Raw genomic sequence first — 58,255 nt, forward strand, 5'->3', positions numbered from 1 at the left:
AGGTTCACGGAACTATGCGCGAAAGTAAGTTTCGTAACCCTATTTCTGTGCGGACATAAGAAATAAACGAACGAATCATGAAAGAGCAGACATAAATGTGGTTTAATAATCTTAACTTCCGCCGCCGCCGCCGCCGCCGCCGCGCCGTGTCGCGCTGACTGAACTGTGTTTGGCGCAATGCGTGAAGTATTCCTATATAGTCTTGTAGGACCTATGCGATTCACGTCGACCGCTGCTGGCCGCGCTGTGTTCAACGCAATGCGTGAAGTATTCATGCAGTCTTGTAGGCGCTATGCGTTTCACGCCGACCGGTGCTGACCACGCTGTGTTTGACGCAATGCGTGAAGTATTCATGCAGTTACGTGGGCGCTAATATGTGTTACAAGCCGACCGCCGCGCCCAGGGCTTCTCCTTTTCACCTCAAGTCCTTTGTCATCATTTCTCTCTGCGCTGCGCCGTTCCAGGCCAAATTGCATCTTTGATTTCTCTCCTCACTCGACTAATTAAAGGAAGGTGCTGTCTCTTGTATCACTGAAAGACGACAAAATTAGGGAAATGAGAGATTTTGTCACCTTTTCTCGTTTGTATTTGTTTGCCTAAATCCGATATTTTTATACCTACTGTTATTATTGAAAAATTGTAAAATTTGCCGTCCCCTAAATTTGCCGCCATGGGCCGTGGCCTACTAAAATCCGGCCCTGGAGCTCGGAACGGACGGTACGTCTATATAGCCCATAATCTTTTTTTTTCAGTGTACTTCATTTTTTCTTATGAAAAGTAGGGAATGTAATTTCTTGAAAACTTCCTCGATTTTTCTTCCGCAAGACATTCTGTTTCAATTTTAATCCATAAAGTGGGCTTGTTCCTCTTCAAATTAAGAAAAAAAATTGCAGCGGAAATTTTGAAACATTGCAATTGGAGATACGTGTTTTCACACTTTGGCCGTCGAAATGTGAGCAAAAAACGTGGCAACGCCGACTGGCAAGCGGCCGGCGGTGTGTCAGGTCTCAGGTGGTTGACTGATCGTAACAATAAAACGAAGAGACATTCGCTCGGACATTTACACCAGATCGGATATGAATCAATTTGCACTGGGCGGCGAATCGGGTCACAGGGAGAAAAAAGGAGGGAAAGATGGCAAGAAAGAAAAACAAACCGAAGCGCCGCTGCCAAACTTGCAAAAAAACGAAAAAATGACTCAGACGGGACACATTGGTTCCAGAGCCGGATCTAGCTGGCAATACTTCGAAATAATGGGTTTTGACAAAATTGAAAAATGGCACCATAGGTCTCGGGTTCGTCCCTTTAACTACTAAATGTGATTAGTAAGAAAATCTCAAACTTTCATATTTGAAGGGCTTAAGGCTAAGGCGCATAAGGGCAGTTTTTGCTATTTCGAGAAATACATGTTAGAAGTTTCGAATTTGCATGGATCCTCATAACGGAAAGAAAGTTCAAACTGACTTTTTGGTGCTTAAAAATTGGAATTTGGGTGCGAATTTTTCACAGAATGTGCATGTCCCTATTAAATTTTTTCGAAAATTCCGAGAAAGTTCCGACAAATGCAAAAGATCCGGAACATTTCGGGAATTGCAAAAGTTCCGGAAAAATTCAGGAAAATCTCAACAGTTCCGGGAAATTGGAGCACTGGGGGATAACCCCGCACACTGTTTTTCCGTGTTCCATTTCCTTGGTGTCTCCTCTATCTATGGCTTTGTTTATTAACTTCAATAATCAGCCCATTAGAGCTAGAGTACCTTTATAGACAGAGTATGGCCATTCGTATCTTTTTACCACAGGAAAACTGTGCCGCTTTTTGATTGGTCAAAAAGTTGATGATTCTAGCGATTTTATCGCCGGTAAAATCGCGGTATATCGCGATTTTTCCGTTGAAAAATGCTACTTGGGTAAAGGTACTCTGATTGGAACCATTGTGCGAGGTGGCGAAAACTCGGGATTTTTACGGTTCGTCTGAAAACGGCGACTAGAAGTCAAATGCGTTGGGGGCTTTGGCTGCCCACCAAGAGCGCGATGCGAATGCGTGCGCTCCCAAGTTGAGGCCGCTTTCCGATAAATCATAGTTTAATTGAAGTTGTGCGGGCCGCCGCGCCGAGAAGCGGGTTGGTCCGGACTCCGGAGCGGGACTGCTTCATTAATTTCGCTTCTCTCGCGGAGCAGATTGCGTTTGGTCACGAGAGAGGCTGCACTCCTGGCGCACGCACCCGTCGCCCACCATGTCCTCAACGCCTTGCGTCATCCATCAAAAAGACAATGAGAAGGCAGATGAACTCCACATGGGTTCTTCATACGGGATACGTGCGATGGGCGGGCGCTTTGCTGATATGAAGGGAATCAAAATGTTTCACGAAACAAGGATTTTGCCCCTCATTATGTGTTGGTTACACGCTCAAATTTCCATCAATTTCCGATCAAATGGTGACTGGTGCGCACCATCTACCGTCAAATTTCTGCGGCCTGCAATAATTTGATGGTGGATGATGGAGCTGTGGGGCTTATCCTCATCTGATTTCCACACAACCGTGCTTATTTCATGCTTATTTCAATCAACACGCTGTTTTAATTAATTTTACTCATCAATCTAGATAACTCTCGACCGCCATCTTGGTCATCTTTTTGATCGGAATTTGACGGAAATTTGAGCGTTTAACCAGGCCATTAGAGTGATTCAGTGGCTACGCGTACTGCCGTGCTAAGGAAAAACGCCGTATGAACCTTCAGACGTTGCCAAGTTTTCTCCTCTAAAAACCGAATTTACCAGTGGCGTGACGTGCTTTGCGATATATCGATTGATCTGCCATTTAAACCAATGGCCAAGGACCGATTAACAGGGTGTTGGCAATGGACACCTTATGAATCGATTCCTCACCATCCCTGCTAGCAACAAAATATTTTTAGAATATTCTGAAAATATTCAATGGAAGATAGGGACTTTCAGAGAAAATTCCCGAGAATGTTCGGTGAACATTACTTTTTAACCCTTTTTGAGAATATTCGCAGGAATATTCTGAGAACATTCTGTTGAATATTCATAGAACCTACTGGATGAATGTCCTATCATCATTTAGCAAAGAATATACTTGCAAAATTATTCTGAGAACATTCCCAGAACTTCTTGGCTAAACCTTTCGAAAACGTTTCATTGCATCCCTAGTAGCAATTTTTTTTTTTTTACATAAAAAAAAATAATTTTTACTTCTTTTATACTTAAAAGTTCGTAAATTTACATTTTTTTAATGTAAAATTTACACCACAGTTGACGCCTTCTTGCCCAATTTACATAAAAAAGACATAAATTTATGTAAATTTCAGTTTTTTTTACATAAAAAAAACTTGCATTTATATAAATGTATGTCTTTTTTATGTAAAATGGGCAAAAAGGCGTCACCTGTGGTGTAAATTTCACATTTAAAAAAATGTAAATTGATGAACTTTTACGTAAAAAAAAAATTAAAAATTACTTCTTTCACTTATGAAAAAACACTTTCTTAAAGTAAAAAAAGGTAACGGTAAATCCTGATTTACGCATAAAAAGAGGAGGTACCTTGCGGAGCAGTGCTCCTATGGGTCCCCCATTTTCATAATTGATGACAATGATAGAGCCTTCGGTGCGTTGCTCCACAAGAGACCTTACAGAAATTTAATACATAAATTGTACTTTAAAAAAGTTAATTTTACGATTTCTCAGAATTACTCTACCTGTGCAACTGCCCAACTTTTTATTGTCAATTCTCATGAAAAGTGAACTTGTTAATTCTTCAATTGAGTTTTGAACCACTCCCTCGAGATACAATTGTATTGATACCACAAAAAAGTCTTAAACTAGCAGATTCTTCCACCTTGTTGGTAGTTAAGACTCCACTATTTCATTTATCATGAGAAGTCATAGCAAAGTCTTGAGTATACTCACACCGACACTATTGAAATTTTATGCTAACGACTAATCACTTTACCAATTAGAGGCATTAAGTTTTAAGCAAATTTTCTTTTAGCATCTATACTGTATTTAAGGGTTTTTTTAACTATAATTTGTATTTACAAATTACGAATCAAGCCGTAACACAAGAACAATATATCTGCAGGTCTAAATTTTTTTACAAATGCAAGATACTAATCTACAAAATTCATAAATAAATAACTCACCTATTTGCTTTGGTTCCTCCCCGGGATAGATGATGGAATAGATTATCTTCAGCATAAAATTCAGCATTCTTCGTAAATAGTTTGTTCCCAGGAGAGATGTCCGCGCACTACAGCCATCACCATTTTATTAAACATTGCACCACCACTTCTAATGAGCGCCACTCAAACCAATATTAAATGACTCATTTACGGAAAATATCGATTTTACCAAATACCACTATCACAGCACTTGGGGAGCGAAAAGAAGAAAAAGTAAACACTTACTTAGAGGTTATTGAAAGTGGAATCCACATGCGGTATGCAAATTGCACTACTCAGCGAGAGCTTCAATCACAAATATGATATTCCATTAAATTAGGTAGATAATTGATGTTGAGAGTTTGCCGTTAACCTCCTGTCCAGGGCTCTTTCAAAAAATTAACAACTTGCCACAATGACAGGAGACAGACGGACTGTGAGTCAAAGACAATGTGGGTATTCCGGTAGGCCCAGATGATGAGACCAGTTTTCGCAGACATCCATGCGCACGGCCTGGAAAAAATGTAAAGAAAAGAAAACAGGGCATCAAAGTGAATCATTGATACTCTCGGGAAGGAACATAAATATTTACTTACCGTGCCTCGGTAACTAAGCGCTTCATATTACACTGCCGTAAGAAGGCATTAGAAGTGAACTTTTCAACATTTGAGTGATAAAAAGAAGGAGGAGCAAAAATGAACTGAGGCATGTTTATCAGCGCTTGATAACTTTCATTTACACAAGGTTCTAAGTATTTACCATGCAAATTCAACTGTTGCACATGGACTGATTTCGTCTCGTTCTTAGCCGAGACATATGTTGTAGTCCTGGTCAGATTGAGAGTGAAATAAATTTCTGCAGACAGTATGGTGTAAGGATCAAATAGTTTCCTTTGCTGAGCTGTATGTATGTCACAAAAACTAGTTCCTGAAACATGACGCAACTTACTTGTACACAATTTTGAGTTGTCCCAACCCAAATCTTGTTGCCATTTTATGTACTATGACTGAAAGTGCGGAGAGTATGTTGACTTAGGTATGTGATAGCCGATTAATGGTTTGCACACAGGTAATAGCCCTGTGAAATCAGGGTAAACTTGTTGAGGTTAGGACGTGCGGACAGACAAGAAATGTGTTAAGTAGCTTATGGATATATGGATTCACGTCAAGAGCAGGTAACCAAAATTTAAATTACCAATAACAAGCATATACATAACTGGCTAATTGCTTCGACGAAATATACCAGATTATTAGAAGGAAAATGTGACAGCAAAATTGGTTTTCAAGACGCCTGTAGCGTCCTACGACAGCGGCTGAGAAATCTGAAGAATTGCATACCTTTCGAACGATGATTAGTCTTGAGAGAATGAATGTTGTCAGGAATCAATGATATGAACTTCATTGAGGAGCAATTTTGTGAATTAAACGAAAAAGGTAATGTGAGTAATGAGTAACTGGTTTGACGATGTTCAACGGCTATACGGACGGATAACGGAAAAACGTGTTCGTGTTCCAACAGAGGGAGCCCTCTTCAAAAATTATTCAAAATTTCAAACGTTGTGGCCATGACGTAGAACGCTATCAGCCAATGAGAGTGGAGAGAGCTTGGAGCAAACAGCAGATACGTCAGACGTCACAACAACGCCAATGGCTGGAATGACCCTACTTTATTTTTCTTTCTTTGTTTGTCTCTGTTTTCAAGTTTTCATTAATCATTATTCATTATCCGCCAAAGCTCGCGAAGTTTTAAAAGGCTTATGTGCTTCTCATATACAATATGTTTGTGATCTTCCTCCCAGAATATGTTACGAAAAATTTGAACAGTAGATTAATTACGTATCGTGCTTTAGCAGAGTTTTCGCATAGTGCTATTTTGTTTCAGCATCACAAGAGAGTGATGACATCAAAGTGGTGTTGTTGATGTTCCCGCCTACCGGCAAGGTCACATATCTATTGTCCAATCACGAATAAGCTGAATTTCTGATGACATCAGAGCGCCATCAAGCGTCCTTTCTTAAAATTTAGTTCGGATGATGCTCACAGGGAGCTCTAGCAGTCGTAAACATTAAAAACCGGCGGGAAATATGAAATAATTTATAAAATAGAAATTATAATTTGAAAACTTTTCAGAAGAGGATAAACTGGGCATTACAGGAAAATTTTCTTCAATAAAGAATTTTTCATCTGTAAAATATCTTACAAATTTTAAAAATTATAATTTGAAACCTTATTACAAATCACTGCAGGCACTGTAATAATTATACCAAATTAGTGTGTTTTATCTTAGAAAATACAATACGCATTACTGTTGTAAAATTTAGCTGAATGAACAAGTACAAATGACCAACTTATAGGTGATTAGGAAAGGATATAGCACGAAAATCGCCACGTGAGAAGTAGCTAGTAAAAACAAAGTAAACAATCAATCAATCCCGAGTATTCAAGAGTGAGGTTAGAATCCCACCATCACCCGATGACGACCTGCGGAGGTCGACAACGACTGATGTTATCACTCAGCATCAAGCCATATTACCGCACGCCGCGTACGGTAGTTTTTCGGGTACCGGACGAGCGACGCCCCGCCCATTTTAGTCGACATCACCCGACATCACGCAAACAAAACACGAGTGATGACATCAAATCGCCTCTGATGCTGAAACAAAATAGCACTCATGTGTCCCGTCGCCAAAACATGAGGTAAGGTTAGAAATCTCCGACTCATTGAAAACACACAGAACGAAAGGGATAATAAATTCTGATGAATCATTGCAACCATGCGCTCTGAAAAATTTTAGAGTTTCAGGAATGCAAGCTCTTCCTTGTTCTATGTCCTCACGCATTGGGTTGGATCCAGTTTGCAAATACTTCTTCCTTAGATATCATACAAAGACTACGTAGCTTGAATGAGCCGAAGCACTAATGATAGAAGAACTCTGTTCACAATTCAACCTTTTAGGGCCGATTTTATCTCTCTGTGTCAGGACGGCGCTAATTCCGGTGTCAGGTAACACCCGTTTTAGCTTGACACGGCCGCTGACACCAAGACCGATTTTAACTCCCCGAATTCAGCCTGTGTCACAGGACACGCTCTCGCTAAAGACCTTCCTGCGTAAATTCGAGGTTTCGTTGGAAAATCGTGTTTGTTCACATCGTTTCTGCTGGGTTTGTTGAGGTTTGAGGTTAGTTCGTGTCATTATTATCAACCGTGTTTACTATGGTTTACGTGGGTTTGAGGTTAATCACGTATACTTCCTTATGCCTTGCTTGGGCGTGATGTTAGTTTTGCGTAGTTTCTCATTTTCCTTGAAACCTTTCAATATTAGAGGAAAATGGGACCTTTTGCAAAGGCCGTAAAATTTTCTATCGGTTCATTTCAAAAAAATTACAAAACAAACAATTCTTGTGACAAAAAAGATGGGTTTAAAAAAAGCCGCGGCTAAAATTCTCACGATCAGCGACCATTTTCCTCATTTTCCTTTAAACATTTCAATCTTAGAGGAAAATGTTATAGGACCTTTTATGAAGGCCGTAAAATTTCCTATCGGTTGATTACACAAAATTTTCGAAAAAATAATTTTTGAGACCAAAAATAGGGGTTTTAGGTAAAAAGGGTGGAGACAAAAATTCGTATGATCAATGACCTTTTTACTCATTTTTCTTTTAAACCCTTGACTTTAGGGGAAAATTTTATACGACCTTTTTATAAGAGCGTACAAATTCCTATCAGCTCATTACAAAGCAATTCCAAAAATCTTTAAATCTTCACTCTGAAACTTGGCTGGAACACGTTCAGATCAGACTTGTCTAGCACCGAGCAGAGCCGCTATGCAATTCTTTGTCGTGAACCCACCCGGGATCAGCTAAACACCGGTGTCAAGGCCTGGAACACAGCTCCGGAGGCGTGTCAGCCAAACACCGACGCGCACCCCCAAACACGGGTTTGACACGCAGCGAAAATCGACATAAAATCGAGGTTTGAGCCAACACCGGTGTCAGACGCTGATACGGCTCTGACACCGTCTTGACACGGGGAGATAAAATCGGCCCTTATACTCCTCCTATTTCCATCTATTATGCTTTACCTATTTTTAGCTACCCCGCAGTGAACACGCGCTTCTCCTGAGTAATTCTTATGAAGTATTTTTGAGGCTTACTTACATACAGCTCAGCAAAGGAACAATTTGATCCTTATACCATACTGTCTGCAGAAATTTATTTCACTCTCAATCTGACCAGGACTACAACATATGTCTCGGCTAAGAACGAGACGAAATCAGTCCATGTGCAACAGTTGAATTTGCATGGTAAATACTTAGAACCTTGTGTAAATGAAAGTTATCAAGCGCTGATAAACATGCCTCAGTTCATTTTTGCTCCTCCTTCTTTTTATCACTCAAATGTTGAAAAGTTCACTTCTAATGCCTTCTTACGGCAGTGTAATATGAAGCGCTTAGTTACCGAGGCACGGTAAGTAAATATTTATGTTCCTTCCCGAGAGTATCAATGATTCACTTTGATGCCCTGTTTTCTTTTCTTTACATTTTTTCCAGGCCGTGCGCATGGATGTCTGCGAAAACTGGTCTCATCATCTGGGCCTACCGGAATACCCACATTGTCTTTGACTCACAGTCCGTCTGTCTCCTGTCATTGTGGCAAGTTGTTAATTTTTTGAAAGAGCCCTGGACAGGAGGTTAACGGCAAACTCTCAACATCAATTATCTACCTAATTTAATGGAATATCATATTTGTGATTGAAGCTCTCGCTGAGTAGTGCAATTTGCATACCGCATGTGGATTCCACTTTCAATAACCTCTAAGTAAGTGTTTACTTTTTCTTCTTTTCGCTCCCCAAGTGCTGTGATAGTGGTATTTGGTAAAATCGATATTTTCCGTAAATGAGTCATTTAATATTGGTTTGAGTGGCGCTCATTAGAAGTGGTGGTGCAATGTTTAATAAAATGGTGATGGCTGTAGTGCGCGGACATCTCTCCTGGGAACAAACTATTTACGAAGAATGCTGAATTTTATGCTGAAGATAATCTATTCCATCATCTATCCCGGGGAGGAACCAAAGCAAATAGGTGAGTTATTTATTTATGAATTTTGTAGATTAGTATCTTGCATTTGTAAAAAAATTTAGACCTGCAGATATATTGTTCTTGTGTTACGGCTTGATTCGTAATTTGTAAATACAAATTATAGTTAAAAAAACCCTTAAATACAGGATAGATGCTAAAAGAAAATTTGCTTAAAACTTAATGCCTCTAATTGGTGAAGCGATTAGCCGTTAGCATAAAATTTCAATTGTGTCGGTGTGAGTATACTTAAGACTTTGCTGTGACTTCTCATGATAAATGAAATAGTAGAGTCTTAACTACCAACAAGGTGGAAGAATCTGCTAGTTTAAGACTTTTTTGTGGTATCAATACAATTGTATCTCGAGGGAGTGGTTCAAAACTCAATTGAAGAATTAACAAGTTCCTTTCTCACGAGAATTGACAATAAAAAGTAGGGCAGTTGCACAGGTAGAGTAATTCTGAGAAATCATAAAATTAACTATTTTAAAGTACAATTTATGTATTAAATTTCTGTAAGGTCTCTTGTGGAGCAACGCACTGAAGGCTCTATCATTCTCATCAATTATGAAAATGGGAGACCCATAGGAGCACTGCACCGCAAGGGACCTCCTCTTTTTATGCGTAAATCAGGATTTACTTTTACCTTTTTTTTACTCTAAAAAAAGTGTTTTTTCATAAGTAAAAGAAGTAATTTTTAATTTTTTTTTACGTAAAAGTTCATCAATTTACATTTTTTTAAATGTAAAATTTACAACACAGTTGAGGCAATGGAAGAATTATAAGATCATTAGTTTTAATGACAACTAACAGTGTCTATATAGTATTATATTTCAAAAACACCCTCAAATATCCGAAACTAAATGAAAATTCCCTAACATTTATACATGTTTCATGAAAAAAAAAAATATTAGACCTGCAGACATATTGCGTTATTTTTTTAGGTCGTTTTACGTAATTTTTAAATAAAATTCTTGTAAAATTTATGTATATTTTCATAAAAAAAATTTAGCGTTGTCGATAATTTTATAGATTTTTTTTTACACTTTTTTATAAACATTTTACGTAAAATTGATTTAAAAAGTTAACTACACAAGAATATTTTTTTACATAAATTTTAAACTTTTTTTACATTTTTTTTACGTAAATTTATCCGTCAAAATTTTCGGATTTTTTTTACGTAATTTTTATGTAAAAAAATAATCATGTAAATTTTACTTCGTTTTACAAATTTTTACGTTTTTTTCACGTTTTTTTTTTACATAGGCTGCTACTAGGGATTTGGAAAAATAAAAAGGCCCCCAAACATAAATTTCAATGGCCGGCTTTACCTACACTACATGCTCTATTGAAATTCTCAGAGTTATTGATAGAATATTCTAAGAATTTTAAATTTGATAATTCGGAGAAAATTAACAGGAGAATATTCTTGGAATATGTTTTTACAAAACTTTCTCAGAATATTCAAAAACCATGTTCCAGGAATATTCCAAGAATATTTTTACTAGAATATTCTCAAATGAATATTCATAGTATGTTTGAGGAATATTCTAAACCAGAATATTCGAAACGGAATGTTCTACGAATATTCAACATTCAAGCCGTGTTTGCAGGGATGGTTTCAAATGGGGAAATATCGATAATCGTCCATTCACGCCTCGCCACTGGAATTTACTAGAAAAATTGCGAATATTATTTTCCAAAATTTCCAGAAAATTTTGTACGCAATGTAATCTAAAATTTCGGAATATTTCAAGGAAAATATGCATGAATGTTGTCAAAAATACATATTTTGCCAAGAGGAATTTGACAACTCTCGAATGTTCATACGGCGTTCTTCCTTAGCACGGCGGCATATCTCGCGGTATCGATGGCTTGAGTGCGAGAAACAACGCATCACTATTCTGCCGTGCTAAAGAAGAACGCCGTATGAGCATTCGAGAGTTGCCGAATTTTCTTCAGGAAAATGTTAATTCTTCAGGAGACTTATAAATATTTTCCCTCGAAATTCTCAGATACTATAGATTAAAGTGTGATCGAAGTCCTGTAAAAAATTGGTATTCAAATTCCTATAAGTTTTCCAGGGATTTCGTATTTTATCGGAGGAAATTCGGCAACACTTGAAGGCTCATACGGCGTTTTTCCTTAACACGGCAGCATTGGAGTGTTTCAAAATTGTTTAAAGAAAGATTGCACGAGGGAGAAAAATTTCTTACTTCGTTTCCACCTGGTAACGATCGACGACGTTGCGTTTTTATGCACCCATCTACTTTTCTTCTCCAGCGTTTAAGTCTCCAAACATATGTACGTTCAAAAGAGCGTTAGTGCCAAAAGATTGAAATGATGCATGTTTTCTAATGAAATATTTAAGTATTAGAGCGTTGTCACGGTGAATTTACTACTTAAAAATGTTTGAAACCTCTCGCTAAGGAAAAATTGGTCGTTTTCCTTATGTACCGTCCAGCTCAAAAAACAACTATCGATTTGAGTCATACAAACTGCGCATCGAGATAATTACTACATTGCTATACATCAATTGATGAAACTGTGCCCCTATTGTAAAAATATCCTCTCCTATCCTTTCTCCTTGGTTAATATCCGAAAATGCCAACTTGCCACATGATGGACGTATTTCTGCCAAACGGAACTATGTGCATTAAGACAATAAGACATGAGTCCTGAGACCCATAAGAATACATGCTTAACTGGGCTCACGTCATGATTTACATAGTTCCGTTTGACAGAAATTCGTCCACGTATTCCCACCCGTGCACTACAGGTCCTCAGCTCTGCACTCAGCTGTGTGTAAAGCAAAGCTGCACCAGAGCGCCTTCAATTTTTTCGTATGCAACACGCGCATCCATAGAGTGCGAATAGTCGTATCAAGGCGTTAATATCAAGAAATTGAATGCGTTCCTTATGTTGACTGAGATATTGGCATGAAAGGTCCCGCCACGTCTTATTCTACCCGAGTCCCGAGTTTCAGTTGGTCTGTGCCTGTCCAACAAAATTGAAGGCAAAATTTAAGTATAAGACAAAAAAAAAAAAAAAAAAAAAAAAAAAAAAAACTTCTCAACTTTATTTGTAGGTGGAGAGACGTCGTCTCTCATTTGGCCCGAAAATATGTATGTATAAAACTGAAGGCATTATGACTGGCCTCTCTCAACTTATATTCGTCTGTAACGATAAACAATGGGACGCGCTTGCTACGGCGCCTTGATACAACTATACAACCTCGACGGATGTCCGTATTGCGTTCAAAAAATTGAAGGCGTTTTGACTTCCTACGCATAATACCTGTAGTTGATTCGATCGACAAACGCGTTGTTCGGCGGTGACGGGGACTTGATGCGACTATTTAAGCTTGTCGGATGTCCGTATCGGTCCGACTGAAGTGCGAAACCACGTATCTCCATTGCGGTGTTTCAAAATTTCCGTTCTTAATTCATCTCTTCCACGAGAAACAATCCAAATTTACGACTTTAAATTTTGAACCAAATCTTCTGCTATCGAATACGAAAAATCATGGAGAATTTAAGTTTCATGTTGACCAGCTTCTCGAAAGAAAAATAAAATTTCTAAGGAAGTCTGCAACGTCGCAAATGGAGAGACGTCGTCTCTCATTTGGCCCGAAAATATGTATGTATAAAATTGAAGGCATTATGACTGGCCTCTCTCAACTTATATTCGTCTGTAACGATAAACAATGGGACGCGCTTGCTACGGCGCCTTGATACAACTATACAACCTTGACGGATGTCCGTATTGCGTTCAGTTTACCTAAGAGAATTTACCTAAATGAACTTAAATAAAGGATCGAACGACGGGATATTTTCATTGGTCCTATTTTCTTTTAATGTAACCAAAAAAAAAAAAAAAAAAAAAAAAATTAGACATGATCCGAGTTTCTGTATCGTTACAATGAGGGTACTTGTTCTCCCATTAATCAGGGTAAAAATTGGAGCAAGAAGTCAAGAATGATGACACGCAGTCCTACAGTATTCCTATAGTCTTGTGGGCGTCATGCGTTTCGCGCCAATTAACTGACCGACTGCACTCCGTTTGGCGCAATGCGAGAAGTATTCATGCAGTTTTGTAGGCGCTGATATTGGCTTGACGCCGACCGCGCTGTTTGGCGCAATGCGTGAAGTATTCCTAAAGTCTTGTAGACGCTAATATACGTTAAACGCCGGCCGCACTGTGTCTGGCGCGATTATTCGAACTCGCGTTAGAATAACCGCGGCATCAAATAATAGAGCTTCAAGGGCCCATGTTGCGTTTAGACGCCGTATGAGCATTCCAACGTTGCCTCGTTTCTCCAGATTAAATATTTTTTCCGAGAAAAGTAAGGAAAGTTCTTTACACCCACGACCATTATTCAATCTTTTCACTTCATTTATCATCAGGAGGTAAGACATCGATATATGACTTGTCAACAAACTAACCTAAACTAGCGTTAACATACAATTGTGTTTATTTTCCAACTGTGTCCTGTTTTGCCAAACTTCTCCATTAAATTAACTGCTTTGTAAATCCGCGCATTCTTGTAGCAGATGTTAAGGTTTCTATTCGCGCTATCCTTGTGACTTTTTCATGCAATCCTCATATATTTTCTTAGACCTTTCGCGCACTCTTGGATTACCGAGTCAGAAGCATCGTGTAATATGACACTTCTGAGGTGTAATAGAAGCAATCTAGGTGTAAACATGAACTGTCGCGGTGAATGACTTCATTCAGAAGTATTTTATGAATGCCGTTATCCTCGAAAACACATGAACCAAGAAACTCGGCTCTCAGACATGTATGACTATTTTTGATGAAAATTATATGGATTTCAATCGTAAAAACATGTTTGATCAATTTTGATGAATATTGATGAACATGAAACGATGATAAATGGCACTCCCATGGATATCGACAGAATGTTCGTAATTAACGGCAGAACACTAGTCAATATTTGATGGAAAGTTTTTCTCGAATTTACTCTTTTAACCCTCCTCAAATACATTAAAACACCCGCAGAAAACTAAGGACGTCATGGTAAACATCCGTGCCTCTCTCATTGGCTTATGATGTTTTTTGCGTCATCGATCGCCCTTTCTATGAAGAAAGATCCTGAAATTCTTTCCAATGTTTAAATTGTTCACAAAAATGGTTTTCTTAGGACATGGCGAGTGAGGACAACGACGTCCCATGGCATTACCTTCTTCTGCAGAAAACAGTTGCAACCCCCCCCCCCCCCCCCCAAATGATTAAAAATGTTTCTCGAAGGGTTCAAAAATGACACATTTCTACACTCGCAGGAAACGACCACTGAAAAAATGGTTGAAGAACGAGTTTTACAGTAAAGAAAAAATGTTTGACTTGAATTTTACAGAAAAATCTTCCTTTTTATTGAGTTAAGAAAAATTTATTTAAATTAGAGCAGGAATTTTTGAGCGCAATGCCTATTATTTTTTATTTTTTTAATTCAAAAAAATTATAGCTCCGTCGTCGAGTGGATATGTAAAGGGACTCTTTTGAGTTTAAAAAAGAACGTAATTAATTTTATCAGAAAAAAAAGAAGCTTAGACCCAAAAAAGGTTTCTTTCAGCAAGGAAAAAAAGCTGGAACAAAAAGATTCATAAAATCGAAAACATCAACTAGTTAATCAACATCGTTTTACTACGTGAAAAATTGGAAGTTCCTTCAAATGCGTTGGATGCAAAAAGCACGACAAGAAAGAAATCCTCGTGCAAATCTGATTCTTAATCAGGTCATGCAAAAGTACACAGACCTCCAGGATCCAGGTGCATGTACCTGGACATTTTTGCAAATAACCAATTGCACTTTGCTGGACAAGGCCTAAAATCAGACCGATTTATGAGATGCATACCACTACCTCTATCTTCCGTGTAAATTTAATTTTTCGGAAAAGTCATGGGCTCTGAGAGAATACTGGCGTTGCACGTCTTATCTGGGAAATAGACTTGTTCCCTATCATGAGACAAGGTGATCTGCTTGATCCCTTTTTAAATATTCTATGATGGAGCAAATTAATATTTTAATTTAAAGAAAAATACAAAGATTTACTTAATTGTCACAAACATTTAATGCCCATTCAAAAACTTTTAAATATACAGTACAGAAAATCAGCTGAATTAACAGAATGATAAATCCGTCAGTTGAGATCATTTCGTTGCATTTCACAAACACAAATACGTGGGTCAAACTTGGTTTGACAAATACTGAATATCAAAATATAATAAATCTCAAAGATTCAGGTAACATGTCATTATGGGAATCAACAAAATTTGTTCCCAGATAGTAAATACTTAGAATAAGATTACGTAAGTACAGAATTTCTTTAAAAACTCCAAAGCAGTAACTTTGTTTTCACCGGAAAATATTGCAAAGAAGATGGCAGAATAGTTGTATTTTCTTTAGGTGATCAGGGCAAAGTATGCAGATGAATTTTAAGCTGAGTTCAATAGTTTTGTAATTATTTTAGGTATATTAAGATTAAATTAATTAATTGTACTTAATTTTAATTTGTTTCTTACTTTCTAGAGCCACAGCAGCATTTGCACAAACATACCTCTGAATTCCAGCTGGATTAATTTTTTGATTTGGAAGTATATGCTCCTGAGAAAATATGGAGTTTTTGCACTACTCATCAGATTTTCAGATTTATACTTTTCTACAAATATATTCTAAAATTGAAAAAAATATAAGTTTTTTCCCTGTGTGATGAGTACAAGCACCAAAGGTTATTATTACTGCCTTTAACTTCCCTACCTCTAATTTTAAAATAGGGATACTCTTAACTTTTTATGAGCTAGACGCAGCTCTATGAGCATTTCAATACCTACCCTCGCACGGCAAAAGAACATTAATCTTCCATTACACTATTTTTGAATTAAACATAGGTATTTATGCTAAAAAGAAATATGTCCAAAGAGTAAGTGCAAGGCATAGTTCCTTGGAACATAAATACAATAAATTACAGTTATTTTTCTCAGTTAGAAGGGATTTTGAAAAGAAATAGACATTGAATGCTGTAATGGATATGAAACCAAGAAACTTCAATAAAAAAAAATCCCATGGATTTTTGCAAGATAAACATACCTTGCCCTGATCAGTGTCTCAGCAAAGTCGAAAAACCTGCTGAAAACACACTTCTAAACTTTTAAAAACATCATGTAATAAACTTCGCACAGCCTAGAGAATTGGCAAAAAACTCAAAATGGGAAACCACTTAAAAATTACAATCATAAAGACTTCAAAATGGGAGGGACAGCTTACATTCAAATGACATTAACTTAGAGACAGCTTAGACACAAGTACTTACTACAACCAAAAAAAAAGAACAAAGAAGAATTTAAATTAAATGATTAGATAACTTCTGAGTTCAAATAGACGCATTCAAATCAAAAGGAACTATCTCCACCATGACCAGGACCCTGAGATCCATAAGTATACATGCACAACAGGACCCCTGTAAGAATGGAGATATGTAGTTCCTTCTCCTTTAAATACGTCCAAATTATGAGAGCCCTGAAAATAGGACCTAGCCTTCCTTTATGAGGAACTTTTAATAGGTGCAGCTTTTGCTTTTAGAATTATGTAGAAAGATAACAATATTGGCCTCTGAACGAAGTCTGAACAAGAAAAAGATGTCACACTTCTCCTGTTCAAAATTTTAGGTAGAAATTGTTTCGCACAAAAGGAAGTTGAAAAATCAACTCCTGAATGAGATATTTAAAGTATTTTTAACGAACATCAATGGAAGTTACGTGATACAAATCTCGCCATTTGTATTTTTGCAATTGAACCAATGTTAATTAAAACACTTATATCTTGTTTAGGAGTAATTTCTAGATTCCCTAATGTATGATTCGTTTTTCTCTTTAAACTTTGAAGAGGAACTATGTTGCGTAGTGCTTAAATCCACACCTTTTCAAGGCGCCCATTGGCTCCTCAAGAGTGAGACTAAAAAATCTTAAAGCTGTGAGTTTTGGGTGATGCACAAATATTTCATGACTTTTACGGCTATTACTAAAATTTAGTCTGAGAAAATATTTTTGAAATTGTCCACCTTTGAGGCAGATAACCCAGAAATAAGCACCTACAAGTCTAAAAGTTCACAGGTTTCATCTTATGGCAAAAAAAAATAAGAAATCAAAATCGGGGTAAGTAAAACTGAAACAAGAGTACTTCTTGTTTCAAAATTTTGTTAAAGTTTGGTTCAAAACGTATGGAAGGCCGAAGTGCAAAACAACATATTTCTATTTGCGGCGTTTGAACTTTGTTTTCTCTGGGAGACTAGTCGACTTAATTTCGACTTGTTTTTTTTCTCTGTTAGCACAACATTCTGCATGAATATCAAAAAATAAAGTTGGTATGTTCCTCTTTGAAAAAATAAAATAAAAGCATCAATTTTGAAACACTGCAATGGAGATGCGTGGTTTTGCACTTTAGCCATCGATAAAAACCATTTCAATAATAGTTCACAATCATTGACGAAGCTGATAGAAATAAATGATAACTCAAAAATACACTAGTGAGTTCCTGTAATGACAGGATACAATGTTCCTCAAATCAAAGTATTCAATTAAAAAATTTTAACATTTGAATATTTCATGTATCCTTGTGAGAGGGGTTGAAGATATTCTCTCGTTATGCACAGAGATACATATTTGTTTAAAGCTGGTTAAATGTGAGCTCAAATTTACATAATGAACGAGAAACATTGAAGATGTTTAATTTAATATTTTCCATTTGGCAGGGCTCAACGTTTTTTAGTAGGTAACATAACAGTTTATGCCCTTGATGCTTGGAGCTGAATCATTCTTACAAAAAGAGTGTCTGGCCAGAGTAAGTTTTAAAGTCTGCTTGAATCACACTTGAAATAAGATCGATGAGCTGAACATCACTCTCTCCAGACATTATACGATGGATGACAATCACACCTTTGTTCAGTTTTTTATACTGGTGAGCCATCTTCCGTCCATTTCGATGCAGCTCGTACACACTCATGTTCTGCATTCCATCCCCACTCGAGTGATCAATGACATGGATAATGATGCCCTAAAAATTGAAGGAATAAGATTAGAAAAGTAAAACCTAGTACGCTTTTGAAAGTTGCGCTTTCAAAAATTATCTCTTTCTTGATTAGAAGAAAGTACTAGAACCATCCAAAGATCCTCATTTCCAGGGTGACAGAGACACCTTTTTTTAAAAAATATACAATCGATTGTGTTAGTAAAAACCATTTTCCATACAATTTGGTGTCATCAATCAATGATGAGTCAAATTTGCTCTAGATGCACTGTTTATGACAGTGGCATGGCGTACTTTGCGATATATCGATTGTTATGCCATTTAACCCTATGGAAAAGGATCGATGGACAGGGTGTTCTCAGCGAACACCTTAATAATCGATTCTTCACCATAGGTTTAAATGACAGAACAATCGATACATCGCAATTCACGCCACGCCACTGGTTTATGAGACCACAGAGAACATAAGAAAAAACCAGAATATGTCTTTTTGCAATGGATGCTGCCATGCACTGTGTTTTTCAAAAGAGCATACCTCTTCCAATTGGGAGAGCAGCAACTTTGCGTAAAGCTTTTCCTGGTGCTGATCTTTAAGATTCTACTATCAAAAATAATAATGTATTATCCACTACCGGTAAATTTAGAGAGAACTCCAAAAGTTCAGAGATTTGAAAACTAAACTTTATTGATGATCTGTTTGAGTAAAACATGAATTTTGAGGTTTCACATAACACCAAGCTAGGCTAATGCATTCTTGAACGGAAACTTCCCTCCTAGTGCGTCCGACAAAATTGATAAAAATTTGGCTTTCTGAGATGCAATGGCGTATCCAGAAATTTTTCATGGGTGGGCGGAGAGGGTCTGCTGTAAAATATATTTCATGGGGGACGGGGGAATGTAAGGTAAAAAATTCTGAAAAATTGCATCTTACATTGCATACTTACAAATTATAATTGGAGAAGATTTTTTTAGATCGGGGGGATGCACACTCCCTTGACCCTCCTTTGCTATACCACTGAAAATGTGTAAAGATAATTTATTCTTCCTTCTTCTTTAATTTATTGAGAAAAATATAATAAATCTTCATTTTTCTAGTTACCTCTTCTTCGATGTTGAGAAGTGTACTGAATTCTGCCAGCTGCTCATCCTGTTGAATTTCTTGCATATGAAATAAAACTAGCACATTGTACTTGAAACCTTGTTTGACTTTAAAAGCAGAGCTTTTGAAACTTGTTGAAACATCAACAACGTCTGCAAAATTTTTCAACTTATTATGCGCTAGATAAACCGCTTTTGTCTCAATTTCTTCTGACATGATCAAGCATATTTTAAGGTACTTTTCTGTAAATGAACAAACATCAAAGATGTTAAAAACAAGGACTTCTGTAGAGTGAAAAAACTATTGGAAAAGGCATACTTTATACTGAGGATCAAATACTTGATTTGAGATTTTTTCTGCAACAACTCTTGATGAGTTAAAATATCTGTAAATAAATTTGGGGCCAATAAATACCAAAGAGTAATGATTCAGTGCCCCAGAGCCAAAAATTACTTTTCTCCATTTTAATAATTTTGAGGTCAGGGGTGAGCCTCAAGTCGGCCCCATTGATTCTAATGTAAATTGCAATTTTTTAAATTCCGTTCCTCATTACAAGCGTCAGATAGAGCTACCAAAATTTCCACACTTACAGAACCGAAAATTGAAAATTTAAAATCACCACTGACTCAATTTTTTCAATGTTGTGGAGGGGAGGTTAGGAGGTACTTTTTGGCTCTAGGATATGGAATTAAAGTAGGTATGTAATTTTTTAAAAAGAAATCGGAATACCTGTCTAATTTTCAAAGGATGAAAGCACAAAAGGAAATTGTTTGCTCATCTAAAAGATGTTTAGTATATTTATTCATTTATTTTTATTTTTTTTCCCCAGATGATCTTTTCAAAACTATTTGATGAGTTGACCTTACGTAAAATTTTTAGGATAGGATAAAAGGGCAAATTTATGGAGCAATAGAGATTCTCAAATATCCATTGAAATGTTCTTGGGATTGAACATTTTTTTTATCCTCTCAGACCAAAGGATGATCTGATCAAAGACTATATAATGATTTTCAAGTTCCATTTGAACTACAATTTTTTTTTTTTTTTTTTTTTTTTCTTTTAACCAGCTGAGAACAACTAGAACTTACCTCTCAGACATTTTTCAGCTGAGTGAAGATCCTTTTTGTATGTAACTTTCCACAGCTCATCTGAACCTGCTACAAGCTTTGCCTTTACTCCACAATGTTTTAGAACAAGTTGTAGGCATTCTGTGCCATTGTCCAGTTCAAAATCACTACACTGATAGGATTTTTAATAAACAAACAGAAATGTTAATTAATAATTTTGTACGTACAAATATAACTTCCTTTCCTTTAAGAAAGAATCTGACATTTTGGACTTTATAAGGGCGAAAAAATGTTCTTAGAAAATTGCACCTGAGGTCAAAGAATTGAATCAGCTTGAAATCTTTTGCTTAATGAGCTGAGGTGATAGCTCTAAAGAGGGAGGAAGATTTACCTCAACTCTACAATCCTGTGCTCATTGAAGGTGCATGTTTTATGGAATTTATCATACTTTGGTCAATCCTGGTCTCTTTTCAGGCCGGATACTGACCTAAACATATTATTAAAAGTCAATTTTGGCGAAAAAATGCGGACTATTTTAGGCAAATTCAGTGTGGGCCCAAAAACGGCCCTTAACAATTCCCCCTTCTTTGCCAAATGGTATAATAACACTTCTGCTTAAGGTAGATTTATTGAAGTTGCAGCAAACATAAAGTAATAATTTTTCAAGAGTATTTACCTTTTTATACGCTCTGCTTAATATTGGTATTTGAAATGCTTGAGGAGTTTCACTTGCAACATATTGACATCGATCCAAGCTTTCCTCCAAAAAATTATCTGCGTCTGGCTTAATAACAGTAGATACTAAAGGTCTGGTGGCGCCGGATGCTCCATGACTACGTGCTGCAACCACAAGTTCTTCCAAAAGTTTCACTTGCAGCAATGGCCTTACGGCATCATGGACAATGACAGTTTCTAGAATAAAATCTGGAACAAAAAATCAACTATTACACACAAGACCAAAATTTTGCTATACCCTCATGATGGAAATAGAATAGCAAAAATGTGTGATGAATTTTTGAAAACAAATTTTAGACTTCGTGGCCAAATACTCACTGTAGATGGGACAAAACCTCAAAAACCACATTGAGGTAAAAAAAAAAAAAAACATTGAAGTGAAAATTAGACTGCAAAAAAATTGTTTTATACATTTTGTAGTTCTGTCTACTTGAACCTCCATGTAGGACAGTCAGCTCCTAGGGATATTTCTTGTAGGGCTACAAAAGAACAGCAGCTTAAGAATTTATACCCTTCACACTCTTGGAGAAAAAGTAAAAAAGAGGACTATCCTGCTTTGAAGGTTTCCCTAATTGCACAAAACCGTACAGCCAACAAAATAAAGGAATTTGAAATTTGAGAGATAGGAAAAACTGCAAATATGAAAAAAAAGCTGCAACATTTGTCTTTCACTCTTTTTATTACTCCTTCCTTAGTATGATAATGAATGCCATACGTCTGCTGTACGTTGACAAGGAATAGGTGTTGGACTTTTGCACCTTCGCCAAACAAAATGGTAGGGTTAAGTAGGGTTAAATTCAGGGACGGTAAAGCACAGGATTATCCCTTGTGGGATATTTGAAGTGTAAAAGAAAAAAAAAGAAGAAAAAATTAAAACTTGAGATGAACGCACCAGAGGTATTTTTCTGCAGTTCCAGTAAACCCGCTTCAATAGATCGATGGCGTGAATTTCCTCCTTTAACAATCAATAACTTAGGCTCGCATCCAATTGCTGATTCAATCAGCTCTTTGGCCTTCAGCACATCATCAACAACAAGGATGACTAACTTGACCCATGCGATTTTCAGAAATGCCTCCGCAGAGTAACACAGTAATGGCTTGCCCTGAAATCCAACAGAATAAACTGATAAGGGCAACTATGATAAATCAATGAAGAGGAGCAGAAATGATGGTACTTACAAAACAAAAATAAAAAATACCTTTCTTTAAGTAATTTTTGATGAGATACAGGAGCAAACAGGCGGGCGGGAACACTGGAAAAAATTTTGATAGGTTGAACAATATTTAGGGTGATTTTGGGCCAGTTTGCCTCATTCACACGGCAAATAACGATAACTACAATGGGCCAATCCAAGCTCTGATGGACCATTATTCCCAGACACTTTTTCGATTCCAGCCCGCCCCTGACTGAACTTGTAAAATGAGTTGGAAGAATATACACATCCATCCTTTGGTTTGCAAGAGACCCTCATGGCTTTAAACCTATCATACCCAGATAACACCAGGAAGAATCGGATGAATGCTCATCAAACTTCCGCAAATCAAAACGTCTGGACTGATAAACTGCTTAAAAAACGTTATTCAAGGTAAAAACTAACCATGATCATGGTGTACTGCTTGGCAATGGTACCGCCAAATCGCTCACCTCCACCTGCAGCCGGCAGAATCACCCCAACGCCAAAATCTATCATGTTTCAGAGGATCACACGTAGAGAGAACGCGAAAATGCCGCAACAGCTGGTAGGGTTGACGAAAAGCTTGGGGAAAATGAAAAACGAATCGAAGATTACATGCTGGAACTTAACGACTTAGTCGCGAGCACGGATATGCGACGCCCACATGAGCTGTGACTTTTGACATTTTAGACTCGCCGGTAAAATGTCAAAACACCATTCCCGTGATAAAAAAGCTCGTCTTATCACACACTCCCACTGTTGTCGTTTGTTTGTTTACATTTGTGGTTCCTCTGTCAGTCGTTGTGCGCCACTATCGTGAAAACAGCTGATCGGGGTCCTTGACCTCATTCGATTTTGATAAGAGCGATTCTTTACTCTGTTCGATGTCGATTGATAGAGAAACCCTACCTAACCTCTTTACAGTCATGTTAGTTGTCGTCAAGATCCATCCGTTGTCGTGGTTGAATTTTCGTCACAAATGGCTCGTGTTTGATGTTTGCACACGTAAATTAAAATCCCACCTGTGCACCATCTGTTTGTTTTCTTGTTTCTGCGGTTCTATGTGTTACGAAATTTTCATCTAATTTTTATGCGGCGATAATGTGTTGTTTCCGCACACATTGTGGGATGATGTGATATGATGTGCCTTGGATAGTTCTCTCTTCTTTTATTTTTACTGAAACTTGCCCTTTCATTTTTTCTTCATTTTCTTTGACGACTCTGTAAAACAGTCAGCTAATATCCCCAGTGATCGCATGCTTTCAGTCGGAATTATCTTCAGCTTCATGGTCTAATCTGAGTGATACATCGTGTCGATGGAGTTGACAGTCAATATCGTATTGACTGCCTTATTCATCCAGTGTATTCCATCTAATACTAATTGAACATGAATTCTTAGTCTAATTGCCATATTCAATGCTGGTTGTCCTGTAGCAGTCATGGGTGATGAAAATCTGAACGCCTTTGCCAATCTCAAAACAGATGGTGCTTTTGATAATGCTGGTATGTATTGTCACGTCTCAAGAGAGAATTTTCACAGTCATTTTCCCAACCTATGTGAAAATTTAATGCCCCTCTCCATCATATTTTGAGGAAAGAAAATGTTAAGTGTCAAGCAGGGTAATTGAACAGTTTGATTTTTCACCTCGGCAGCGCTGCCGCTTGTCATTTAATTATCCCACCCCTGCATACATTCTTTACAAAATGTATATTTTGATGTACTGAAACATCTGCTTAAAGATGGGGTATGATGAGACAGCTCTGTTAAATGAAGTTAGGACTTAGCAAGTAAGTTTAGTGTTTTCATGATGTTTATCTTCTGCTCACCTTCAAGGTGAATCTATGAAGTTCTTGCAAGTGTTTAGTGACATACAAGGATGATCGTACAACAGAAAAGGCAGTACAGAAACGAGTCATAAAATTAATCAAATCTTTAAAAATATGAAACTCGCGCACTTCCCACAATCTCTAATTGGCAGATATTCATTTAGTCCATCGCCAGAGGCGTCATTCGGGGAATGGTACTTAGGCTGGGCATTTACCTGGGCGTGCGTTTTTGAGTTGGACCGGGGAAATTCACTTTGCACCACAAGCGAGGGTAAAAAGGCTGGTGAGTTGTCAGAAGGAGTTTCAGCTTGCTTCTCTTGCTTCTTGAGGAGGAAGAAGAAATAGTAAATAGTTATTAAATTATCTACATTACTTAATAATCGGTTATTTATCCCAAGTGCGCAACCGTATTTCCTTCTGCTGTACGAAGGTGGATGGGTACGTAAATTTAAAAAAAGAAATTTGTGCATGCCTGCAAAAACATGAAATGGTGCGCCTTCCATTGCCAATTAAGTAGGGATTGTCTGAATGATAACAATCCTTGATTATGATCAGGCCAGTGGTCAGCTGAAACTCATTTGAAAGAAATAAATCATTAAATGATTTTGGAAAAATGTCACAGAAAGTTTTAAATTTTTCCTCAAAAACATACATGTTTATTCAAAAGTTATACCTTGTTGTGTAACGGACTTGTAACAGTGTCAAGTAACTCAAAGCTTCATTAATTACGTACCCACCATGCCACTGTAGTGATGATGGAGACTAAGTACATTAAGCAGAAAGGAACCGAGCCACGTCAGCTATTGCCAAATTTAAGTGGGCAATTTAATTCTTCACCTGAAAATGGTTGTGTGGATTTTTGTGCAAATTTCAGTGAATTTTCTGCATAGTACAAGGTTCCTGTCCACAAAACGATTTGTCACAAAATAATTATTTTCATTGTAACAGGAAGGTAATCATGCTGAATTATGACTTTTTCAGGAGATCCAAGCGCTCGTCAGGTTACCAAAACCGATCTGGTGCAGTTAAACACCTCTAGCCTTCTCATTGAATCTTTGATCGAACAGTGGTGTAACTCGTTGGATGTGAACCCTGAGGAGCAGCATAAATTATACCTTAGTAAGTATAAGATTATGTGTCCACTATTGACTAGGTGTAGTAAAAAATTACCCCCCAAATTCACAAGCCATCCTGAAATAAACTTCCAAACTTGCCTAATTTTGAGGAATTTTTTCATGTCACTGCTTCTGAATTGAGAGAAAAGTTCAGAGGCTTGCGAAGATATCTTGAGTTTTCCACAGACACACACAAAAAAAAAAAAAAAAAAAAAAATATGAAATTCTGGAGGTAGTTAAGTTTATTACTTTCCGACAAGTTTTAATAAAACAGAATTAAGAACTGGAAATAAATTTTAGAGTAATCAGTTTATATTTGCAAATGAGTAAATTGTTTATTGAAGTAATTTGACTTAAAGTGATGAAAATAATCAGTTTTTCAAAAAAGTGTCTTCAAAAATGCTTGCTTGATAAAAAGAAAAAGGAAATACTTAGATGCGGCTAATTTTTGGTACGGTACGTACAGAAAGAATGAACCATTATTTTTTTTAGTACCTACCCTAAGTACTATGAATTGTAATGACTTTCATCAGTACCACACTGTAAATCTAATATTGTCCATTACTATTGTGCAGATTTGTAAAATGTTACTCACTGGTATCTTAAATCTATTTTTGTAATGTGCAGTTCTTTAACAAAAGATTCACTGAAGAAAAAATTTATTCCTTCATTCATTCAATGTATTGTGTGAAAAAAGCTTCTTGATTCTCAACAGTTTTGATGAACTACCATTCACTTAAGTTCTCTTACAAACTGCCAATAGATTGTATTTTATGAACATTTGCTCCTATTTTTTCAGAAATTTGCGAAAAACTGTGTGAGAAAAAATTAATTGATGAATCCTTCCGTCAAGACAAATTTAAATTCATGCGAAGTCATTACCAGAAGGCCTTTTTTCATGTGATAAATGTTGCCAAAAATACGCAGCCAGAAATATCGAATCAACAATTGATGCTAATGCCTCGGTAAGTATGTCACATATATTTAGGTGAGTGTTTTTAGTCCAGGGTACTCAATGAATAAGTACTGCTGCTGTGGAAATCATCACAGAAATTAAGCTGTCTCTTTACTAAGTAATCAAAAATTAATGAAGCAATGATAATTTGTAAATGATGAGTACATAATCGGAAGTTTTATTCTTTCAGCTTTTCAGATACATTTTTTATCATGTTTGATGCAATGGCTTTTTGACTTCTAGTACAAAGTTGCCTCAGGAAAATTATATCTTAAATGATAAGTCCGTCAAGAATGAAAAAAAAAAAACAAGGTAATTTTGTGAACCTATAGGTTAGGTTAGACAGAACTTCTCCAACTTTAAACATTGAGGGGGGAAAAATAAATACCTAATTACCTAAGTCAATTGCTTTGAAAAAAAAAACCAGTTTAGTGAGTAGACATACTGCTCTGGAGACTTTTGAAAATTATGTTGAGCGTATCAGAAAAGTTTTAGATCCACACTGTAATGCATGCTCAGCGCAGGGTGTCTTTCTGGTTTTCTTATTTCTTCTCTCTTTTTTTTTTTTTAATACTGACAATTATTGCATTCTAATCATTTCTTTCCAGGGCTCTTAATGTAAGGTCTGAGAACTTATTTCAGTGGTCCCGCTATAGAGATGATTTTGAGGAATTAGAATTCATTGCTCGCGGTGGATTTGGTCATGTTTACAAGGCGAAAAACAAATTGGACAATGGAATCTATGCAGTGAAAAAAATATTTTTAAGGTAACCTACTTATTGTACATTTTTACGATTTTTAAAATCATCCACTCTTCTTGGTTTTTAAAAAGTCCTCCATGCCCCCCTATACATGTGTTTCTTTCCTCTGTATCCAACATCCACACAAGCCTCTGAGATCTTCTAATTTGATTTTTCCAATCCAGATCATCCGTAATGATTTAATCAGGGCAATGTAAAATCAAATCAACAAAATCTTGCAATTGTGGCTTCTCTTGAAATCTGATAAACATTTCTGGAGTAAATAAAAAATAAAAAACATCTATTTATATTCAGAGTTAATCTCCATTCTGTTACTGATTCTCCATCTCATGTACCATCAACTTTAATGCACATTGAAGGGGTATTTTCAAAATTTTAAAAAAATACCATCAAATTTTCATTCTATTCCTGTACCGATTTTTAACTAATTACAGTTTTCTCTTTATATTCCAGTTATTCTGATGCCAATGCCTTTCTTAGAAGTTTACATGAAGTACAAATGCTGGCAAAACTAAATCATCCCAACATAGTGTCCTACAAAGCAGCCTGGCTTGAGCCTGTTGAATCGAAAGCTAAACCACCTGAGCCAACTAAAGTTTCAGATGATTTGTGAGTATTTACCCAGCCACTTTCTTATGTAGGTAACTTTTCTTATGATGAGGTGTCCAGATTGTAACAGACTTTTCAATGAATCTGGGCTGAGCAAACCTGTTTGATTATCCATGATATTTCTAGGTTGATGAAAATCAAGTAATATATTTATTACTCACTTGGTAGTAGTTACTCACCTCTATTTCTAATCTCTTTTACAATAATAATTGAGACTATTCATTTTGAAAACAAAATCCCCCAAACAGTTCCTTCAGTATTGAGTAACACTCCTTGAGCCTCTCAAAAGACGCACTTAAATTTTGGACACCCGGTGGCAAGAGAGGTGTGGGAAAACTGATGTTACTTGGCACCCAGATGACCGAATTTAAGAAACTGAAGCTTTGTAGAAAGCTGATAGTATAACAATTAAAACGCTTTTTCAGATTTAAATTATCTTCATTAGTTTAGAAGATATGACAAATGAGGGCTTGAAGGACAAGGCGCATAAGTGCAGTTTTTGATATTTCTAGGAATATGTGTTTGAAGTTTCGAAATAATGTGGATCCTTCTGGTGGGAAGTCAGTTCAAACGGACTTTTTGATGCTAAAAAAATGGAATTCAGGAGCGAATTTTCACAGAATATGCATTAAGACAAGTTTTACTTGAAATCATTAATATCTCAATTTTTTCAAAAACTGCACTTATGCGCCGTGTCCTCCAAGCCCCTCAAATATGAACTTACTTTACGAATACCCCTTATTTTGCTTCTCTAATACAAAATGTATAGGAACTTTGAAATGTTGCAAACTAACTTTGCTTTCTGCCTCAGGCAAGATGAAATGTCAGCCAGACTGAAAAATGACATGTCAAGTGTTGTCATCTTTAGAAACTCAAGTGACTCATCATCAACGGGGAATCATTCTTCAAGGAAAAGTGACTCCAACAATCATTTGAAGAGCGCTACCAGCAATAATCATAAATTTCCTTCCAGCAATGCCTCGAAGAATTGTGTCTGTGATTGTTCTAAGAGCTCAAATAGTAACCATTCACCCAGTTTGCACAGCAATCATTCACCTAGCTCACGGAGCAATCATTCACCTAGCTCACGGAGCAATCACTCACCTAGCTCACGGAGCAATCATTCGCCTAGTTCCCAGAGCAGTCACTCACCTAGCTCCCGGAGTAGTCACTCACCTAGTTCCAGGAGTAATCATTCCCCGAGCTCTCTCAGCAATAACGTTGAAGATCCCGGCAGACCATCAACTTATTTACGCACGAGGAAAAAGAGCAGCGGCAAAAGTGAGAAATGTATGAAGTCATGTTCGGATGATTGTAAAGCTCTTTGTCCCAGAAACATTTATGCCATGAACCATTTCGAAGACAATCGAAATTATCAGGTAAAGTTCTATGTCTTTTAATATTAACACTCTTTCTCTCAATTTCACAAAAGAAAGTCAACGCTGACACATTTCAAGGCTCCGCATTCCATTCATGAAGATTGAACTTCGGAGTTGTCGGGATTTTGGTCTGAAGAAGAGACTGCAAGGTCCTGAAATGCGTTGCCATTTACTTTAATTTTTTTTGGGAGTTAGATTTTTTTTTATTTTTGGATTCTCTTATTTTTTTTTATTTGTCCAGCTCACAGGTTTTAAATTGTATTTTTCGTTAGTTTCAGTTAATCAGTTAGTTAGTAAGTTCCATCAGTTTTTGTCTCCTCCGGTTTTGCACTATCTTCCTCTGTCAATGATAAAAATTCAAATTACAGTGCATTTTAAAAATCTTTCCACAGATTTTTATTTTTTTGAAAACCATACAGTTTCCAATATACTGTCAAGGACTTGATCAAGAGAAATTTTTATTTTGTACAAAATGAATTTTTGAAACAACATTGAAATTGAAAGAATTAACTGTCAAATGCTACTGTGTGAGATATCGTCCAGTCTTTATTGCTTTTTTAATTTAAACAAGAAATCTTTGATTTTAGGTGTTAAATTTTGAAAATACTACCATATTTATTTTCATACTTTCATTCAGTTAGACTTCTCACCTAATCCATTCCTTCAATTCATGGTTCAGATTTGTCAATAATATCACCGTTACTTTTAACTTCCAACTGCAATCTTTGAGTATTCTAAAGTTTCTTTCTCTGTTTAAATCCTGTTGTTATTTTTTTTTAGGATTCTGCTATTTTATTTATTCAAATGCAGCTATGCAAACAAACATTAAGGCAGTGGCTGCACTCTCGGAACTCCTCACACAAAGCCCCAAACCTTCGTCTAAGTTTCAATCTATTTGAACAAGTTATCAGCGGTGTGGAATATATACATTCCAAGAATATTGTTCATCATGATATCAAGGTAACTAATCATTTTTTATCAACTCATTTTCTGACCGAAAATCATTGATCTGAAAGGATTCAAATGAAGCTTTAGCAGGATTGGCAAAAATTCCGAATGTAAAATTATTGACTTTTTTTTTGCAAAGGTCCCTGTTGAGGCTGGGCAACATTGTAAATGATTCCAGATGATGCTGTAAAACTTTGTTATAGGTTAATAGTTCAGAGCATCAAGAAAAAAGGTGCGCAAAAAAAGTATCAATATTAAATTTGAGACATATTTACTCTCTTGTTATGGTTAAATGTTGGTCTAATGGAAGACGCTTCAACTTATCTTCCCTTTTCCAAGCTATGCATTCTTAGAGATGCTAAAAAAAATTTCAAACTTTAGCCAATAAACATGTTAAAAAATCTTTTTTATCTGCCTTGATTTGTAAAATATATCAACTGAGACTAAATTGTGAGATTTGAGTCACAGAATACTCCTTAGTATGGAGGAAAATAGTAACTTTTTACCAAGAACAAAATGGTTCAATTCCTTCTTTTTCAGTATTTTTTTATTTTTCCTTGAGCTTGGCTGTATGCCTGTCGTTTAGTTTGATTTTTATTTCTACCCTCAGAGTGTAAGCAGATTGACAGGCTAGATTGTGCTGCGTTGAAAATGGGTCCAACCAAACTCGAAACATGTCGTATGGTCGTATCCAGCATTGAACCGAACAGCATCTCATTGTGCTCAAATAAACATTTGTCCTCTATCTTGATGTTTTCTTGTGTAGCGTGGCAAAGTCACCATCTCTCTTTCTTTTTTTTTAATCGAATATTGCACAAAATTTAGTACATTTTTTCCATGTTCGAAATCACATAGTCATAATTTCAAACTTTAAATAAATTATCATTTGCAATATCAGGTGATTCTATTAACGTACCCTCAGTTGCAATTTATATGGGCTATGATATTTCTTTTTTCAGCCAAGCAACATCTTTATCAGTGAAAATTTTCAAGTCGCCCAAGTAGGGGATTTTGGTCTTGCGTGCCTTTTGTCTCATGAGCCTTTGAACCATAGCAACAACTTCATCACGTGTCCCCTCCAACAAAGACAGTTTGGCACAAAATTGTATGCTGCTCCAGAACAACTGCAAGGCACGTGTACCCCAAAAGTAAGTTCTTCCGTTTAGACATTTTCTATCAGTCCTCTGAACTTCTCTTTAATAACTACAGCACAATTAATAAGAATAACCGTGTTATTACATCCTATCGCTATGTACATTCAAGAGGCCTTGCGACCCAAGAGACAAACACATCAACAGTGAAAACTCCCAAAGGTTTATCTCATTTGCGATGTTTAAAAATACCCGCTCCTATCTTATCATTATGAGGCGAACAAATCAACATCATTTCTTGAAGTTTTTTTAAAGTTTGCCTCGCACAGAGAAGAAAAATCATGGAAGTTTTTTAGAATTGACGTTGAGGAGCTCCCCATTTAAAAAGTTAAGTTTGACAGGCGGTCTGCATTGTTGCAAACTGAGTGGATTTTTTCCAAACTGAGAAATTTTTTTTTTCCTATTTTATTTTATCGATTTTTCCATCAAGAAAATCAAGCAGTCGCACTGCAACAAAGCTTGCTTAAAATAGAATTTTTTACAAATGTAAGATCAAAGAAAACAATAATCAAAACTCATGAAAACTTTAGTGAAACTATGCTAGTGATCTGTCCGAAGTCTGTTGTATTGTCTATTAGAATACTTCAGTATAAGAATGTTCTTAGGAAATTTGCTTTGTAGATCGATCTCTTCTCTTACATCATTTTAATATTTTTCATTACCAGAATAATCTAAAACTCCCTCTCTTTCGTTTATTTTTCAGAGTGATATTTATAGTCTTGGAATAGTTCTGTTTGAATTAGTTTGCCCTTTTATGACGGAAATGGAACGAGTTCAAGTGATCGGAAAACTTCAAACTGGCTACATTGCCCCTGAATTCCAATCTGCTAGTCCTGAAATCGTAAGTCTTATTTTATCTCTTTTATCCTGCAGTTTTTGTTTTTAGAAATAACCACTTATTAAAATAGAAGTATTCCGACTTGCAAAAGAACTTCCCTAACCAGTTATGCTGCACAAATAATTTAAAGTTGATACGAAATGAAGAATCATGATTTTTATTGCTGTAGAGGAATTTTAAGTACATAACTGAAACTTTGAATGTTTCAGTGAAGGTTGGAACTTCAATAAGTATTTACATCAAGCTCATAGTCTTGCTTATAGCTGTGTTATTCAGAGTATCAGTGGAATTTGTTTAGAAATAGTCAAATCTATTAGGAAACAGATTATTGCAAAGCTAAATATTTTTTGGTGAACTTTTTCATTTAAATTATTCAGATGGAAATCATTCTTTGATTGAATTTGATGGCACTAGCAAGCGTTACTTTCTTCATCATCTTGAACAATACAATACACTAGTCCTGCAGAGGCCCAAAGATTTCATTTGCCATTTTTGCAATATTTGCCTCCGAATTTGGGCAAATATCAAGTTTTTCTTTGTCCAAGTGCAGTAATGCAACAATAAAGGTTCTTCGAATGATGCAATCAATTGTACGTCATGCACGAGTGAGCAAGACGTAGGAGGCAAGCAAAGAAAAATACAGGATAGGGAGATTGAAATTTCTTCTCACTGGCATATCCGTTGTCCCAAGTGAACGAAATGCTCTGCATAATGAAGTTGAAGTAGCAATCTTCAAGAATAAAGCGGTATCCCTAACAATTTCTGACAGTGGGTAACCAGGTTTTTGCTGATGTTTAGAGATAAATGTATCAACTTAACTGTAGCTTATGTGGGGCGCAAGCGCAGGGTGATAAAAAAATTATATACTTATTTTCCATTATATTCGATCAGTCCAGCCCCAGTGGTTATGTGATTAAAGCAGTTTTCTGCCTGCATTGAAATCCCAGGCTCAATGATCAGTGGTGCTTGGCCTTTAAGGACATCTAAAAGTCTGTCATTGCTTTTTTAGGGCTGTGCGAGTATTCAAATTTCGAGTCGGGTCAAAAAGTTAGGTTAGGTACTCGAACTTGGCTCGAGTGCCAATTGCACGAGTTTTTTCGAGTATTCCGAGCTTTTTTGAGCCAGAAACGTCGAAAAAGTTCAACTCCCAAATTTTTCAATCATACTCTTACGACTCTTAGTTTTGACATCATCTTTTGATTGAAAAATCTTGTGTTAAAACTGAAAATTACTCGAACTTGACTCGGCTCCAGGGTCATTTTCAAAGCTCAAAAAAGCTCGAACTTGGCTAGAAACAGTGGAAAAATACTCGAACCCAAAAAACCAGGCTCGCACAGCCCTAGCTTTTTTATATCTTGCAAATTTGTTTTCATACCTGAATGACTTTTTTTAGGCTCATATTATAATGGAACTAGTCAATAAAGATCCCGGAAAACGTCCAACGGCAAAGGAGCTTCTCACTTTGGTTAAAAATTTCCGTGACATGAACTCGGCCAGATTCAAACACATAGCTGATCAGAATAGGATCATTGAAGAACTCCGCACGGAACTTGAAACCAAGGATAAAATTATTTCTGATTTGAGAGAGAAATTAAGACTGTATGAAGAGGCTAGAAAGTCAATTTAATACCTCTTTCTCATAGAAATCAGGTGTTTTTATGGTGGCGTTCCTTCCTTTCCGAAGAAAATGAGAAATCGTCAGAATCACGTGAGAATTTTTTACTCTTTTCTTCTTTTAAACATTTTAGATCTTGATTTTTTTATGAATCTTTTAATATTAGGTTTATACTCTGAACCAGGATTTTCAAAGATAAAAGACAAATGGTGTCTATTCAGTTTTTTTTTTTTTTTTAAAAAAATTAGAAGTTTCTGTTAGGAAATGAAATAACCGTACAATCTCTAAGTTAGGTATTCCATTGGATAATTTCATCCACCTTTATTTTTCTAATTTTGATACAATGAAAATGCACCTTGAAAACTGATTCTTAAAAATAACTCAATGAGCAAGGCTCTCGTTTTTAATTTTTCTTTTTTCTGAATTTCGCCAAAGTCTAACGAAATTTATCCATAAAGGTGACTTGTGTTTTTTTTTTGTCATTATCACTATTATTATTTCCTTTAGTATTGCAACCCTGTGATTTTAGTACTTAAACTCTAGTTTTATTTGTTGCCATCCCATACTTAATTATAGATTTTTTAAATCTTATTTGCTATCTTTCTTCTTGTGTTCCTCATTTTGTTTTTTTAACGCAGGCTTAAGAAAGTTTTTTTTAAACGGATTTGCTTTTTAGTCTTGCAACGAAGCCGTATATATTCTAGGTTTCGCCAGAAGTTTCCTAAAAAGTGTTCACACTTTCAAGCTAAACCCCTGACAAAGACTTAAAACCAATCAAGGGGAATAGAAATTGATCCTTTAGAAAGAATGTTAAAACATTGAATTATAACTTTAACTTTCAAGAATCCATACTGGTTCTTTTCGGCTCAATTTAACCAAACGGAATTCTTTATCATTGAATTTACAGTTGAGTTGACTATTTTGATTAATTACGACCTTTGGAAAATTTAGGGTTCAGCATTATGTACCAGAAATGCAAATTTATGAGGTCTCGGAGCTTATAGTATAGATTCTTTGTAAACCAACCAAGAGCAATACTGCACCTATCAAAATCCAGCCAAGAGCTATACTGCACCAATCAAAATTCAGCCAAGAGCAATACTGCACCAATCAAAATCCAGCCAAAACAATATAATTTGGCTGAAAAACTGGGAAAAGATGGAATGTGTGGTCTCAAAACAAAAATACATAACTGTGATTAGACATAACCTTGCTTTCATTTAGGCTTTTAAATTTTTGAATGAAAAATAGTAAGCATGAAATAGACCCTGTATTTTGGCCATGGTAAGTAGCCCAGGTGATTTGAACCCGGGTCACTACAACCACAATGCAGAGTCCTATTTCATGCTTGCTGTCTTTCATTCGAATAATGTTTATGCATTGATGAAAGCAAGGTTATGTCCAATCACAGCTAGGTATTTTTATTTTGCGACTGTTCATTCCAACATTACCCGTTTTTTTAGCCAAATTCTTTTTTTTTTTTTGAGACCTTTGAAAATTTAGGCTCTAAGTCTATCTTTTGATCATCTGCAGCACTGACAAGACTTTGAATTAAGCAAGGGGACTAGAAATCCAATCCTCAAGGGAAGTAAACACTTTGAACTTTAACTTAAACTTTCAAGCAATTTTCAACCACCTTCAAACAATTTAGGCTACTAAGTTCAGCTGCGGAAAATTTTGATCGGCTTGTGCACTCTTTAATTTCAGCGTTTTGCGAGTGAAAACAATGCTCAACAACAAATATCATGTACTTGAAAAAGGTACTTTATCCAAGGAAACTTCTAAAATTTTACAAAATATCCTTGATAACACACATTTTGGAACATTTGAGATTCAATCTTAATACACCTACAATGTGTTTAAAATTTTAAATTTCAAAAATAATTTTCTTACTTAGATTTCTATAACTCTGTACAAACAAGCATAAAAACGTCTAAACAGTCTTGAAAACGGTACATAAAAAATATCTCACAAGAAAATAAACATTTAAAACAGGCTAAAATTTTTTAAAATGAATGTGGTTAAAATAGAAAACCAACGGATGAAATAGGAGGAAGATTATAATTTGATGATGTATGCCATTTTTCTCTTTCCCATTCCCCTCCTATGTCTCATTTAACGTTACTGGATCAAAATCTCCTGTTTTAAGCAAAAATGTACGCTAATGGCATGCTGTGTGCTAATGGAATGTTTCAGCTCCATCCCAATGTAAAAAAGTCCATCGTAAGTAGAAAAGGTGGTTTGAACACCATAATTTTTTGTGCTGAGCAATCATTAAGCTTTAAAATAATTTCCAATTTTGGTTTAACAGGACTACTCACTTCGTTCAAGTTTTAATGAAATTTTCAAATCTGAAAATTAACATTTTTCCTTCAGCTCCTATTTCATTCTTCATAATCATTACAATACCCTCGTAAAATGTTCAAATTAGGTATCACAGTGTAGGTATGACTACAAAAGTTCTGAATGAACTAACATAATCTATAATTTGTTTTCCTAAGTTTATTTTTTTTTTCAAATGACATTAGTATCATATAGAAAATGAGCAAAGATCATCAAATATTTGTTTTCTGTACCATCATATTTTACATGGACATTTTAATGATCACCGTGGCTTTTCAAATCTCATTCTTATTCAACTAAGACCACCATTCACATAGATTGTAAATTTACACTCAAGTATTTCTGTATGCTACTCCTATAAAACGTAAAACATTTGATCAAACTGATTCCATAAAATACACTCAAAGGAACTGAATTTTTGCAGGTACGATTTGTTTTAGTTATCATCACACATGTAAGTGCCGATTTCTTCTTACATACACTTTTTTTATGTATTAAAATGTTTTAAAAAATATTTAAAAATAATTAACAATTATTTACAATGCGGGATTAAAACAAGAGAGAAAAACGCTAAATTCAAAGTGAGCTGAATTCTTCCAACAACCGTTTTCCGAAATGCGTTATGATGTAATCGTGATAGTAGGTCATTATGCACAAGGGATGGCTCATTATTAATGAGGACCAGACGATGATATTTCCCCATGGCGGCCCGAATTTCTTCTCAATTTTATGACACAAGACTGAAAGAGGTATCTGTAAAATGAACCAGGAAAAAATAAGAAGTGAGTTAGCATGATCATAAGTGAAAGAAACAAACAAACAAAAGAGGGAACAGAAATCAAATGTATTGTCAAATTCCCCAAATTTGCAATTTTAAAGTGGCTTTATTCTCCATCCAGCCTAAAAGTAGAGCTTTTCATGTAAGACAATACTTCATCACTAGCAGGTATCTTCTAAATTAAACTATTATCGCTAAAATTAAAAATTCAAAACCTTGCTTACCTAATTTTTGGCCCATTTCGACCAAAAAGTTTTTTTTTTTTTTTTTTTTTTAATTCTAGCGATTTCTATTCAGTCTTAATTTGAATAGACTTTCCTTGTTTTTTACTCTTTGTTTTATCACCATTTAAATCTTCTTCTTTATCTTCTAATGGACCACTAGACAAGGTACGAATTTCAGCATTCTGATACATGTTTCTCAATCAAAATTTCACGTAGAACACGATACGCACAACGAAAATTACCAAAATCAACTCCTGACGAAGATATTTAATGATTCTTGATGCGTGAATTCAAACCACCCGCTCATGAAAACTCAATGCTCTACGTGATTCACATCGCGCGCTAAATGTTTATCATGACAGTCTCTGCGATGTAAAAATCTTCAACTTCAATCTTGACACTTTGGCTTAGCTATAGCAAATTACCAATAGTTTGAACAACACATGGTGGAAAATGAACATTGCTTGATTGAGAAGCTTGCTGAAACCGTTGTAGTGCGCGATTTGACTCACGTAGAGCTTTGAGTTTCTTGTGAGCGGGCAGTTCAAATTCCTCGTAATCAGTGCGAAATAAAAACGTTAATATCTTCGTTAGAAATTGATTTCGGTAATTTTCATAATGTGAATCGTGTTCTACGTGAAATTCTGGTTAAGAAACATGTATCAGATTGCTTAAATTCGTACCTTGCCTAGTGGTCCATTGCGAGTCCTAAAATTTCCACATTTCTTTAATTATGATTTATATCAAAGTAGGCATGAATGTCAGCATAAGTTGATTAACTAATGCTTGGGGTTTAGAAAAAGTGTAAGTGGAATAAAAGTATTTTTAGAAGCTTAAAATTAGACTAGGTGTACTTTCGGCTCACTAAAGTTTCATGGAGTTCTTGTTGCAGAATTATAATCAATAGAATAATGCAAAATTTTTGGGACAGAAATTGTTGAAAATAAATATCGCATCTGCTCAAAAGCTCCTCAATTATATCAAGAGTTTAGCAAAGAATCTAAGATTTTATTACCTGGAACATCATGCCCATGAAGGCATAGACTTTGAAAGTGCGTAGTGGAACAGAGACCATGTATTCGTGGAAAAATGCACTCGTGAAGAAAACAAAAAATGTCGCAGAACCTCTCTTGAATCCCAATTTCAGGAGTGGACAGTACAAATGCCTGGAAAATGGACACACTTAAATTCATATCTTACTAATATATTTACACATAATGTGAGATTAAAAATGTTTATTTCTTACTCAGCCAATTGAAGCGCTAACCTCCTCCATGCACCTAAATTTTATTTTTCAAGTATTGAATTAATTTTAATTTCTTCCCTCCAATTTTTGGCACAATGTATTCTCACAAGGAGGTGTGTTTTAAATTAATAATAAAGTTCTGTCAGCAAGAGGAAAAAATGTGATCATAATATCCAATTGGTAGAAACGTAAACCATCATAAATGAAAGGTAGAGAAATGAGTTCATACCTGACAGCCCATTGATGAACGGGGAAATTCCAGTTCCTCCAGAATGTGTCGATGTTATTTGCATTCCACCAGTCGGAGTAAAAGTTACGGTCTGCAAAATGAAGTAATTCTCCAACCACATTCAATGCTGAGTGGAACATCAGATAAAAGAATATCAACCATAATAGATGGTTTGGAATCTGGAAAAATTAAGTTCTCAATTGAAGATAGATTATTATGGGGGGGGGGGGGGGGGGGGGCAAATACACGTTGAAAAATATTTTCCCAGCAAAAAGCAAAACCATTAATTTTTCAAAATCGTGAAATTCTCTTTTTTTCCTTTACCGTGCTAAATTTCCTTTCGTGGGGGCATATATATTTAAAAACTAAGATACTTTCTCTTATTCATCATTATTTAAAATTGCATTTTTAGCAGATTTTTGTTTCATCACCTCCATTTTAACTGAATGAAATATTCTTGTGATTGCGGCTGCCCTTTTAGTCTAGCAGCTCGTAGCAGCTCTGAGGCATCGTCAAAATTAATTTGACTCTCATCCCATAAAGCACGGATTGCAATAAATAGCAATTACATAGAAACAATATTGCAATTCAGTGTTGTGTATGTTGCCTAGCTCCTATTTGAAGGGGCCCCATTTATCGAAACTTATTGCAATAAAATTGAAATAAGTTGTTATTTTTCATTGCGCAATGCGCATTGCATATTGCCTATCTTTCTGATGCATGGAACTCATTTTTTTGATTGTTCAAAATTGACATAAATCGACTAAATGATGTAAAAATATTGCAATTTAATGGTAAAAAAATTACAATGGTATTGAAATCACATTGCACTTTAATTATAATATTTTCGTTGCACTTTGCTACCTGGGCATCATGATAGAAAGTTAAGTTGATCTCATCATTTATAAGAATAAATAAAGAACAGAAGAGGAATGTTTAATAAATAAAATGGGCACTTACTGCAAGTTTCAAAAGTCGTTCAGTTGCTTTTGCGACATCCATGTTCTGAAAAATTAGAAGTCTTGAAAATTATTCTTACTTGTGAAAGGACTTTTTATTTTTAATGTAGATTTGTTGAAGTATAGATATATTGATATCCCTGGTAAAAATTGGCGATAGGAGCCGCGTTTCAAAATACCATAGGAGTTCTTATAGCCGACTAAAGAAGGCTATTAAAATCATATAGCTGGCTGTAGAAAGCGGAGCGAATTATATAGCCGGGCTTTACGAAGCTATAAAAAAAGTATACAGTCGGGCTATAGTTCCTATCGCCGGGCTTTACCCTTTATCGCCGTTAGCTATAAAAGGCTATAAGAAATTGGGTAGAAATTCGTGTGCTTTGGAAATCATTAAGTTTGATACGGAACTACCTTAATATTTACAGAACACACATTATATTTTCCTTTAAAACATATTTTTTTTTTCATCAATTAAAATGAGAATAGTCCATACAGAGTGTGCAAACATTTCAAAATCATGAGTTGAAAAACGCTGACTCCGCGAGATTAAATATTAGAGCCTAACACAAAGCGGAGCGGCGACGCGACGCACTGGCGCCTACAAACCTAACAGGGATACTTCACGCATTGCGCAATGCGTGAAGTATCTCTGTTAGGTTTGTAGGCGCCAATGGGCATTTGGAGCTCCCTGCTCGCCCGCCGCGCCGCAGCGTGCCACGGCGTCTGAAGCAACTATTTCACACCACAGGTATTGCACAGTATCATAAGATATTGAAGGCGCTCCAACATATTAAGAATGACAGTCATCCTTCAAATATACGGAGCTTTCCTCTCAAAATAAATCAAGATACTACGGCACAAAAAGAGAGCGGTAGTCCAAAAACTAACTAAGTCCTAGTATCCGTATTTAGTAACGTTTAGCATAAACTTTATCGTCTGGCTGTTGCTTAATCGCCATCGGCTATAAAAGGCTATAAAATTGTACAGCCGGCTACAGAAGCTATTGGAAATCTTACAGCCGGCTACAGAAGCTATTGGAAATCTTACAGCCGGCTTTAGGTCTATAGTATTTTGGAACACACATTCTACTGCCAATTTTTACCAGGGTAATTATCAAGCATGATATCACAATTAGAATTAGAATGATCCAAAACCTCCTACATCTTCAAGGATTCATATCATATCTGTGGTTCTGGAGCAGTATTGCCCCCCTCCCAAAAAAAAAAAAAAAAAAAAAAAAAAAAATTAAGCTCCTCCATACTTTACGGGTTCCTCAAAATGATAATCTATGTCTGAAGAGACGATCTCAATACAAACATTGTGCCAAACTCGGAAAAACAAAAACTTACCGAAAACGGAATGAGAGAATTTTTAACACAAGGAATGATCCACTGTTGGAAGAGGCTAGCCATCACCTGCATACCCACCAGTAATTCCAGAACGCGTTTCACCAGGAATCTACGAAACAGAATACAAAATTAAGGAAAACCCCAAATTCTCTTATGTACTTACGTAGAAGACAGAAGTTTTCATGTAACAGAAGTTTCTGCGTTTCAGTGTATGCTTTTTATTTCGGTATTGTAGCATCGCGTCCATGATATTGGACTCCATGATCCCCTAAATAATGTTCGGTTGCTCATCACGTCCAAGATCTTGGACTCCATGCTCACTTTAACTAGGGATGATTTTTTCGAAAAATCGAAGTGAGCGGTAATGTAGCATCGCGTCCATGATATTGGACTCCATGCTCAGCTATATGATATTCGGTTGCTCATCACGTCCAAGATCTTGGACTCCATGCTCACTTTAATGAGGGATAATTTTTTAGAAAAATCGAAGTGAGCATAGCGTCCAAAATTGTGTGATACAGGTATTTTTTGACAAAACGCGAGCATGTGGTCCAAAAAATTATTAAGACAATTTTTGTGAAATGAAGACGAAAAAAGTGTTTTTTCTTAAAAAAATTTTGCATTGGTTAGGTTAGGTTAGGTTAGTTTAAGTTAGATTAGATAAGAGAAGTATACGATTTTCTATCATGATGAACTTTAAGACCAAGAGATGTCTGATTGCTATTGGACTCCATGCTCAAGCAAAGAAGAGAGAAGTTTAGCGATGAGCATGGAGTCCAAGATCTTGGACGAGATGAGCAGGCAAATATATCAAGGGTGAGCATGGAGTCTAATATCATGGACGTGATGCTACATAATCTTTATTTCGCTCTTTTACCAGGCGGCGAATGAAGACGCAAACAAGAGAATTTCAAGAGCGGAAGTTCAAAAGCAGAGCGCCTTCACTCGGAACTCGAATGCAACTATTCTTGCTCTTTGGATGTCTTCGTTGCATAGACAAAATAGTGAAGGCGCTTTGAAGTTATTGCTAAGCTAGTCATCAGCCCAATGAGCCGAAAGAAATAAGGGAGGGTTTTCGGTACCCTTCTCGTCGTAACGCTATGCGCTTTGTGCACGTATTTGGTTTTTTCCCTAAGACCATCACGAAGTAATTTTCAAAAAACTCAACACTTCCGTGTGACAAGGGGTTAATTGCAAGGATTTCAGGAATCTATTCTTCGAGCCAAAATCGGATCTTCTTGCGAACAATTTTTTTACCAAAATCTTCTCACCTCCGAAGCTACGATCCCCGTAAATTTCAGCAATAAATCTGTTTTTATGACATCGTGATAGCGTTTACAGTGATGAAAGTGAATATCCTTGGACGTAATTTTAAGTGCTCCAGGTGTCCATTTTTTATAATTATAAAAAGGAAAAATGTATTTGCAGGAGGAGGGAGATGAGATCGAAGAGAACCAACCGTCAAGTGATAAATATATACATTTCTGTAGTATTAACCACACCCCTCCTCCTCCTCCTCCTCCTCCTCTTCCTCCTTCTCCTCCCACACCTCCCCCCCCCCCCCGCGTGGCTGTGAAATGAGAGAGTGTAAGGAATGGGTTTTTCCTTTTTCTACTTTTGAGATAGGTAAAATAAGTGTATAGAGCGCTTACATTGTGACAGAGTTATCTTACACGCTTATAGATTCATGAACGCTCCTAAAGTGTTTCCATCTAAGTTTTCTCTCAAATTTTGTCACGTAAGTGGATATTTTTTATTTATTTATTTTTTTTTTTTTTTAGGAAATTTTACATCGTTCGAAAAAGTCTTGTTTTGGCCAAAAAAAGAGCTTCCTAAAGCTTTGAGCTCAACCCTGAATCGTCTTATACAATACAGGCAAAGGCATCATAAACCTTGAGAAGTTTCTTTCGTGAACTTAAAAGAAAAAAAAAACTACCTAACTTACCTTTTGCGTATACGATCCGTTCGAGGAAAATTCAGTTCATAGCATAGGGTTGGTGCCAAAATGAAGTAGGAAATATCTCGGATGTTCAAATTTTGAGGGTAGTGCACCAGGGAGTTGAGGGATGGTGGACTAATCGGTGGCTTCTTCCCATTTGACAAAGCTGGAAATCAAGGAGGTAGATGACAAATCAGGGCTGGTTACTCAGGTAGGTAGAGAAAAAATCGACAGTGATAAGTAGGTAGGTGAAGCAGAAAGTTTTGAAGGGGTTCTTTTTGCGCGGAATGTATTTTTCAGTCAACTTAACTCTTAAAATCATCAAAGATTTTGATTCTATCATTAATACCGTCTTCGAATTAATGATGTCGTGAAACGTGTATTTCTCCGACCAATCGAATGGCTCAAAAATGAACCACCCATCTTATTGAACGCGGTGCTCATACATTATTAAGGAAATTAGAGTTTAAGGTGCATAAGTGCAGTTTCTGAAAAAATTTAGATATGAATAATTTCAAGTGAAACCAGTCGTAATGCAAATTCTGTGAAACATTTGCCCCCAAATTCCGACTTTTAAGCATCAAAAAGTCAGTCTTTCCGCCGCGCCATAAGGAACCATGAAATTTCAAAACTTCCAACACGTATTTCTCGAAATAGCAAAAACTGTGCTTATGCGCCTTGTCCTCCAAGCCCCTCAATTTGTACATTTTTGAAATTTCCACACGTGCGAATTTTTTTGGATAGAATGTGACTAATATTCACAATATTTGGAGCCGCATGACCAGGGTCATCCTGTTTATTTTTGTGGTGCCGCTCTCCTGCTTCCGGCGAGAAAAAATGTGAAAAAAAAAAAAAAAAAAAAAAAAAAAAACTAAGGGTTAGTAATTAGGGGCCCAACATTATGGACCCAATAAAGGAGGGTGCCTACTTGCAACGAGTCTGCTGATTCGTGGCTCGGCAGACCGAAGTGCTAAGCGCCCTATTCCAACGCCTCAGTTCGATCCAACGGCGACCCCGAGCAACTATTTTAACTCCCCGGAGATCAAATTGCATACTCGACAAATTGAAGGAGTTTTAAGTGCGTTCGCTGATCCGTGACCCGAAAATCTTATTAAGAGCGCCCCGCGATGGGCTGATGCGTGTCAATATGCAAGCAGCGTAGCAGTTTGTTTTGCTGTCCAGCGGGCCGATTATTGGAATTGATAGACAAAGCTATAGACAAAGAAGCAAAAGATATATGGAGAGATCTTGTTGGCGGAAGCGGGTAGTTGTAATGGACAAAGGAGGTAGATAATAGATTAGCTAACGGCAACCCACGAGAGACCCGATAATTAGTCCATAATTGTCTCCTTTAGTCTATAGGAACCAAACATTTCAAGCAATATGATCGCTCCATTCTCCCTATGTCTATCGCTTTGTCTATCAATTTCAATGATCAGCCCACAGCAACTATTTTAACGATACTGAAATCGTATTGCATATCCGACGAAATGAAGGGACCTTCCAATGGACCATATTAATTATTAAAAATACCGAGCGATAACGGCTCAAACGAACGACCATTTTTTCTTACTTCCCTCGCCTACGTTGTGGGCACGTTGTAGGTAAGAAGCTTCATCGCTGACTGTGTATATCTTCATATCATACGTGAAAAAGTATAGGAGGAAGCGATTGTATTAATTTTTTTGCAGCTCGTATAGTTCTCCAACGTAATTGAAAATTCGGAAGAAGGAAAAGCATGCTCACCATATTTGTTGACGGACAAACTTTGACGCCGTACATTGGTTTTGTTGACGGTGTTCAGCTGATAATCTTCGCGACACCATGAGTTAACGTGAACGTAAGACCACAACTTGAGAAAAATCACTGAGTATGCAAAACACACCACGGATGCACCCACTGAAATGAATGGAAAAAAAAAACATGCAAGCATTGAATTTTACAGTGTCATCATTTTTCTTTAATTAATGAGCATTATAATTCTTTAACTATAAACATAAATGAATACCAATGGGTAATGAGTCAAAACTCTAGATTATTTAATCAGTTGAATTTAAAATGAAAGAATAACTAGATAACTTCACATGATGATCAACTACTGAAAGCACTGGTGGCTCCATTGACTGTCGAGACCATGTGAAGATTCTATTTTACCTACATATCACGTTAAGAAAAATAACCATCCGACCCCTCCCCCTTTTCTGTCTCAAGGTAAATCAATCCTTTAATTTTTCTTGGTTTCGTAAAAGTGTCACTGAAAATTTTTTTTCGAAGAACTTGGAGTTCTTTTCTTTTCTACTTTTTCAGTACTCCTTTTTTAATGAATTCACGCAGGTAATCGATGACTGGACTGGAGAATCACAATCTTCGGTTTGTGACGTCGTAAATTCGTGACGCTGAAAACTCCAAATTAGTTCACTAAACAATGAAAACACACCGACCAAGAGGGATAGGCATTCTGTTTTTTATAAAACGAAATAAAAAAATCTAAGGAGTTCGCGTAGCATTGCAATCCTGGCGCATAAGTTTCTTTTCCAAAAATTTCGATTGAATAAAATGACAAGACCATCACTCAGTATACATTTAGGAAATGCTGTCCATTAGTAGAAAAGAGAATGACATAACATATGATGTGGAGAAAAACGTCATAAACGGTTCGTATAGCTTAATCCCTACGCATCAGTGCTGAGGATAAATGCCGTATGAACATTCAAATGTTGCCGAATTTCCCCTGATAAAAAAAATTATCTGGAAAGAAAGTTACTCACACATATTTTTCTCTTAACATTTTCTGATTTTAGATTGGATTGTGACCGAAATCTCTGAAAAATTGGAAGAAAAAAATGTCCAACTTTCCAAATAAATTTGCATTTTATCGAAGGAAATTTCGCAACGCCTGTTGGTCATACGGCGTTCTTCCTCAGTGCGGCAGTATACGGTTCGTTTATTACCTACTTACCCAAGCTGAAGTAGGATGGGTAGAGCTGCAGAGCCACTATCGGCGTCAAAACTAAAACCATCAGGTTCACGACATGAGCTGTCATTCCGACTCGATTTGGAATCACCTCCTGAAAGAGAGACAACGTGAGTTAAATCAGGTACTCCTAAGACAGCACTCTAAAACGGATCATAGACATTGAAAGTAATGAATTAGATCAAATATTACGTGAACACACCTATGACGGCAACCTATTGGGATTCAGCAATAAAAATTAGAGCTCGTTAATTCATTCTTTAACCGGCTACCCGTCAGTGGCGGGAATAGATGAAGAAAATTTTGGATGCTTCGATAGGTAAGAAGGTGATGTCGGTTAAAACGGTTGAGGTGTAAAAAATTACAAGTAAGTGAATTCCTAATCAGTAATTCCGATAATTTAATTTCGCAAAGGAATGAATTGGACGTATTTCTGCCAAACGGAACTATATGCATTACGACATGAGCCCTGAGACCCATAAGAAAATATGCATAACAGGGCTCACGTTATGATGCAAATAGTTCCGTTTGGCAGAAATACGTCCAATTAACAATCCACTAAGTCACATGGTAATGTCTTGGAAGGACTAATAACTATAGAGCAATAGAGGATAAAAGGTTCTCTGGCGCAAAAATTGCCTTCAAAAAGATGGATATGCAACCTTACAACGTTCATATCCGAAGTCATCGCACAAATTCCAGCGGACCCCTTCCAAGAATTTTTGTTACTTTTTAAAGACGTGACGAGGACGTGCGACAACACTTTTATAAAACAAAAATAAATTAAAAAAAAAACTGTCGAGGAGTCTCAAATGCCGTAAACTAAGACCAGTTTTAAGGTGAATTTTACATCAGGTTAATTTTTGAAAGCGATGTCGGACGGAGATAGTCCTGACACTACGTGCGATTGGATCAATAAAAGAATGAAATAATAGAAATGATAGAATGAAATGGAATCGGGACGTGCGAAAACAGCTGAAGTCCATTTTTCCAGTAATTCAGTTTTTTTTTTGAGTTGCTAATACTTTTAAAAAGTTGATACAACCATAAAAGTGATGAAAGTACTCGTTTCGGGATTAACTTAACCCGGAGACGTGTATTAACGCCACTTTCGTGGTTGCATCTAACTCCGAAAAGTATTCAACTCAAAAAAACCGAAGACTGGAAAAATGGACATAAGCGGTTTTCGCGCGTCCTGATTCAATGGAGAACAAGGAAACAAACCAAACTCACCTGGTGTAACCCTTTTTCAATGAGTAAACAGAACATGACAGGGACACTGGTAACTGAAACACAAGACATAAGGGAATGAGCACATTTATGAAGAAATGTTCGTTTTCAACGGCACCGGAATCTGTTTGATATGGTTTAGAGTCTGCTTAAAAATTGCAAGCTAACTTACAAATAGGCAGGGCCGGATTAAGGGGGTGGCCACATGGGCCGCGGCCCATGACGGCAAATTTAGAAGGCCGCAAATGTTGCAATTTTTTCAAATGTAGGTATTAAGAAAAAAATCTGATTTAGAAAAAAAATCATAAATGAGGAGAGGCGAAAAAATCTCTCATATCCTGAGAGTTAAACTATAGTAATTTCTAATTTGTTCGTCTTTCAGTGATACAAGAGACAGCGCCTTTCATTAGTCTAGTTGAGAGAGAAACCAAACACGCAATTTGGCCTGGAGCGGCGCGGCGCAGAGAGCAATGATGGCGAGAACTTGAGATGGAAAGGAGAATCCTTATCGGCGCACCGGTCAGCATGCAACACATATTAGCGCCTACCAGACTCCATGAATAATTCACGCATTGCGTCAAACGTATAGTGTGGTCAGCAGCGGTTGGCGTGAAACTCATGGTGCCTACAAGACTGCACGAATACTTCACGCATTGCGTCAATAACAGTGCGGTCACTTGGTCAGCAGCGGTCAGCGTTAAACGCATGGCGCCTACAAGACTGTAGGGGTACTTCACGCAATTCGCCAAACACAGTGCGGTTGGCGCGGTGGCGGAAATTAAGATCATTAGACCACACTCATATTTATTCTTATTCATAATTTTTTCGTTCTTTTCTCATAAATGAAAGGCATCGTCCAAACAGAGATAGGTCTACGGAACTTAATTTTCGAGCAAAGTTCCGTGAACTTCTGATAGTGTTGACAGGGCTTTCACAAAAAATGTGCCAAACGCGAGTAAACGCGTCTTATGTACCCCTCCTCCTCCGGAACGTTCACCTGGTGGTTTCTATGGATGTTTCAAAACGAATGAGATGGGGCGGCAAAATACAGGCGGCCCATGGGCGGCAAGAAGGTAAATCCGGCCCATGGGCGGCAAGAAGGTAAATCCGGCCCTGCAAATAGGTACAGGCAGACGAAGAGAGGTTGTTGCGATTTTTAGATAGTGGCTTATTTATTTCCTAATTAATAGACACGTAGACACCTAAGCGACAAGTACCCTGTATAAGACATCTTATGGCATTTCTTGCAGCCAATACCGAAATACCGTCGTATTGGCAAGAGAATCACTCCCACAGATCTATACTTGTCGAGGGCCCTCGTGATTTAAATATCGAGGGAGAATAGTTTTAGTAGAAAATTTCGCAGGAAACAAAAAAATGAAAGTCTACAAAATAGACCGAAATTTTATATTCTTGCTCAATTTTTCTTTAATGTTTTTTTCTTTTTTTCCGTTCCTTTTTTCACTATCAATGAACTGACCTAGCCTGTCCAGGAGGGAGAATTGTTGTGCCCCTTTTTGAAAATGCAGGGATTTTGTTCAAATCTGTCCCAAACAAAATCTTTTGATGAGACAATCCTTCAGTGAAAATTATAGCTTGAGCTAGTTTAAAGCTCATTTTGACAAAATAGCATTGCAAAATTTGCATTTTTTACCAATAAAAAAGTGTAATATTTTGAATTTGTTTGGTTGTAAAAGCAACTTTAGTCGATCTTTTTCTTTCTGGGCCACAAACTCATCAGTTGATATTTAATTGTTCCTCGGGGATTAAGACAGGTTGTTGACACAACGATCTAGCTATGAGTTGTGATAAAGCGTTGCATATTATATGATTTCCAAATCCTAAGGGGGCTGCGGGAATTCGGAACCATACTAAAATCCGATTTCTAAGGCCCACTCCGTATTCGACTTCTCCGTTTCAAACACAATTTGACCTAAAATAACTGAGAAAAAAGCCTGTGGGACATATGCCTGTGACACCTTTAATGACGTTATAACGCGCGTGTCTTCAACAGTCTTGATTCCTGAGTAACAACAACTAACGGAATTATGCCCCATGAAGAAAATTAAAAAAACGATCGATTAAAGTTGTTTTTTTTAACCAAACAATTTTAAATATTAGCATTTTTAAATGGACCCATATTTTAATTTGATTATTTAAACGGCGCACAGTGGATCCAGTCAATTAGAGAGGTCGGACATGAAATTTTTGACAAAAACTGCGAATTTTGATGTTTGTTTCGTCACATTTTAAAGATCAATGGGGTTCTAGCAGGAAATTTTACGAGGAAACCAATGGAACCACTTTTAGAACCTCAAAATTTTGTATAAACGGAGTTATAAGCGTTTAAAGTTTCCAAATTTTGTCTGACCTCTCCTATTGACTCGATCCACTGTGCGGCGCTTGGGTAGAACTAAGGCGTGGCGGGGCTATTCACGGTAATATCTCAGTCAACATTGGCGACGCATTCACTGATGTGATAATAACGCCTTCCGTGATACAACTATTCGTACCCTATGGACGCGCGCGTTGCATACGCAAAAATTGAAGGAGCTCCAGTCGCTCTGATCCATGAAGCAGGGCACGCGGCGTGTGTGGAGCGCCTCGCGCCGCGCCGGTACGAATATGAAGCAAGATGAAATTATCGAATGAAAATTGAGGCGAAACAGGAAAGGATATTTTCCCACCACTTTCAGATACAAGGATATTATACGTATCTCACCGCCGCGCCACTCCGAGTTGTGATAGCAGAGTGTAGCTGCGTGCCCTGCTTCATAGGCTAGAGTAATCAGAGCGCCTTCAATTTTTAGAATGCAACACGGATGTCCATAGAGCTGTAATAGTTGCATCAAGTGTATTATTGATATCACTGTTCGCTGCTCGGATATCAATCCTGAAGTGTTGAGTAAAAACGTCGTATGGATACCCGACCGTGGCCTCTCCTCCGATTAAATACAAATTTCTGGAAAAACCTGTGAGCTCTTTTTTAAAGTTTTATAGCGCAATTTAATATAATGATTCTGAGAATTTCAAGGAAATCAATTCCCAACTTTCTTCAAAACTCATGTTTCATCGGGAAAATTTGGCAACGTATGGACCCTCCTTCGACGTTTTTCAGCGAACTTGATTTGGCACAGTCCAGCCCTGCCGTGCTAAGGGAAAATGTCGTATGAACATTCAAATGTTGCAAAATTTTCCCTGATAAAATAATATATTTTTCAGGAAAGTTTTGCATATTTTTCCTTGAAATTTTCAAATATTTTAGATTTCATTGCCGACAAAACCGGAGGAATCATATTTCCAACTTTCCCAATGAATTCATATTTTATCAAAGGAAATGTGGCAACGCCTGAAGGTTCATACGGTGTTTTTCCTCAGCACGGAAGAGCCAAGAAGGGTGTTCTGGGATATCTTGGATAAACTTTGCAACACTGTTTCGTGACCAATAAACATGGCTTTTTTTTTTTTTTTGAAGATCGCAGGAACTTTAGACTAGAAATTCACCAAACCATAAACGAACAAGATTCAGTGGCAATGGGAAAGGGGGATAGTAGAAAAATGGCAGAACTCACAAATTAAAAGAATAAGAGACGGGTGGAAATGGTGATGCCTTCCAGCGGCATCATCGAGCAGCACAGTGAACCATTGCTGAGGGTCGACCCGGATCCCGTACCTGATTGAAGGGACAGACAAATCCATTTAATGAGTTGGCAAGACACTTTCATTCAAATTATTTTTTAGGGGAGCCCACATAAAATTACATCCATGAGGGTCAATTTCTAGAAAATGCACGTTCTGGTAGGTACTACTCCAAGAGAAAAATGTTAGCTAAAAACGACTCTCAAAATTTCATAACTTTTACAACTTAAACTTTTTACAAATGTATTATTTGTCAATTTTAACCTTAAAAATTGTCAATTTTTAGAGCGAAATACTGAAAGCGATGACCAAAGAGCGAATCCTCATTCCTTCATCGCGGTATTCTAAAATTACCACCCCTATATTTTCTTTTTTATGAGGAGAAGCTATAGCCAACTCCATAGCTTGAAATGTATACAGAATATTCTGCTATTAGAAGAGAAAAATTGGGAACTTTCAATTGGAAATTATCTTGACTACTTTTTCAAAGAAAAAATAAATGATGACAAAAATCCTACATCGTAGCTAACGGAGATATGTGGCTTTGCATTTTGGCTATCGGAGATAACCAGAAAATTAAGCTTGTAGGTGTAATAACAGAATATTATTTTTCAAATATCCTTCTTAAACATCATCATAACTTAAGTCAGCGCCCAGAAGTACTTAAAGCGATTAGCAGAGATAAAATGAGCAGAGACTTTAATAGGTATGTGAGATGCCAAAAAATATAGGTGTGCTATTATCCTTATCATGTTAGCTGTGGCGAACCTAGGGCAATATTTTTTCCTGCGTGTTTAGTATTTCCTCATTTGTTCAGTGACTGGACACTGATCTGCTCAAAGAATTTGTTTTCTTTTTAAAATTCAAGTCCAGGACGGACACTTACTTGATGAGATTTTCCAGAAATAGGCGTACACTTCCCATGAACAAAAGTAGAAATGCCCAATTTATCAGCCCAGAGAAGTTTCTGAAGCCGGAAGCCCAGGAAAAAAGTGAGTCCCTTGGTTTGTGACATCTGGAAAAATTCAGAGAAAAATTCATTGGTTCATAGTTTGGCAACATAGAAAAAGTATTTTCGTGAAGCTTCGACGCTAAGAGTTAGGCTGATCACAGCATCAGTCTGAAAATGATGTATCGTCATTTTGTGATTTCTTGGATGAAACAAGTTCGGCTTTATGTACGGTGTGAGCAAACCCGGATTCCTTCATAACAAAATGGTCATATTAAAATCCAATGCTTCAAGCGGTGATTTGTGAAGATGCCTGATGCACTCTCATACTTAGAGACAACTGCCAATGCACGCACAAGCTCAGGCTCGCGGTTTGCCTACCTTAAAACTGAAGGCGAATACACTCACGAAAATGCACGCAGTGTTCGCTGATTGTGAGCTCGATACGAGTTCTGCTCAATGCTCACTTCTCGACAGTAGGACACCCCTCTCCACTCCCTCCTCTCCTACCCCTCACATCCCCGCCTCCCCCTTCCCTTCCCTCCCCCTCCTCTTCGCTTCGAGAGGTATTGAACCTCTAAATGTGGCCAAAATTAATGTTTCTTGCAACAAAAATTGATTTTTGATGGTACCTCTAGATTCAGCGTTGAAAATTATTGAGAGAATGTATCCTGCGTTTTTTCGCCATCGATTTCGAGATAATAGAGACTAACGGGGAATAATAGGGGAATAATGGGGGCCCCAGGGAAAGCGATTTTGGAAAACAATTTATAGTATAAAAACGTCCTTTTTTGACCCAAAGAATCGACTCCTTCAATATTCGTACTTAACCTTGGGACACCCTGTGCTCCTTGAAATTCCTCCTCTCGAATCATTTTTCGAGATAAGTCTTCAAACAGCATCAATGTAATGAACCGCGTTAAAAAAAAAAAAAAAAAAAAAAAAAAAAAAAAAAAAAAAAAAAAAAAAAAAAAAATGGCATCGGTATCAAGCACTTATCTAGCGGAGTATTTTAGAGAATACAGCGTTAAAAGTGTAACAATCGCAGCAGAAGCGATGACAAATCAAAACAGCGGTGATCTTGAACTTTCGGCGGAAAGGACAGCCGCGCAGCTATCTCGGCTGTGTTGTCGCCTTCTCAACAGACCTCTCTATAATTATCAATCAATAACTAGACCGCGAAACTTCATACCTCGAATAATTTCGAAAATTCCTCTCATCATTTATTTTTTCGAAGGGAAACAGAGATAACTTTTTTGTCTAAAATCTTCACACACAAAATTCCAAGGAGTGTCGATGTCGAAAATTAGTCGCATTCCAAGACGATGACCTAGGTGTCTCGTGTTCGAGTCTAGGGCACAGAAACCTCTAGACAGCAGGCAGTCCTTTACAGGATTGACTGTTCCATAGTTCAGGTTATTACCAGACTTAGATTATTTTCGATTTTTGTAAGTCTACAATTTTCTATCCTACCCACAGATGAGAGGTAACACAGGGAAGTCTCCAGATTAAGGCGTACTTTGCCGGATTCCGTGACAATTTATTTTTACTAAATTCGCCCAGGACTATCGGGGAATATTCTTGCCCTCCAATCAAGATGCTTAGAAAAAGTTTAAATTGAAGAAGTAACCACTGGTAGGCAAATACAACAGAGTCTCGAATATACGCGATTCGGAATATCCGCGATTTATTTTTACCAAATTCGCCCAGGACTATCGGGGGATATTCTTGCCCTGCAATCAAGATGCTTCGAAAACTTTAACATTGAAGAAGTATCCATCTGTAGGCAAACACAATAGAGTCTCGAATATACGCGATTCGGAATATCCGCGATTTTTTTCGGTAGTCCCCCGGCGGATCGATACTGATTCTAAAACACATGGAAAAAATCGCAGCCCGAAAAAATTGCAATTCTATGGTGCAAACCTCTTTAAAACATATCTTCCGAAAATCATGTTTGCTCAAAACACTCCTCTCGCTCGAGGTAGTGTATTCATCGTTAACTATAGTTACATTTCTATCTAATATTGGACAATTTTTATAAAAGAGCCTTTTAAAATACAGCTTTTGAGATCACTTTCCTTTACTAAGTAGAAATTGGACTTCATTTTTTAATTAGGGGCCACAGTACCTAACTCATATTTAAAAACACTTACCTACATATAGAAACTAATGACACATATGTTGTTTCTAAAGTGAGCTGGAAATAGTAATTCCCAATGGCAAAATGTAGACCAATTAGTTTCAGATTATTCGCGGATTTCGAGTATCCGCGGTAGCCCCAGTCCTTAGAGTCGCGGATATTCAAGACTCAGCCAAAAATGTCAATAAAATCAAAATCAATAGAACATAATAAGAAATACGAATTTCACTAAACCAAAATAAATATATCTATTACCATACCATTTTAACCATCTACCAAAAATTAGTATACCAAAGTAATGTAAATAAAAGGAAAGTGATAATAAAGAGAACAAAATATTAAGCTAGTTAAAAATTTAAAATTGAAACACCAATATTGTTATAATAAATATATATATTATTCATTAGATTGTAATTATATTAAAAACAACAACAAAATCAATTTTAAATTAGTCCATTACAATAGTGTTATTTAACTTAATTTTTACAAAAATAAGAAAGATTAGATTTCTTTTATGGGGAGATAAAAAAAATGTTTAAAAAAAAGTAGCACCGTGACTATTGTTTCAAAGATCAGACTTCTTGTCTTCCATAAAAGATGTCCTCTGACTGATGAACGCCAACAAAGGCGTCTTATGCAACTCGAAACGCGGACCCTAGGCAGGCAGGCGGGTAGCAGTGGCGTGGCGTGAATTGCGATGTATCGATTGTTATGCCATTTAAACCTATGGTAAAGAATCGATTATTACGGTGTTTGCTGCAAACAACCTGGGTATCGATTTTTTTCCATAGGTTTAAACGGCATATCAATCGATATATCGCAAAGCACGCCACGCCACTGGCGGGTAGAGCGGGGCGGACTCAACATTGTATGCCGTGCAAAGGAAAAACACCGTATGGACAGTCGAGCGTTGCCAAACTTACCCCGATAAAATATTCATTTTCGAGAACGATCATTTGTTGAATGATTATTTATTTACTTTTTTCAAATTCAGATGATGTTTTACAGATTGAATTGCGACAGCAATTCTTCAGAAAATTGGATGAAAACATTGTAACGTCGCTCTGAAAATTCGCATTTTACAAGAGGGATATGGCAACGCCTACAGGCTCATACGGTATTTTTCCTCAGCGCGGCAGCCGCGGTCCGTACACGCACAGTGGATCGAGTCAATCAGAGGGGTCGGACATGAAATTTTTGACTAAAACTGCAAATTTTGAGGCTTATTCCGTCGTATTTTAAATTTCAAGGGGTGCTTCTAAAAGACAATTTGATGAAGAAACCGGTGGAACTACTTTCCGAACCTCATAGTTTTGTATAAACGGAATTATAAGCGTTTAAAGTTTCCAAATTTTGTCCGACCTCTCCTATTGACTCGATCCACTGTGCGTCGAGGGAACAGGTTGTCTGGCTCCGGATGGTCAATCGAAGTTTAGAGCGAGCACGGAAGTTGAGCGAAAAAAGTGCGCGCCTATTAACTTCGATGTGTATGCGTCTATTTCTGAAGGTCACGTGGGTGAGTCAGGCAGCAAGCCGGCTACAAGAGCCACGCTCCAAACTCGGACGAATGAGATTTACGTTTTCTCAAGTCCGCGCGGTCAGTTCCGAGTGTTTTAAGGCAAAAACACGAGCACTTGATACATTTTTGGCGTGATTTTCTTAGTCCACCCCGAACTTTTGAATCGCAGAAGTTCTAATACGCGTAGGTAATGGCCGCTTTCATCACTTTCATATGAACTTTTTGCCTCGCGACAAAATTGGAGCTTTAAACGTTCGAATTTTAAATTTTCGGAAAACTTATCATTGGCAGAACTAGGAATTTTAACGGGGAGGCAGAAGGACACGTCATCAAGGGGAAGTTCAGAGGGCCGATTATTGAAATTCATAGACAAAGAAGACAAAAGAGATATGGAAGGATCCTATTGGTGGGAGCGGGTGGTTGCAATGGACAAAGAAGGTATAGGTAGGCAATAGATTTAGTAACGGCAAGCCAAGAAGGACCCGATAGTTAGTCCATCATCTTCTCCCTTAGTCTTGAGGAACCACTCATTTCAACCAATAGGCAAGCTCTATACTCCCTATGTCTTCTTTGTCTATCGCTTTGTCTATCAATTTCAATAATCGGCCCGCAGAGGGCATAGATTGTCACCCCCATTACAGAACACGATAGACTGCCAATCAAGTCGGCACAGAGAGACATCCCGTCACGGAAGGCACAGAAAGAAACCCCTTGAAGGTGCAGATTGAAAGACACTCTATCGAGGGAGGGAAAAATGGAGGGAGGGGGGTGGTTACAAACATCATATGGACGTATTTATGCTAAATGGAACTATGTTGCATGCAAACCCTGGTAAAAATTGGCGATAAGAGCTGCGTTTCAAAATACCATAGGAATTCTTATAGCCGGCTAAAGAAGGCTACAGAAAATCATATAGCTGGCTGCAGAATGCGGAGAAAATCATACTGCCGGGCTATACGAAGCGATAAAAAATTATGCAGCCCGGCTATAGTTCCTATCACCGGGCTTTACACTTTATCGCCTGGCTGTTGCTTTTTCGCCATCGATTATAAAAGGCTATGAGAAATCTGTGCAGAAATTCGTGTGCTTTGGAAATCATTAAGTTTGATACGGAACCACCTTAATATTTACAAAACACACATTATATTTTCTTTTAATACATATTTTTTTTCATCAATTAAAATGAGAATAATCCATACAGGATGTGCAAACATTTCAAAATCATGAGTTGAATAACGCTGACTCCGCCAGATTAAATATTAGAGCCTAACACAAAGCGGAGCGGCGACGCACTGGCGCCTACAAACCTAACAGGGATACTTCACGCATTGCGCAACGCGTGAAGTATCCCTGTTAGGTTTGTAGGCGTCAATGCGTGTTTCGCGCTGGCTGCCCGCCTGCCACGGCGCTTGATGCAACTATTTCACACCAGAGGTATTGCACGGTATCATACAAAACTGAAGGCGAAAATATCCCTCTGACGGTCTACGTCTTCTTATCCTTGGTTTTTCGTGGTCTTCTTTTCATTTTCTCTCATTCGCTTCAGTCCCTCGGCGCCGAAATAAAACGATAATCCCAACACTTCGGCCTTTCACATCCTTATCTTTTCGCTTTCTTTTTATTCAATGGAACTATTTCGAGAATATTCCTGAGGAGGATTTACAGCTTGAAAGGATGTTAACAACTTCCACGCACCGCCCGGCTCGAACGCTCTATTTACCATCGAGAGGACTGCATTTCTCGTCAGGTTACTCAAGGGATCTTTCCAGGATGAGGGATTGATTGTCAGATTGATTCTTTCATCGATGTCAGATCGCAAGATACTAGGCGAATTTTTATCGTCGAACATGAGTGAGAATACCATCCGGTGTAAACCCCCAAAAAAAGTATTTACGGGTGAAATCGCGTCACATAATGTAAACTTCTTGACGCAAGTATTCGTGTTCCGAGGACGTCCGTGTTGCATATGCAAAAATTGAAGGCGCTCCGCCCTTTTCCTCCGCCCTCGCAACGATGATTGATAGGTAAATCACGTTGTATAATGATTGTAACACCTTGATGCAACTATTCGTGTTCCGAGGACGTCCTTGTTGCATATTCAAAAATTGAAGGCACTCCCGTTTTTCCTCCGCTCTCTTAGCGATGATTTATATGTATGTAAAAACATGTCGTATAACGATGCTAACACCGTGATGCCGCTATTCGTGTTCCGAGGACGCCCGCGTTGCATATGCAAAAATTAAAGGCGTCTTCTTGGCATCTCTCTTCTTTGCTTTCACAGTGGCCACTTAAAAACAGCAAGAACCATAGCGCGTAGATGAGTCAACGTCATTATGGCATCTGAATATGATAAGAAATCTGCAATGTCGCAAATTTGAGGCAAGCGTCTCTGAAGTTTTTTCGTTGATGTGTCGTTGTGTCTAATATATTCCCTCCCCACTGGCCCATTAAAAACGATAACGATATTTTCCTACGTTACTCGATGCACTTCCTAATTATGCAACACAACAAGTGCAGGAGCCTCGTTTTCCAAACTAAATCAGGTCGAGACATTACGAGGTCGTCGTCCGATGAAGAAGCTGCAAGTCGTTACTCAAGAGTAGAAACACGAAAACGCCATTTTTTCCCACCCAGGAACATAATTTATTTCGTGATATAACTAGTAATTAGGTATAAAGAAAACAACACAGCGGTGCGAATGAAAAATCCGTCGTTTCGCGGACAAAGGGACGTAACTCCATTCCAAGGTTGCAAAATTGACTCAAACGATTCAATTTTTTACATGAATGTAGTACCTGCGGATTTTTTTTTAAAAATGTGTCAGATTTTTGCATGAGATTAGCGGAATAATCAGTGAGATTTTCAGTTAAGAATTTTCACGATTCGTCTAGCAGAAATACAATTTGCAAAGGGAAATATGGCAACATTGAAATGTGGTTACGTTCTTTCATGAGTAAGAAGACAAATTGACCGCAAAATTGATCTGCATAATGCAGCTCAGTGTGCCATGTCCCACTCGTAGGTCTTATTGCTACAAGTTGTCCAAAGCATATCGATAGAGCAGCTGGAGCAACACGTATCCTGGTTTGTGATGTTGCGCATTGATGCCGTTTGTTGTTCTTTTGAGGGACTAAACAATATTCTTTTTTATTTGTTCTTCATCTC

At 37.1% G+C, this 58,255-nt stretch overlaps 3 protein-coding genes across 3 annotated transcripts; 1 reads left to right on the top strand and 2 right to left on the bottom strand.

Moving 5' to 3' along the window:
- Nucleotides 1-15,320: 15,320 nt before the first annotated feature.
- On the bottom strand, nt 15,321-23,145 carry LOC109033928 (D-ribitol-5-phosphate cytidylyltransferase). The gene is made up of 6 exons (XM_019046782.2): nt 22,795-23,145; nt 22,089-22,299; nt 21,138-21,385; nt 20,483-20,633; nt 19,395-19,636; nt 15,321-18,322 (listed from the first exon to the last, which is right to left on the bottom strand). Exons 1-6 carry the CDS (start codon nt 22,885-22,887, stop codon nt 18,086-18,088), a joined length of 1,182 nt encoding a protein of 393 aa, XP_018902327.1. The 5' UTR covers nt 22,888-23,145; the 3' UTR covers nt 15,321-18,085.
- Nucleotides 23,146-23,302: 157 nt separating this feature from the next.
- LOC109033926 (eukaryotic translation initiation factor 2-alpha kinase 1) lies at nt 23,303-34,160 on the top strand. The gene is made up of 10 exons (XM_019046780.2): nt 23,303-23,874; nt 25,180-25,317; nt 26,113-26,278; nt 26,877-27,035; nt 27,483-27,638; nt 28,450-29,017; nt 29,798-29,977; nt 30,925-31,113; nt 31,820-31,957; nt 33,348-34,160. Exons 1-10 carry the CDS (start codon nt 23,811-23,813, stop codon nt 33,579-33,581), a joined length of 1,992 nt encoding a protein of 663 aa, XP_018902325.2. The 5' UTR covers nt 23,303-23,810; the 3' UTR covers nt 33,582-34,160.
- A 1,152-nt stretch (nt 34,161-35,312) lies between these two features.
- Nucleotides 35,313-51,494, bottom strand: LOC109033927 (diacylglycerol O-acyltransferase 1; the record flags this gene model as incomplete). The annotated part of the gene is given in 11 exon segments (XM_072305979.1): nt 35,313-36,665; nt 37,930-38,080; nt 38,390-38,568; nt 39,350-39,394; nt 40,698-40,806; nt 42,643-42,802; nt 44,383-44,535; nt 45,596-45,704; nt 46,844-46,896; nt 50,413-50,513; nt 51,366-51,494. Coding segments are annotated over 11 exon segments (1,366 nt in total), but the record flags the coding sequence as incomplete, so codon positions are not given.
- Nucleotides 51,495-58,255: the final 6,761 nt, after the last annotated feature.

Source organism: Bemisia tabaci, unplaced genomic scaffold, assembly GCF_918797505.1.
Source record: "Bemisia tabaci unplaced genomic scaffold, PGI_BMITA_v3".
NCBI lineage: Eukaryota > Metazoa > Arthropoda > Insecta > Hemiptera > Aleyrodidae > Bemisia > Bemisia tabaci.

Coding starts and splice junctions, on each gene's coding strand:
- LOC109033926 (XM_019046780.2), top strand. CDS start 23,811: ATGGGTGATGAAAATCTGAACGCCTTTGCCAATCTCAAAACAGATGGT. Junction 25,318..26,112: donor GCAGCATAAATTATACCTTA/GTAAGTATAAGA, acceptor CTATTTTTTCAG/AAATTTGCGAAAAACTGTGT. Junction 26,279..26,876: donor CAATTGATGCTAATGCCTCG/GTAAGTATGTCA, acceptor ATTTCTTTCCAG/GGCTCTTAATGTAAGGTCTG.
- LOC109033928 (XM_019046782.2), bottom strand. CDS start 22,887: ATGATAGATTTTGGCGTTGGGGTGATTCTGCCGGCTGCAGGTGGAGGT. Junction 20,634..21,137: donor TAAGCAGAGCGTATAAAAAG/GTAAATACTCTT, acceptor AAATCCTATCAG/TGTAGTGATTTTGAACTGGA. Junction 18,323..19,394: donor TTCTCAACATCGAAGAAGAG/GTAACTAGAAAA, acceptor TTCAATTTTTAG/GGCATCATTATCCATGTCAT.